At 42.4% G+C, this 72,089-nt stretch overlaps 2 long non-coding RNA genes and 1 other non-coding gene across 5 annotated transcripts in view; all 3 read right to left on the bottom strand.

The window, feature by feature from the left end:
- Nucleotides 1-8,777, bottom strand: part of LOC143673699 (uncharacterized) — a 9,091-nt gene extending 314 nt beyond the window's left edge. The window contains exons 1-8 of one of the 3 annotated variants that reach the window (XR_013170532.1): nt 8,530-8,777; nt 6,394-7,121; nt 5,709-5,768; nt 4,799-4,992; nt 2,946-4,451; nt 2,502-2,605; nt 1,991-2,054; nt 164-398 (exon numbers count right to left, since the gene is read on the bottom strand). This is a non-coding gene — a long non-coding RNA (uncharacterized LOC143673699). Of the gene's footprint in view, nt 1-163; nt 399-1,990; nt 2,055-2,501; nt 2,606-2,945; nt 4,452-4,798; nt 4,993-5,708; nt 5,769-6,393 lie in introns of all 3 variants that reach the window. The other 2 variants (XR_013170533.1, XR_013170531.1) reach the window with 2 other exon arrangements.
- Nucleotides 8,778-47,676: 38,899 nt separating this feature from the next.
- Nucleotides 47,677-53,304, bottom strand: LOC143661553 (uncharacterized). The gene is made up of 3 exons (XR_013164689.1): nt 53,253-53,304; nt 52,507-52,572; nt 47,677-48,007 (listed from the first exon to the last, which is right to left on the bottom strand). It is a non-coding gene; the product is annotated as an uncharacterized LOC143661553 (long non-coding RNA).
- Nucleotides 53,305-66,371: 13,067 nt separating this feature from the next.
- Nucleotides 66,372-66,477, bottom strand: LOC143675311 (U6 spliceosomal RNA). Its single transcript, XR_013171544.1, has one exon. It is a non-coding gene; the product is annotated as a U6 spliceosomal RNA (small nuclear RNA).
- Nucleotides 66,478-72,089: the final 5,612 nt, after the last annotated feature.

Below are 72,089 nucleotides of genomic sequence, written 5' to 3' on the forward strand. Positions count from 1 at the left end.
CAGATGGGGAGACTGTGGGTCAGGAAGGAAGGGACTCAGCAGTGGTCTCACCATGGAGGGGCCGACTCCACACTCCCCCCAGCCCATACATGAGGGACAGTCTGTGACCAGCTCAGTCAGGAGGGGATTTGGGAGAGGGACAAGACCTATGACTTCTGCATACCCCTTGCTTCTGCGGCTGGAAGGAGGACATGATGCTTCAGCTCCCAGGGCTCTTGTGGACGTGCTGGGCCCTGCGCTGAGAGCACAGGACTCAGAGAGGGGCTCTCTCCCCTATGCTGATGGGACTCCACACTCTCCTCCTGGCCCCAAGCCTTATTCACTTCTTGAGAGTTCGTGGGAGTGAAATGAAGGGAGGCCAGCTCTGACAGGAGCGTCCACCAGTGGGGAATGGTGGGCTGGGGGAATACAGTGACGTCAGGTGTGGGATGGAGTGCCCAAGCCCGCTGGAAACCACCCAAGTCTCCCACCCTGAAGTCTCTTCCTCTCAGTCCCCTTCCCCCACCCTGCCAGCATCTGGGGCTCTCAGCCACCTCCTACCAAGGACCCACCAACCCCTTGGACCACAAGAGCACAGCTAGTCTCCTCCCAGGAATGACTCTTGGCAAATCACAAAACAATATGAGGTTGCTTAGCCATCTCTCTCAGATCCACCTTCAATTGTTCTCTGCCAAGGCCTTCCTTTGACTGCGAACCATCAGGGCTTCCTATATACTACCTGGTCAAGCCTCCATCTCAGTGTCCAGATGATGGCACACCTGATGGAGGCTCCCCAGGCTCAGTGGCACAGAAAGCAGTGGTGCCAGAAGAAGTGAGCCCTGTACAGTTATGGATGCCAACCCCACCCTGACCCTCGGTGTCCTCAGGCACCCTCACTCTTTCCCACAGTGGCCTCTCATTCTCTCCTTGATATCACCTCCCCGCTGGACTCTGTAGAGATCCCCTCCTACCAGGGTGAACACGGTCAGGGAAGCCATCGTCCCCTCACCCTATCAGCCCACCTGCCTGACTGGGGTTTGAGCAGCCTGGAGGTGTCAGTTGACAGAAATGCTGCTGTCACCAATCATTAGCCCTGACTGGGAGGCAACCGAGGAGCAGCACTCCCTGTGGTGTGACATTGACCAAGTGGGCTGGCCACCCAGGGACTCCCGTGTCATGTGCAAAGTGCAGGCATGACATGTGCCCCAGTTAACTGAGTGTTCCATAATGTTATCAGGGGGCTCTCTGCATCATCTTCTACCATCAGAACCAGAGGAACGCTCAACCACATTCCTGTGCTCTCTTCAACCCCTGTGGGCTCCCTTGTGAGGAACGCAGCCCAGCGTGGTCTCACAGCATTTCCACATGAGGAACAGAGGCCCCACAGGGCTGTCGCTTGCCCCTGGTCCTGCTGGGAGTCAGAGGAGTGAATGGCTCTGCCCAGTTTGGTCCAAGCTGCAGTCAACTCAGCACTCAACACCACTGCCCAGGGATTGGTTTTCCCACCCTCATGCTTTGTGACCAACAACCCAGTGGGTGAGTCATGCAGGGAGAAGGTGCAGGTGGCTCTGGAGCTGTGGGTGTCCATCCTGAGCCCACTGGAGCCTGTGACCACCATCACTCCCCAAGGCCATACCAGACACCTGTTCTCACCAAAGAACCCCTTAGGAAATTCCCTCTGCCCAGAACTGCTTATATCCACACAGCAATAGACATAAATTCATAAATCCTCCAAACAATTCTCATCCCAAGATGGGACATATGTCACTGCCCATGTGGGAACAGAGGAGAATTCTACAACTGAGAAATACACGGGCTAAACTTTTCCATTTATTATCTGTTCCTGAAATGGCCCAGCTACATACCCAAAGACCAGTACTGCCTGCCATCGAACTGCCCCTGAGCAGTGGCTAGCTGAACAAATCCCTCTCCCTCTTAGTCTAGACAAGACTGGCCTGGAATTTTTCAAGGAATATTCCCACCATGGCACCACCACCTGTCTCCACTTTACCTGGCCTGGCAATTCTCTCTTCTGGTAGATTTTACTCGTCATTTGCAAATGTTAAATGCTGTCCCTTTGGGGAGGAGAAAGAAAAGAATGTTTGGGGGATGGTAAGAATGAGCGTGACTGCAAATCCTTTTGGTTTTAGACTTCAGGGTTCTCAATGAATGGGTTGGAAACTGAGGGAATATAAACCCTCCATATTTTATGGGACCCATTTTCCACGTCAAATGAGATGCCTTCTTATCTCATTTTGATTTTGGTTGGGCAAAGCAATGCAGTGCCTTGGAGAAAACCCTGAAAAGGGACCCCCAGGCATGGCTTTTACCTGACAGGTCAGCCACTCTCCGTGCAGACAGGGCTGGTGAGGTCACATGGAAAATCAGACCCCCCCACCCATGCCATTGTCAGCCACAAGAGGTTCTGCCATCCAGCAGGGCTAAGGCTACTGGAGGGACAATGCCCTGCCCTTGGCAAGATTCCTGATTCCCCTAGGGGCTGTGTGGAGAGGGCTGCCCACCTGGAAGCTTCCTTCCATGTCTGCTTCAGGTGCTGGATGGAGTTGCTCCGTAGAGTAGACAGGATTGCATGCAGGGACGCGAAGTTCTAGAGCACTTGGAATTCCTGGGGAAGGAGAAAAGAATGAGCTGAGAAGGGGAAATGAGCTGGCATCTCTACTTCTGGATGACTCTGACATGCAGAAACACCCCAAGGGCACACCCTGTGCCCAGCCCATGACACAACTCAGGGAGGAGAGCTTTAGGTCTCTCTGAGGAAGGAGAGGAGGTAGGAAGTGAGTGCCCCACTCCTGGAACAGGAAAGGTAAGGACTGTGCCAGGAAACATGCAGGGCTGGGGCCCAGGGAGCGACTTGGACCACAGATTCCAATCCTGAGAGCTGATCAAAGCCAAGAGTGATACCCAGGACCCAAGAGGCTGGGAGGTCCTGCTCGCCCACAGCGTACCCTGGCCACTCTATCCAGTGCTCCAGGATCCTGGCCCTGTCCGAGGCTGTCATGCTCTGGTCGCTGAGGCAGGTGGTTATTACACAGTTGGAGACACGGTGCATCTGGGTGATGGTAGCGCGGATGGTGGGCGCCAGGAGCTCCTCACCCTTCCCTGAGTGCAGGATCGACATGGCATGCACACAATTGAAAGCTACCACCTTCCTGAACAGCTCCTGTGTGTCACTCTGCCTTGTGCCACCTAACGCAGAGCTCACCATCCACAGATCACTGCCCAGTGTTCTAAGCAGCAGCTTTGCAGGTGGACATTGTGGTTTGTGCCATGAAGGGATCTCTGGCTTTTGTTCTCTGCTCCTTGAGAGTGCCCAGCATTTGCAAAGCCCAGGACCCTTATGCTTGTAGGGAGGAGAGAGTTGCATTTACCTCAAGTCCTTCCTCACCACCGCCAAGCACAGGATGAGGACTCCAACCCCACATGCCAAAGACGCAGCCCAGGGAGCACGTTCTGCACCTCCTGAAAGCAGCATGACTCCCTCTAATCTCATTCACATGCATGTCCTGTGCTGGTGCAACATCCCGGACTTTAGTGTGGAGCCTGTCCTCATGTCCAGGACACATCATGTCTGATGCATGTGGAGGCCATGGAGGCCAGTGGGACAGATGGCTGAGCTAGCCCTGGACTCTGCTGCGCATCTGATATTCCCCTCTTGCCCACAACACGCCAGTCTCTGACCAGTTCTCCTTGGTCTTAAGATGTTTATTGTCTGCACTCCAGTGCTGTGACATGCATTGTCAGGGAAGTGTCCTGTGATGTCCTCTCTAGTTGGACATAAGAGGCCTTAGGAATTAGGAACTTGCCCACATCATCAGGGTGGAAAATGGTGGAGCTGGGATTTGGACCCAGATCATTGGACCCCAGGTCTGGGAATGGCAATTCAGGGACAGCAGATGGCAGAAAAGGTCCACCACATTTCCCCCTAAAGAGCCCAGATGCTCACCACGTCCATCTGAGTGAGCTGCTCTGCCAGCAGCCTGGGAGGGAATGCCAAGGCGGGGGACTTCTGCTCCCTCAGCCCCTGCTCTCGGCGCCCACGTGAGGAGCAAGAATGATCTTCTGGTGGAGAAACAGCTGGCGTTGACTGCATTTCAACAGATGGCACTGCAGGTGGCACCTGGTCTGCCTGCTGCTGCTCAGTGGGTGCCTCAAGTGGTGAGGCAGCGGGTGCCCGATACAGAGAAGCCACAGGTTTTTGGCCTGAGGGTGGCAACTGAGGTGGCATCAGAGCCACCACCAACCCTGATGGAAAAGCAGGTGATGTCTCCAGCTTCGGTTCCCGATCTGGGGGTGATGCAGGCTCTGCAGTGGCCAGGCAGGTGGTATCGGAGGTGCCTCCCTTTATGGAGCTGGAGTGATGATTGTCGGAGAAGGTGGAAGGAGTTCTGGAGGCCACCGTGGCTCCACGTCGGTAGGTGGCATTGGAGGGTCTGAAACAGTTGCCTTTAGCTCTGCAGGTGACAGGATTTCTGCTGCCAACGATGGAACTGGCCCTAGAGGGGGTACTACAGTGGTTTGAAACTCTGGGTCTCGCATAAGAGCCCTGAGAGGTGAAAGATGCAACAACAGAACTGGCTTTCTACGGAACTTTCTAGACCCAGAAAAGCCTGTACCGCCTCTACCTGCTCCACTTCCCCCAAGGACATCACCCTCAGAAAGTCTTTCAGATTGCAAGTGCTCAGGGGAGTGGGCCAATGCCCCTCTTGACTTCCTGCCTCAAGGCAAAAGAGGGATTCTGCCCCTGTGACCCCCACCTCCTCCTCTGCACCACACCCATCCCTATCTCCATGCTCCTCACCCTGTGTCTTGGTCTCGCTGGGCCCTGATGGCTCCAGCTCAGACAGAAGGACCTGAGCCTGCCTCTCCAGGGCAGACCCAGGCAGCACCATCTGTGCAAAGGCCACCAGCTGTTTGAGACTGGGAAAGTCCAGGGGCTCGCAGAAATCATCAGGAAACTCATGGAGCCAGGTGAGCAGGAGGCAGGAGAAGATGCTGGGGGTGGACGAGGCCGCAGAGTGAGGAACGGCCGTTCCTGCCACTCTGCCCTCTGATGACCACCCTCCGAGGTGTGGGCTCCTGGGCAAGACCAGGCAGACATTCTATTTCTGTCTGTCTCTGCTGGGCACCCTCCCACTGGAACAGAACTAACATGAAGAGAGGGAGGGATTGTGTCTGCTCAGTCAATGGCACTGCACTTGCACACAGAAGGAGCTTCATCAACTGCGTGATGAGGGAATAGAGCATGTCCCCTGCCTCAGGTCCTCCTGGGCCATCATGACACCTCAGTCTGAAGTCATGCCCTGAAGTCATGCCTCCTCCTCTGCCAGCCATGTGAGGGTCTCCTCTTCCCACTGACATGGTCCATGAACAGGACTGGGTAATGAGGTGGATGTGTGAGCTGCATTCTCCCCACACCTCCTGATCTTTGTCTGTGTGCTACTGACTTGGTGGAGGGGCAGCAGAGTTGGAGGTGTCGAGAGTGGGCTCTGAGCCCCGGGGAGCACTATGTACCCAGTGCCCCAGGAACTCTCCCACGGGTCTCTGTGAATCCTGTCACCCTGCAGGAGATGGAGCCCAGATCTCTGTACTCCCATGGGAATCATGAGATGGACTCAGGGACCTGCCCAGTCACTCCTAGCACCAGTCCCCAATCTCCATCCTGGGCTGTCAGGAAGGAACCCCTCTGTCCTCACCCAGACCTCACTCACGTTTTTAGGCATTCCTGGCCTCCTCCATTTCTGTCATGCAAAGTGCAGGTATCGCCATACCTAGAGGGGATATGGGTGTGTCACATGTACCTTCTTGTCTTCATCCCTACAGAGGATGTCTACTACTGCTGTGGACCCCTGACTCAGGCAAACACAAGGCCACAGGCACTTTGCAGTTTTCTTCAATGAAGTAGGCTAAGTGCCTTTCAAATTGCTCGTGCTTAGATTATTCTCCACAGATCTTTGATGAAGATATATGAATGATCCCTGAGCTGCATCTTCCCAGATAACTGGTCAGGCCTGGGGCTCCTCTGCCAGTCCCCAGTAATCCGGACTCAGGCTACACTGAGGACTGAATGCACTTACATGCAATCTCAAACATCCTTTGAATGGGAATACAGGACTCCAAAGATCACTTTGGAGTAGAGCTTCTTTATGTGAAAGGAAATTTCTAGAAGTTGAGAAGCCCTCTCCACTGAGCTTCCTTTCCAGAGAGCCTGGCATGGGGAAGCACTTTCCAAGGTCTGCATCATGCAATGCTGACTCTGACCTCAGCAGGTTGGTCCTGCTATGACCCCACTAGCAAAAGAAGGAAACTGAGGAAAGACGCTGCAATGACCTCCCTCAGATATTCAGCTCATACATGCCAGAGCTCTCGTGAGATTGAGAATGAACATGTACTCACCTTTTGGACACCCGGTCCAGGACCTGTTGGGTGGAAAGGAAGGGCCGGTAATGGAACACGAGGAGGGATACGCTGGCCTGGTTGCCCTACTCGACAGCTGCCACCATGCGCTCCAGGAAATTCTCCCATGCTCCCACCAGTCACTCTGGAATGGTGACACATTTGCATCCTGAGACTGGAAGAGCAGTAGCAGGTGGTTAACCAAGGAGCTGGGAAACCAGGAGAGGTGCAGGGCTCGGAGGTGAATGCAGACCTGCCTTTCCGTGGCCCCCTTGCCTTGGGACAAGAAGTGGAGCAAGAATTCATCTAGCAGAAAAAGGTCCCACACTCCAAATAAAAATTCTGGTGAAGGAATTATGGAGTCATGAAGACGTTGCCGTCATTCAGGGAGCTGAGTAACAGTGGAAGCTGTGCAGCAATGAGTGGAAAGCGCTTTATTCCCGTGAATCCTCACCAACCACCCCCATTCATGAGATAAGGAAACTTCAAGGAGGGACTCAACTTTTTGCAGGACGAAAGCCAGACCACTCACACTGGACCTTTACGATCTTCCCTCAATCCTCTGGCGAAGGCTCTGCTCCAGACATGGAGAGGAAGAGTCTGCTCCCTTCTCATTCTTTCCCACTTTAGAGGCAGTGCATGGAGAAGACCAAGATGATGAAACACCTTTGTTTTCACACCAACAGCCAGATTTGAATGTCTTTTGCCTTAAATGGAGTTCTGAGAACCTGCAACCATGGTGATCCTTGCTCAGGCAAAAGCCAAGTACCAGGAGGACCCAGGTGGGAGAAAGACCCCCATAGACTGATAACTTGAATAGAAGTCTCAGCAAACAGCAAACCCAAATGGTGGCCAGATGTGGGTTTGGATCCAATTTGCACTGGACATCTGGAAATCAAATCACTGAAGGGATTCCATTGGCCTCCCTGACACCAGACTGGCCAAAGAACACCAGTTTCACAGCAGGAACCAGGAAAAAACAGGGGAGCAGCCATGGTAAGAGACTATTGGTGGCCACTGAACTGCTGCACACTTATGGAGGTTCCATTGCTCCAGCGATTCAGTTTTCCCTGTATGTGTGTGACACACCCATTCGACTACAGGGGTTCTCACCAGAGGGGTGGGATGGGGGCCCAGTCCATTAGGACACACAGAAGAGGTTCCCGGCTGCACGACTTAAATGGACCTAGAAAGGAATCCCTTCAAGAACTGCCAGCAGGGAGAGGCCCTATCTTCTAGGCAGCTTCACTTCTGGACTAGAATGCAGAGACACAGGCCACAGTCCCTGCCCTGGAAGGTCAAGGGGTGTATTATGGGAGTGTACAATTTCCACCAGAACTGTTGTCTTAGCGTCAACCTGTTTTGAGTCCAAATCACCCTTCAGAGCATGAATTGGCTAAGGCTTAGAGAAGGTGTGCAAGTCTCATCCAACTGACTGTACGAGGGCAAGCAGGTTTCCACCAGTAACAAGAGAAAAAGCAACCAAATGTGAATGAGCTCACGGTCTTATCAGAAGTAAAAATATCTTCATCTATTCTCAGATGTTATAACAAAAGAATGGAAAATGACTTTCCATGAAGCCAAGGGCAGGCCTGCACAGGTTGCTTGCATGCGTGAGGGGTGGAGACCCACATGGCTTTGGCAGGGAGACTTTGTGCCAATCAGATGGCAAATCCATGGGTTGGCACCCAAGGGAAGACACCACAGTTGGGTCAGGGCCCTGTGGCCTGTCCCAGCTGCCTCAGGACTCAGGGTTGGAGAAACCACCACGCTGTTCTCACTTGATCATATTGCTGGCCCAGGTTAAGGGGCCTCCCTTAACTGCAGGGAGGTGCCCTTTGCCATCTCTGCCACCCTGATCAGGTGGACAGGTGTCTGCACACTTTCCCTGTCCACATTGATAGGAGATGGCAACTCTTGGGCCCAGGATTAAATGTTACATGGGGATTACCTCACCATCACCCCTTGCCTTCCCAACAGCCATCCATGACTTCATGAGGTTTCCCAACCTGGCCGTGGATGACCCTGTACCTCATGCCTCCTCACACTGAAAGGAGGACTGATTTGGGGCTGCAGAGGCAGGATGACAATGCTGGAATTTCCTGAATTGTCTGACCTTGGGTCACTTTGACTTACCTTCAGGAACTCCCTGACCAACCGACAGCGGCGGCGAGGTGGAGGGTTCAGCCAACGCCTGCATCTATTGAAAAATGTCTCCTTCCTAGCTTTTCTCATGCCAGATCCTTGTGCTCTACAAATGCAACATGAGGACATGTTGATCTGTCGACCGTCTCTGGCTAAATGAGCCTGGTGGTGGCCTGTTGTGGAATCTAGGTGCCTGGTTACCAGAGTTCTATGTTCTGCTGGACTGCAGCTCAAAGGAAGTGAGGTCATCTCCTTAAGCTGCTTAACTGAAACTTCTCAACCACTAGGTCCTCCATGAAAGCCCCTCTTGACTCCTGACTGCTCATCCTCCTTAAACATGCTGTCATGTTCACTGAACCAAGTTTCCTCAACACGTCACTCCCCACAGCTACCTGGGAAGGCCTGGGTGCAGACTGGGCCCCGACCATGAGGAGGGAGAACTCAATTCTAACACAGATGAACTTTCTTAGAAATCTTGTGACCATGGTGTAGTCATTGTTACTCTCATCTCAGGGTCTCCCCAGTCTCCACACCTACACGATGGGGTCATTCTCCTATCTACTTCCTGGGTCAACATGTGGATGTGAGATAATCAGTGTAAAAGCCATGGCTGGTTTTTGAGTAGCTGACATGCAAACAGTCATGACAGCATTACAAGAATTAACACTCTTGTGGGTTGGCTGTGGCTTTGTGATCTGTGGAAAGTCAGATTCCTGCTTTGTCTCATTTCTGGGTCAGCACCATGAAAAAGTTGAAATAAAATGGAATTTAGATAGGATGGCTCTGTGGCATGACACCTTCTCATGGTTTCACATTATAATTAGAATCATACATAAGTGAGAAAATTGGCTTAGCCTGTCGATGGTGGTACTGGTTTGAAAGGATGCATGTCCCCTAGAAAAGTCATGTTTTAATCAAAATCCCATTTCATAAAGCTAGAATAATCCCTATTTAATCCTGTATGTTTGAAACTGTAATCATATCATCTCTCTGGAAATGTGATTTAATCAAGAGTGGTTGTTGAGCTGGATTAGGTGATGGCATGTCTCCACCCATTTGGGTGGATCTTGATTAGTTTCTGGAATCCTATACAAGAGGACACATTTTGGAGAATGGGAGATTCAGAGAGATCAGGACAGAACAACATAGCCACGAGAAGCTGAGTCCACCAGCCAGCGACCTTTGGAGATGAAGAAAGAAAATGCCTCCCAGGGAGCTTCATGAAACAGGAAGCCAGGAGAAGAAGCCAACAAACTAGAACTATAGCCTAGGTCAAGGTGAAGCTAAAGTACGAGCTTTGTAGAAGAGTCGAAGGACATGTTCTCTAGGCACAGTCTGAAAGACAAGTCAAACAAGGATAGATGGTTAAGGGGAGGATGTGTCTTTCAGATGGACAAACTCTTGTCCTTCTCCCAAAGTGAAAAGGGTTCCAGTGAGGTTGTTCATGGAGGAAGCATGGTAGGGAGCATGTTATGAGAAGAACTCAAAGAATGTGGTGTGCAGGTGTCAGGATATATCATGCAGGAAGAGAAAAGGGTGAACAACAGGACATGGTCCAGGTGGTCTCATGACAGCCTCAGCAAATCAGAGCTGAAGGAACTCTTGAGGGCACATGTCCACCTCACTGAAGCCAAGATCCTTGACATTCACCCATGGGAGAGGAGGCATACCTCAATGCCTTCATTTTGCACAATTCATGTATTTTGGTGGCCTTTGCCTTCTTCCTGTATCGGAAGGCTAACTGGAATGCCCAGAGTTGACTACTTGTCAAAACTGCTGCTCAGGAAACATCAGGAGACAGACCTCACAGGTCTAAATCACTTAATCCCGACACCTGGGCTATGATGGGTGAATTGAGCTGCCTGACATCCAACAGTTCAGAGCAGATTCTGGGAATGATATCTGTTCAGGTTTGAAATGATGTATGTCCTCCAGAAAAGTCATGTTTTCATCAAAATCCCATTTCATAGAGGCAGAATAATTCCTATTCAATACTGTGTGTTTTAAATTGTAATCAGATCATCTCCCTGGAGATGTGATTTAATCATGAGTGGTTGTTAAGCTGGATTAACACATTTAATCCACACATTTGGGTGGGCCTTGATAAGTTTCTGGAGTCCTATAAAACTGGAAACTTTTTGGAGAACGAAAGAGATTCAGAGAGAGTAGAGCAGAATGACATAGCCACAAGAACCAGAGTCTACTAGCCAGTCACCTTTGGAGATGAAGAAGGAAAATATCTCCCGGGAGCTTCATGAAACAGCAAGCCAGGAGAAGAAGCTAGCAGATGACACTGTGTTCACCATGTGCCCTTCCAGATGAGTGAGGAACCCTGACCGTGTTCACCATGTAGCTTTCCAGATGAGAGAGAAACTCTGACTGTGTTTACCATGTGCCCTTCCACCTGAGAGAGAAACGCTGAATTTTATAGGCCTTCTTGAACCAAGGTGTCTTTCTCTGCATATCTTTGATTGGAGATGTGGAACAAATATCTTTGATTGGAGATGTGGAACAAATGCCCCATCTATATCTTCTTGCCTTTACTGCTTCAACTTTCAACAATGCCTGGACTTGCACTGTTTCACATGAGCTGTTTCTTTGTCTTCCAAACTGCTTTTGCTACAAATATATCAGATTTGAAGTGCTGAAAAATGAATGCCCCCAAAATATCATTCAACTAGTGACTCTTAAGAGGGGGTGACTAAATATCCCAGCTCCTTTGTCACCTTGAGAGGGATAACTGGAGTGTTTGTTGCTAGCTTTCAGAGTTTTCCTATGGGATTAAATCCAATGTGTTTAAACTCGGACATTCAAATGTGTTTAGAACACAAAGTTCACCTTCCCAATTCCACTTTTAAAGAAAATTTTAAATCACTCAATTCCCAAACTTCCAAAATGTGATCTTTTATAGATGATTCTATTTGTAAGGAAATGATTTGACTGCTAAACCACTAAAATAACAGTGGCTTTAAGAAAGATAAAGATTGTTTTACTCTCAGCAATGTAAGCAATTTAGTAGGGATGGTGATGACATGATTTCAGGAACCCAGGATCTTTTCATCTTGTTGCTTGGTGTTTTAGTCAGGAAAGGCTAGATTATGCTGCAATAATAAACAGTCCCCAAATCTCAGTGGCTTGAAAAAACAACAATTTCTTTCTCCCTTTTGCTACCTGTCCTCTAAGGATCACTGAAGGGGTGCTGTCCTCATCTGAAACTCAGGCTGATTGACTAGCCACTATCTGGAATATTTCTAGTGGTCATAGTAGAGGACTCATATCAGCAACTAAATGTTCAGGCTGGAAGTGACACACACAACGCAATCAACAGAACTAGTTATCTGGCCCCATCTCACTAAAAGGGAGCCAGGATGTGAAATCCTACAGGTGGGCCAGGAGGGAAATGAGAACTAAATATTGGCCAGCAGCACCAATAGCTACCATACTCTGCCATTCACAGCAGGCTTCTACCTTCTAGCTCTAAAATGGCTGCTGTAGCTCTTACCAGACCATACACATTCCAGCCAGCAGTAGGGGCAAAAGAGAATTGGAGAGCATGCTCTTTCCCTTTAAATTCATGACTCAGACATTGTACTCATCACCTCAAAGAAAATCCACTGGTCCCAGTGTGGTGCCAGGGCCAGTTTAGCTGCCTGAGAAGCTGAGAATTGCAGTCTTTATGATAATGGCTATATAACCAGACAAAATTTGCAGAAAATTGATAACTGGATTTGGGAACATCTTACAGTCTCTACCATACAGATTGCTAGGAGGACACTTGGGCAGAAATGATCATTTCTATTGCTTTTGGTTGACGCTGGGGTGTCCAGGAAAGATGTGGTAAGTGAAGACAGTCTGCCTTCTAAGACTGCTTATTCTGTTTTCAGCTATAGAATATAAACTCCTCAAAGTAGAGACGTCCTTTATGGTCTATTTTGTAAAATACTCAGAACATATGGGGACTCAGTAAATACCTTTCAAAGATAATTTGGGAGTTAACCCAGGATCTAGTTTTGAGTTGAGGGCCATGAGAGGTTATTAGTGCTCTTATTTATTACAGGTGGGTAATCTACTTTTAGGAACAGCTATATCTTTTTATTATATTTGAAATAGGGGGGACCTGGTGAAGTTTTGTGAAGTTCAATGAATACTTCCTAAAACACAAGTTGGAATTTCAACCCACAGGAGGGTTTTTCTTTCTAATTAGAATAATGCCCATGTTAATCAGCAAACAAAGCAACTACATTTCCTTTACCAGAAATGGTGATGATTGCTGGGCTGTGGGTGGGGATGGGTTAGATTTAGTTATCAGTTCAGAATCTACCATTAAAAGCCTGAGTGGGCCATTAAAGGCCCTCCCTGGGCCTCAGTTTCCTTATTTATAAAACAATGTGTGGTGGACTGCAGATGGTTACAGAATCTTTGCTACTCTTCCCAATCAGAGGTGGGAGCTCATTTCTACCCCTCTTAACTCTGGACCAGCTCTAGCAACTTGCATGACTGATCCCCCCCCAATGTGGGAGTGATGTTCTGGGACCTCTGAGGCTGAGTCATAAGGATGCCTTGCAGCTTTGGTGTGGGGCTCTAGGAAAGCTCACTCTGGGGACACTCCCTCTTTTTTTTTTTTTTTTTTTAATATTTTTATTGAGAAATCTTCACACACATACAGTCCATGCACAGTACATAATCAGTGGCTCACAATATCATCACATAGCAGTGTATTCATTGACACGATCATTTTCAGAACATTTGTATCATTCCAGAGAAAGACATAAAAAGAAAAACTCATACATCCCATACCCCTTTCCCCACCCTCTCACTGACCACTAGTATTTCAATAAAAATAAAATTACCAATTTATTTTATTCCTTATCCATTATTATTTATTTGCTTATTTTCTTTATTTTTTTAACTCATCTGTCCATATCCTGGATAAAAGGGGCATCAGACACAAGGTTTTCATAATCATGTGGGGACACTCCCTCTTGCAGCTCAGTTTCCATGCTGTGAAAAGCCCAACCACATGGAAAAGGGCGCATAGTCGCTGAAGTCTCCAGTCCCAGCTGCGCTTTCAGCAGACAGCCAGCCCCAAACATCCACCGTGCGAGGGAGCCACTATGGATGTTCAGCCCAGTTCAGACCTCAGAAGATGCAGCCCCAGCCCACATCTGACTGCAGTCACATGAAACCTTTATCTGCATCCAGCAAACCCACCAAACTATGAGAAATAATGTTATTGTTTTAAGCGACCGAGTTATGGGATGGTTTGTTAAGCAGATGCAGCAATACATGACAGGAACACGAAAGATGTGTAGAGATATCCTTTAATGTGCTTTCAAGCTTTAATAAGTGCTGACTATAAGTGCAGAGGTAAGTCCTTCCATGAAAAGAGGTTGAGAGCCTGGGGTACACCTAAGAGTTTTGGCGGGACGTGATGGGTAGAGTGGTCCATCATACAGTCATCCTTCCAGTGCAAAGAGAAGGAATGATGAAGACATGGCTATTTTCGCAAATACAGAAAAATGCTTTCTTTTTTTTGAAGAAATATGAGATATTCTAAGCTTAGATGTTTCCAATATCAGTAATTAGCTGCCATTGAAGGATGTATGATCCAAAGATGAGAGAAGAGACATATATAGAAGAGGGGGGATTACCTTCTCCTGCACTTATAATAATAAAGATCAAGGATAAATCAGATTTAACTTGCAAGAAAGCAGGAAACTCCAGAGCCCTCTACCTACCAATGTAGGATGGTGGGTGAGTTCTCCCTAGTCCTTTCCAGAGAGGAAAGTTGAAGTTGAGACACAAAGTACCTGCAGCAGGTACCCCATTTCACTACTCAATAGCCTTCTTTCCCTTCTTTCTTACTGATAGAACCCTGGTTTCTTGGGGGGTGGAGGTAGATGCTAATGGGCCCAAAAAAGACATTTTCCAGACTTCCTTGCAATGAATAGTGGCCATATGGACACAGTTTGGCCAAAGAGAATGAGCAGAACATTTTGGATGAAATTTCTGGGAAGTCTGCAAATGGGTGTAGACTCACTCGGCATGCACTCTTTGTCCATTTCCCTTCAATAGGTCTGGGGTTGGGGTAGGGAGCTAAACATTTGGCATCTCTCACAAGTTCCCCAATGATGCTGATGCTGCTGACTCAGAAACTACAATTTGAGAATCACTGCTATAGGACTTTGGATTTACTAGATTGTTTTTGTTTGCTAAAGCTGCCAGAATGCAATATACCAGATATGAAACAGCTTTTATAAAGGGAATTTATTGCATTACAAGTTTAATGTAGTTCTAAAGCCATGAAAATTTGCAAATTAAGGCACCAACAAGAGGCTAACTTCACTTAAGAAAGGCTGATGCTGTAAGGAACACCTCTGTCAGCTGGGAAGGTACCTGGCTGGCTTCTGCTGATCTCTTGCTCCTGGGCTCCATTGCTTTCAGCCTCTATTTCCTGTGGGGGTTCCTTGCTTGGCTTCTCCAGGGCTAGGTTTCATCTCTCAGCTTCCCTGGCTCTCTCCAGGTTCTGGCTTGTTTAGCATCTCATGGGAAGGCAAATAGCGACATCTGCTGGGCCCTGCATCTCCAAATGTTTTGGTCTCATATTGGCTCTGTTGGCTCTGTTGCTTCTGCTTTCCAAGTGTCTGCATCTGCAGTTTCTCCAAAATGTTTCGCCTTTTAAAAGATTCTAGTAAACTAATCAAGACTCACCTTGAATGGGTGGAGCCACATCTGCATCTAATCAAAAGACCACACCCACAATTGGATACACCACACCTCCACGGAAATAATCTAATCAAAGCTTCCCACCCTAAGCAGCAGGGTGTATTATCCTACATAATTGGATCAGAATTAAAACTTGGCTTTTTTGAGGTATATAATAGTTTGAAACTGGCACAGAGACCCATCAAAAAAGCAGTTTTTCTGACGGAATGAGTTAGAAAATCTTATGTAAGTGGCTTGAGATTCATTCCAGTCCTGCCTCCACTAAGGCCTGGGAACCCTGAGGATGTCTGGAAAAGAGCAAACCTGGATGGTCTGAGTTGTGACTGGAAGCCTGGTCAGTGTAGGAGACCATCACTGGCTGCCACCATTAGATAGCCATCTGCCTTTTGTCTTTTGGGACTGGTGGGAACGTGATCAGGTGTGGTAGCTGCATGTATCCCAGAAAAAAAAGAACCATTTCTTAAATCTAATCCATTCCTGTGGATGTGAACCCATTGTAAGTAGGACATTTTGATGAGGTTATTTCGGTTAAGGGATGTGTGGCCCACCTCAATAGGAATGCATCTTAATCTTCATATTAAATCCTTTAAAAGTGGAGTGAAATTCAGACAGAGAGAAAGTTACAGGAAGTAAAAAGCTAAAATCTCTAAAACCTGGAAGAGAATGGAACGGCTACCATGTGCATTGCATGTGACAAGCTAAAGACCAAGGATCGCTGGCAGCCAGCCCCAGAATGCCACAGTGTTTGGGGAGAAAGTATCACTTTGATGATGATTTGATTTGGACTTTCTTCAAGCCCCACAACCACAAGCAAATAAATTCCCATTGTTTAACTTGACCCATTGCATGCTGTTTGCTTAAGCAGCCTAGGAAAACTGAAACACCAGGTAAGCACGTCCTGGCCGACAGGTGTTTCCACACAGAACTCCCACTCATTTCCAGGCTGGTGGCCTGTTCTCCATCACTGTCCAGTCATTTCTCACCTGCTTTGAATCTGTGGCCTGGGCTGTGCAAGTGCCTCTGGATCTCTGGCATGTTTCATCCATCATGACTTGGCTTTTAAAATACAATGTTTATTTTTCTTCATAAAAAGATACAAGCTGTATGCCTCCAAATGCTGGAAGCTCAAATATTCCATTTGCTTGTGGAGAGACAGACTGGATGGCACGATATCAATCAAACTATGAAATGTAACCTGGCATTACATTTAAAGGGAAAAGAGGGAAAATAATAACACTGTGTCCTCTTGATTCTGAGAAGTGGATAACTGAGCATACATGATTAACCCCTTAGTCCCTGGAAGGGGGCCTGGTGAACGGATTGCATCAGTGATGGATGATGAGGGAAGGCAGCCCTGCCTACAGCTGTCCGCTTTTTGGGGACAGGCAGGGAGGGCCCTGTGGTACGTACTGGGCCCTCATTCATTTACTCTAGGTGAAAAGGGGTGTGTCCTTTTTGTTTCCAAATAGAAGTGACCTTATTATTTTCTAATTATGAAAGTAATGGTGATCGTTTAAATTTTTTCAAGAAAGCAAAGACTAAAGACAAAAAAAAAAAAAAAAAAAAAAAAGAGCTACGATTTCTGCCTGTCTTGATCTAACTTGCCTTTTTGCAACTATGGCCATCCTTCCAAGTTAACGTATATGGATCAATATCCTAATTTTTGATGGCTGAATATTATTCCCTCCTGTGGCTAACTCAGGCCCCTGTTGAGGGAAAGTTGCTTAGTTGCCAGTTTTTAGGCTTTTAGAATGTTCTTTCATATATGTCTTAGCGCCTTTGTCTTCTATTTGCTTAGAATCAACTCCTAGCAGGGGACCGCTCTATAGTTATTTTTGATTAGCACACCTGAAGTGCTCTCCACCAGTCTGTGCAAATGACACCCACCCCCACAGAGTTAGAGGATGCCCAGCGCCTCATTCCACCATCCCCTCAGAGCCTCATTTTCTGCCGCATTTTCCCTTAGGTTTCTGAATGATTAACCTATCTTTTTTAAAAATTTTAAATTAACTTTTTTTTAAAAAAAAATATAACAAAGAAACACAAACATTACCATATGATCATTCCGTTCTACATATATAATCAGTAATTTACAATATCATCACAAAGTTGCATATTCATCATCATGATCATTTCTTAGAACATTTGCATCAATTCAGAAAAAGAAATAAAAAGACAACAGAAAAAAATTCATACATACCATCCCCCTTACCCCTCCTTTTCTTCTTAATTAATTTTTATTTATGATACATAATCACATACAAACACAAACATTCTTATCATATGATCATTCCATTCTTGTTATATAATCCATAACTCACACTCTTATTGCATAGTTGTATATTCATCATCATGATCATTTCTTAGAACATTCAGAAAAAGCAATAAAAAGAAGACAGAAAAAACTTCATACAGACCATGCTCCCTACCCCTCCCCTTCACCGATCACCCACATTTCTGATGAACATATCTTGATAGGGAAAAGCTTTATGTGACAAAAGTGTTTTCTCCCTTATCAATATAAATTATAGTTAAAATATTTTATTTGACTTTCTTCAGTTTTTTTGGTTATGAAAATGTATACACTTTGAAAATAGTACAATGAACACCCATAACCTCTCCACCTAGATCTACAATTATTTCCTTTTGCTACACATAATTTGTATATTTCTACTTCTGTGTATTTAAAATTTCATATACAGCTACAGTTCTAAGATCACACCTAAGAAAATGGTCTATAATTTCAGGTCATCTAATGTCTAGTCCATATTCAAAGGTACCCAATGTATGCTAAGTATTAATGATAATAAGTATTATTTCAGTATAGCAACTGCTATATACTACGTGGAGAAAATATTCAGTGGTCTTAATCCTGGCTATGCATCAGAATCACCTGGGGCTATATCTTTAACAGGTGCTGGAGCTTGAATTCAAAATTCTTCAAGGAAATTAAGAAACAAAACTTTTTTCAGGAGGGTCAGAGTTCCCAGGCCTTAGAGGAGTGGGGTTGGAAGGGGAAATGGCAAAACTGGGCCAGAGTCCCCATGTCACCCCTAGGCCAGGCCATGTGTGAAACAAGAGACTCTCGTCAGAAACTTTTGCATTTTGGGACCTGGGGATAAGTCATGCATCCCAGAGAGGGTGAATGAGGATCAATATCCTACCTCTACCTCCACCTCCCCCCTACCCCACCCTGATCCCCCCAGGGGAGCAGCCCAGCAGGGTGTGTGTGTGCACCTATATATGTCTGTGTATTTGTGTACATGCGTGTATGTTTCTCTCCTGAAATGTACTCTCCTCCCCCCCCACTGCATATGTGTGTGTACCTGTGTACATTTGTTTGTGTGTTTGTGTGTGTACATATATGTCTGTGTGCTCGTGTGTGTGTAAGTGTGTTTGTGTGTCTGTGTCTGTGCATGCCTGTGTGTGTGTTCCCCTCCTGAACCGCCTTCTCACACCCCTGCTGTTTCAGTATCTCCTCATCTTTGCTTAGCAAACCTGCTTCCTCTCTTGAAAGGGAAAAAATGGAGGCCTTTGGTTTTGCATATGGGTACCTAGAGAAAGCAGAGGGGTGGAACAAGGGGTTTGTTGGATGCTTTTAAATGGAAAGTTTTCTTGCAAGCTAGCAAATGTATCTGGTGATGAGAGCCTGAGGCGCCAGCACAGGAGCAGTGGCAAGGCAGAAAGAAGAGAGAAGGGGAGGAAACTTCCACAGTGCACAGAAAACCATCAGTGAACTAACTGATTCACTTCTGAGTTTCAGAAGACACAATTTGGAGCTGGGGGCTGGTGATAGGAGGTGGATGCTGGTAAGTTCTCCTAAGTCCCTGTTGATGCTTTCTTTTTTTTGTATAGAATTGTGCCTTTCTCTGCAACAAGGGGCTGCAGCTGTTGATGGCCCCGTCTCCACTCACTGTCATCTGTCGCCAGCTCATCCCAATGGCAGAGCACCGTGGTCCCATTTCTGATGCCCTGGGGGGTGGGGTGGGGGGACAAAGGAGGTTTACTCTGAAATTACCCGAGTCTCTCCTAGCCAGGAGAGTCCACTTCATTTAGAACTTGGAAGCACTGCAGCTTTCAACAGGACTCTTAACGAACTGGGGCCTGTGAAATAGGCACTAAACTTTTTGGCCAGCTTAATAGAGTACTGTCTCTCTTGTACTGACAGCAATAATGTGTTTTATTTCCCCACGTTTTAATAAAAAAGGTTATAGCTCCCAGCTAAAGGCTAAGCTACATGAGCCCCGATGGCCTTCTTTCCAGGAACACTGGAGATCTCAGCTTCACATTCACATTCTGAGCACTTCAGATGTCCCCTGATGCTTCTCGGTGGTAGAGAAAAACCATCGAAAATGAAATTTTGGTGATGGCAGCAGTTTACCATCTTCATCTTATAAATGTGCTCATTTTTCCTTTCCTATTTGTTTGGACTTATACTAGTTTGGGTTACGGAGGATAGCAAGGTCTTTTTAATGAGACTGGTGATGTCAACATGAAGAATTATCAGAAAAGTGGGAATCCATGGAAGGGATTCTTCTGTAATGAGTCTGAGAGCAGGACTTCTGCTCTGTTTTTGGAGTGTGGCTTCATTTTGAAACATATTTGGCTTAGGCTTGAAATCATTAGTGATTTGCTAATCAGTGGTTAAAATTTGATATTTGCAGCAGAGGGGAGACAGAGGAAGAGAGAAAGAAAGAGAGAGAGAGAGAGAGAGAGAGAGAAAGAGAGAGAGAGATCGAGAGAAAGAGAGAGAGAGAGATGTGGCTCGGGCATCAGGCATCAGAGGCTTCAGTCTCACTTTGGCCACTTTTAACCCACTTGGAGGCTCAGCTTACTCAAACAGTCTATTATTTGTACCTGAACTCTAACCCCCCACTCCAGCTCCGAGCCTTTATAAGTGCAGATGGGCACTTTGAAACTAGAATATTGCAATTTTTATTTTATTTATTGGGATGGTGAACATAGATTCCACTCCCCCCCTTATAACTAGTGTGTGAATTTTATGTCTAAATATAATTAGAAGAAAAAAACTGTGAATAAATGGAATCTATAAAATATACCTATAAATATAGATCTATAAAATATGCAGAAACTGTTAGTTCTCAAGTTTATAAGAAATGTTATTTCTCAAGTTCTTGTAAGAATTGTTATATGGACAAATTCTCCCACATTTGAAATATGAACAAAACAAAGATGGGCCATACAATTGAGCCACTGCACCTGTAGGTCTTTACCCAGATGAGTTGAAAACTTGCACCTAAATGCTTAGAGCAGCCTTATTCATAACTGCCCCAAAATGGAAACAACCAAGATGTCCTTCAATAGGTGAATGGATAAACAAACTGTGATATAGCTATACAGTGGGATATTATTCAGCAATAAAAAGATATGAACTACCAAATCATGGAAAGACATGAAAAAACCTTAGATGCATATTGCTAAGTGAAAGAAGTCAGTCTGGAAAGGTTACATACTGTACAAGTCCAACTATATGATATTCTGGAAAAGAAAAAACTATAGAGTCAGTGATTGCTAAGGGTTTCTGGGTCTGGGAGAGGGAGGAAGGGATGCATGGTTGAGCACAGGAGATTTGTAGGGTAATGAATCTATACTGTATGATGCTATAATGGTGGATACATGACAATATGTATTTATCAAAACCCATTCAAATGCACAACACAAAAGGTGAATCCTAATGTAAATTATTTACCTTAGTTAATAATAATGTGTCAATATTGGTTCATCAACTAAAACAATTATACTACACTAATGCAAGATGTTAATATTAGTAGAAACTGAGTATATATTTAAGGGTGAGCGGAGAGGATGGGGGTGTTATATGGAACTCTGTATTTTCCATGTAATTTTTCTATAAATCTAAAGCTTATCTACAAATAAAACCTATTAATAAAAAAGAAGAATATGGGCAAGGTCTGTGAAGAAAAATAAAAACAAAACAGAAGTAAAAAGTCCCCATGGGACAAAAAGTCTAAATCTTCAGTAAGCTCTCTACATAAAGCTGTTAGCATGTGAAGCATCCATCCATCAAACCATCCAACCATCCAACCACCTAACCATCCATCCATCCATCCATCCATCCATCCATCCATCCATCCATCCATCCATCAGTATGATCATCTTTCTACTCCTTTTGTGTCCCTACTGTGTGACAGGCATCATGCTAGGCCCTGCCATAGTGAAGATGAAAAAAAGAGAGTCCCTGCCTCTCCATACATTTCGGATGGAGAAACACATATTTACAACACAGGTCGGGTGAGAAGTGCTAGGTTCATGATTATATGGTGAGGGTAAAGTGAAGGAATCACAGACCTTTGTTTGAGGAAGCTGAAGAGGATGGTTTTGGAGCTGGATCTTGACAGCTAAGACGGGGAAACAGAATGTGCAGAGGCACATAGCTGGAGGGGGCTTGGTGTGTCTCAGAAGTGGCAAGTTAGTATGGCTGGAATACAGGACATGACTCTGAGAAGGTTCAAGATAGAGGCAGACTGAGGAAGGCCTTGAATGCCAAGCCAAGCATTTTGGACATTAATTTCTGTGCAATAGGGAGACAAGGAGGCTTCTAAGCAGGTGTCAGATCCCATTTTCAGTTTAGAAAGATCATTCTTTGGTAATGTAGAGCCCTGAAGATGAGATGTGAGTTTGTGAGACCAGAACTCGGCTCTGTGACATCAGATGTAAGAGATGCTGAAGAATGAATAAAATGGTGGCAATGGAGAAAGATTCAAGGACCAGTTTGGAGGTGGAATAGATAGACCTTGGTGACTGATTGAATGCGGGGGCTACGAGTTTCTGTGTATGGGTGACAGGTAGGCAGTCATATGCTGCTAAATGATATAGGTTATCTGAGGGTGAAGGGAAGGGTACAGTTTTGCATGCTTGTAGATCCTTCATGGGAAGACAAAGATTTGAGTTGCCTATAAGTAGAATGTAGTTCATAGCTGAACCTTAGAGGGGAAACAAAATTGCCTGGAGAGAAAGCTGAGGACAGAAACCTGGCAAAAGCCAATAGGTAATGGTATTTGTGACAATATTACCTCCTGGTTCTTACCCAGTGTGGTAGACTGAATTATGCACCTTGATATAGATGTGCCCTTAATCTTAATCTCGATGAATATGAACTCATTTTAAACAGGACCTCTTAAAGATGTTATCTTTATTTAAGGTGTGACCCAAACTGAATGAGAGTGTGTCTTAATCCAGATTACTGGAGGTCTTATAAAGAGAACCCAGAAATCACAGAAGTGAGGAAGGAGAAGCCATTGCCATGTGATAGGAGGTGGAGATAAACCAAAGGACCCAAAGAATTGCTGAAAGTCAGCACCAAAATGCTACAGACCTTGGGCCTTGATGATGTCTTGATTTTGGACTTCTTCTACCATCAAATTTGGGAGCCAATAAATCCCTCTTATTTAAGCCAATCCATTGTGTGATATTTGTCATAGCATCTCTGGCAAACTAAGGCACCCAAGCTGTCTGTTTTCTCTGCTCAACCTCCTTCTCTGGCCCCTTTCCCTGTTAATGAGCACTGCATGTTGTGTGTGCATATGTGTGTGAATGCATGCACTTGTGGGTATTTGTGAGGATGGTGTTGGCTTGAGGATGCTTGGAGATTAATGTAAATCATAAATCAGGGAGAAGCTGAAGTATCAGGAGAGATGCTGGATATTTGCTCAAACAAGGAAGTGGAGGGGATGAGTTCAAGGGATGAGCTTTGAACAAATAGAAACAGAGGAGGAGAACTGGTATAGACAGAAAAGTTTAAGGGTGGAGGGAACATTATGCCTGAATGTTTCTCTTTTCCCTATGAATCGGGGAGGGAGCTGAGAGTATAATGTAAGGGAGCTTGGGGCCAATTGAGGGACTTATGAAGACTGAAGGCTAGACAATCAATGGTGTTCACTGGAGCAAATGTTATTGAGCACTCATTGTTTACATGACTGTGTTGGGTGGTGTGCAAGGCTACAGAGATGAATAACACAGCACTTTGCCTTCATGGAGCTGACAGTCTTGTGATGGAGTCAAGAAAGCTCACTCCTAGTCCTAAGAATGAAGCAAAATAAGAAAATTCTCCAACAGCTGTGAGCACCATAGTGGGAGGCTGAGCCTTGAAGGATGAGGAGAAGCTTCCCAGAGGATGTGACATTTGTGACTGGTCTTGAAGGACGTGTAAGATGTCGAGAGGTTCAGAAAGGAGACCAATACTTTGGTTGCAAATATAGCAAGCAGAAGCATCAAACCCTTTGCTAGAAAAATAAAAGCAAATCCAAGGGGTGGGGTGAGGGGTAAGGAGTGAAGACTGTTTAAAACCAGTGTCTGCTGCTTTTTCTCCGTCTTTGAGAGTGGAGATCCTCGGCAGCATCTGAACAGCAATGAGCATGTTTCAAATTATCACATCAAGTCCTTGATTTCTTTTAATTATTTGTTTCCCCTTGCAGACACAGATTTGACTCACTGATGTTGTGTTTGGCCAGCTGCCCCTCTTGAAGGTGCTCGGCAGTGGGCCACAAATGTCTTCCAAGTGAAATATGAATGTTCTGGCCTTGTATTCAGCTTCACAAATATTTCTTGTACTCCTACTATGCTCTAGTTAATGGGGAGTGCACAAACAAAAAAGTTGCCTCAAATGCTTCCAAGACACACACACACATGCATACACTGTCTTTCTGTGGGGGCAGATTGTGGAAGAAGCGAGAAGAGAATGTGACAAAAGTCCCCATCTGTTAGAATCCAATATGCAGAAATATGAACACCTTGCTGATGGGTCAATGATGGAGCCTTGTTACAAAAAAAAAAAAAAAAAAAAAAAAAGCTTTCCATTTAGGTTTTGCGGGATTTCAGCTCTGTAGTTGAAGCCTCTGCATCTATAGTGTAAAATATTCACCAATAATCAGATGAGGATAGAATGTGGTTCACACTACTGCCAACTGAGGCTGGGAGGCAGAGATATCAAAAAGATTTAAAATTATGGACATGTGGATTTTTGGAATTAAAAAAACTTTTTGTGGCATACTTTACATATCAGATAATTTGTCCATTTCAAGTATAGAATTCAATGATTTTTAAAGTGACTACACCAAGTTGTGCAAGCATCACCATAAATCAGCCCAATGCGATCTTTTATGTGCATTTACTGTTAATCCCTATTCCTCCCTCCCCTTACCCCCGGCAATCACAAATCTACTTTCTGTTTCTATAGATTTGCCTGTTCTGTTGTACTCATACAATATCTGTATGATATTGTGCTGACTCCTTTCACTTTGCATAAGGTTTCTGATAGACCTTCAGGTTTGTTGTAACTGCCAAAGTTTCGTGTGCTACCTTGGCATCCATCTCACTTTGGTCAAATTATTTGCCTCAACATTGACCTTCAACTTAGTTAATAAACAGCTTTTCACCCCTGGGACACAAACTTCCCCAGAGTTCCAACCTGCACCTTCAGCCAGCATCCACCAAGCACTAATATGCCTCACCAGAAATGCACAGCTAGCTCCCTAACCATCCCCACCAACCTTGCCCCCCAGAGCCCTTACCCTTCATGTGTGTGTTTGCATTAAAACCAACTGATCCTAGACCCTTGAGGGAACTCTACGAGCCCCCTCCCCTGAACCACAATAAAGGCACCAGCCTGTGGTTTCTCTTGCACTGAATGTGTCCTCCCCACCTGCTGGGGTGAGCCACCTGAGCATCACATTTGACTCCGTGTGGCATCCCCATCTCCCTGGGACCTATGAATAACAAATTCTTTTCTCATGTGATATTGTCTCAGTCTCCTGTGGTGTCACACCTGAATTCCACCTAGACTCAAATTTAAAACCCAGCTTAACTAATTCAAAGCAGGGTTCTTTCCAATTTTTAGCTTTTGTGAGTAATGTTGCTATGAACATCAATGTGCAAATCTCTGTGTGGGATGAAGATTTGAAATTTGGAATAAAAAGGTCTGCCCTCACTCTCAGTTATCCAGAATGCCACATCAGCTCAAAGAAAACTTGATGAGGTTTTCATGTGTAAAGCACAGTTCTAGACCTCATTGGATGAGGACAAAAGAGGGCAGAGCCTCTGTCTCTAAAGAGATTCAAATGAATCCTGGAGACAGAGCATGACTGTGAAGACTACAGTTGAGTTGGCAGGCACTTCTGAATGTCAGAGACTTAATTCATGAGTATTTGAATCAGTCTGGACCTTTAGTTGGCAAGTTACAGAAAACCCAAGTAGAACATGCCTTGTCAAAAGAAAAACAACAAAGAAGGAAATTTATTGGCTCACATAATGAAATGTCCAGGGCGTAGTACTAGCTTCAGGCATAGCTTGGTCCAGAGGCTCAGGGATATTGTCAGTTCTTGGTTCTTTCCCATCTCGTGTGTTAATTTACTGGCTCCTCAGATGATAACATAGCTGCCAGTCCCTCTTCTCCTTGAATAAAAGGTCAGGTTCAAGTTCCTGTAGTAAGTGTCTACTTCTCTTCTAATAGCTTTAGAAAGTCTCATTATTTTTCACTGGTTGTGATTGTGTTGTATTTCCACTCTTGAGTTAATACTGTGACTACGGGAGCATGACCTTCTGGTTGGCCAGGTGTCCAGCCAATGTGCTCCAGTCCTGGAGTTGGAGTGATGCATATACAAGCCAAGGAATGCCAAAGATTGCTAGCAACCACCAGAACCTAGAAGAATTAAGGGAGGAGGATCCCCCCCGCCATGGGTTTTGGAGGGGAATGGCCCTGCCAACACTGTTATTTCAGACTTCTAGTCTCCAGAACTTTGAGACAAATTTCTACTGTTTTAAGTAACTTAGTCTGCGGTATTTTGTTACAGCAGTACTAAGAAATAACAATAGCATCCACCTTGTTCTGAACAAGATGCCATCCATGGGAGGTGGACAGCACTGTTGCTAAGTTTTCATGTGGGCTTTCTCATTTGACGGTTTTCAATGCGAGTGGGAAGGTGGCTTCCTGTGTAAAGGGAAGAAATGGAAAGTATGGAAGGTATATGTACAGCATCTCCTCCAGAAAGCTGATAAGAAAAGTATGCATTAAAATAAGGATAATTTGAGGTATAATTTTCAAAAATTCACTTTGAGGAGCCCTAAGGGAAAAGATGAGTCACCTCAGGGATCCTGTGGCATGAGGGGGAGACCAAGAACCCTGGTTTCTAGGATTCCCTTCAACCATATGCATCCCCTTTTATTTGCCTTATTTTTGACTTTCATATAATATTCTAATTGAGTAAGATTCCAAGGCTACAAACAGTTAGAAAACCAATGAGATGATATATGGTCAAGAAACTTGTAAACTTGAAAAGAGCTAGACAAATGCTAGCTATATAAATAATTTTAAGCTCTCAAAACAGAAGGTTTCAGGTAGGGAGATCCCAAATGGTATTATAACTTCCAAACTACAGCTATATGGGATTGACATAACAGAATCTTTTCCAAATCCCTTATTGTTGAGATGGGGAACCTGAGACCCTTAAAGGTTAAATGACTCTCTGAAGGTTACACAAAGTATTTGTGGCAAAGACTGAACTCTGGGCCTTGGACCCACAGTCCCATTATCTTTAGAAATGTTATTTAACTTCTCCCTTATGGAAATCAGGTGTATACATATGTATATTAAGCATATTATAAATTTGGCTCCATATATGGGGATAAAATTTTGATCTGAGGTAAGAAAGAAAGGAAGCAGGAATGCAGAACTATCCTGTTAATTTTACAATTCAAAACAATATAATTAACTAAATACAAATTCAATTTACTATTATGTTTCCTATTCTTTATTGCCTTGAGAATGGAATAAAAAAGGGAAGTTTATATGGGGATAAATAAGGGAAAATTGAGATGAATGAGATAAAAGGGAGAAAATAGATATATTACCAAGGGGTACTGTGAGGGAATAAATATTCCCTTGCCAGATAGGAGTCATAGTCCCCATTTGTTCAAAGCTCTCATTCACTCTATTAGCCACAAAGTCTAGTAAGAGCCTCATGGATATCACTTAATTCTATGAGGTTATCATCATTTTATTTTCAGAATAGAAAACTGAGCCACAAAAGATCTAGTAACTTACTTGAGGTTATAAAGCTGGCAAATGAGAGTTTTATTCTTGGAACTCATCTTTATGAAAGCCTTAAAGATTCAAACTCTGCAAGCTTCCTCCCATAAGGTGGTCACCTGAGACAGAAAGCGTTGTAGCAATTCATGGGCTCAGGTTAGGTTCTACATCTCCCTCCCGCAAAGAGTGAGGCAAAAGGTGTCCCTTTGTAGAAACCCTGGTGGTTGGTTCACTGTTGGGGAACTTGGGCAGGTCTACTGGTCTCCATCAAAGAGTTCCTGGGACCATCGTGCCTGCTGTGATCTGAGGTAAGAAAGGGCCTGGAGAATGAAGACCTTGTGTGGTGGACCTGAAGAGCATGGTGGGGATTCAGCTTTTGCAGCCTGTCAAGCATCTGTGCCCTAGCTAGGCTGAGGGGAAGCTGTGGGCCTGGGGGTCTTGGGCAGTTCTGGCTGAGCTGACTGGGGCTAGACTTCCCTGTCAGCCCTGAGGCAGCCCTCAGTGTGCAAACAGCCCATATCTGAGTTATTTGGTACTTTTCTACTCATTCCCCTTTTTCTCCCCTCTGCCTTTTTCTTCAGCACAATTCCAATCCCAGCTTTCAGCTGAATCAGGGGAAAGAAACTTGCCCAATTCTATAGGGAGGAGATTGAGAAGTAGAGACTGGGAGGTGGGCCTAGGAAGAGTCTCCTCCTTGATATATTTTTGATTGTTCTATAATATTTGGATTGTCTCATTGGACTTTCTGGAGTCTTTTCCTTTCTCATTAGAACTTCCGGATGTGTCTCAGATCCAAGGGAGTGGGAAGTATCACATACAAATGAGGACCTTTCCCTCCTTGCTGCCCATCTTTAAATGGTTGAAAGGTGAGGTCATCTACAAGCATCTAAGGGATGGGTTGGCAACTTTTTTTGTCAAAGGCCGGAAAGTAAGTATTTTAGACTTTGCAGGACACACTGCCTCTGTCACAACTATTCAACTCTGCCACTACAGCATGAAAGCAGACAGACAATGTAAAACAAATGGGCATGGCTATGTTCCAGTAAATCTGTAATATTCACCTAAACAGGCAATGGACAAGATTTGGTCCCCTGGCTGTCGTTTGTCAATCCCAGCCAAGAAGGTGGAGTTGCCAGAGTCAGCACATGAACACCATTACCCAGATGGAAAAGATGTGTCAGACTGATCCAAGACTCCACAACCCCAGTGTAGAATTTGCACAGCCAAGAGCTTTGTGTATCAGCTGCCCTGTGTAGCCAGAAGCAACGTCATCTGGCCTGGAAGGCGAGCTTTATATTTAAGGATCCTTGGGTGGAAATGTGGGCCTGGACTGCATAAGTGACGATATCCAGCTTGTCCAGCTTGCTCCCTGGAGCTTGCCAGCTGGCATTGGGCCAGGGTTGAGGCTGTGTTCAAAGGCCTGTAAAGTTTCTAGAAATGCATTTCATCAGCAGAACTCATCCCATGCATGTGCTGTTCCCAGTTGGCTGGCTCCTCACAGTGTTCTTGTTGAAAATTATGAGATTTAAACCTACTGTGGGTCAAGCCAATTCCCAGGCACAATGGGGCAAAAGAAAGTGTGGGACACAAACCCGATGCCCAGAAGGAGCCAGGGAAGGCCCAAACATAAAGGACACAAACTAGAGGAGGACAGTAGTGGCAAGAAGCCAAGAGGGGCTTGTGGTGCTGGTTTCATGGAGATGGCAGCATTTATGTTGGGCCTGGAAAGATGGGTCAGATTAAGTCAGGTGGAATGGGAGGATGCAGGAATGATTAGCGGGTAGTCAGCAACTTAGTTTGGCCTTCATGTCTGATTTCAAAAACTGTATTTTCCAAAGATGATCACAACAATATTTCCCATGCCACATGCTCTTCTCCCCCAACAAAGGGTAGAGCTGAATTCCCCTCATTTTGAATCTTTTGGTTTTTGACCTGCAATGCAAACCTGAGGATGCAGCAAAGTGAGGTTACATGACTTCCAAGGCTGGGCCATAGAAGGAGTTGCAGATTCTGCCTTGGGAGTGGCCTGAGCCACCTTGGAGGAAGTCTAAGTCTTCTGAACCATCCATGCTGCGAGAAAGCTGGGCCCATGGAGGGGCCACATATAGGACCACTAGTGGGTTGCCCTGGTCACCCTCTCAGCCCAGCACAAGCGTCTGGATGATTCCAACTCCCAGCTGCTGAGTACCCTCAGCCTTCAAATATTTCCAGCTGAGGCCCCACCCATTATGAGCTTAGATGAGCCATCCCTGTTTTGCCCTTTCCTAATTCCTGGCTTACAGGAATCATGGGCATGATAAGAGGATTGTTGTCTTATATTGTAGAGAGCCGCTTTCCGGGTTTGGCCTAGTGGACACGCTGCAGCCTGCTCTAGAGTTCCCCCCGCCCATCGAGTGAGCTAAGATGGCGCTCACATCCTGCTTTTGCAAATGACGCACACGCCCACCAACCCTATCTTCCAATCACCTCTGTATACGTGGCACTAACCTATTGGGTTTGGGCACAGTATATAAGAGGTTACCCGGACGGGGTGGGCGGAGACGACCCGCAGGGAGCCGTACCTGACGGCCGCATAGAGGTTGTTCCCCCGCGGGAAATTTCGCCCGCGCGGAACCTGTAACAGAGAATGCAAGCTTAACTCCAGTAAAGGTCTGTGCTTACAACTGCTACGTGTCTTGGACCTGTGTTTCTCACCAGCGCGGATTTGTCTGCGTCTGTCTCTCTCTCCCTCCTGTTCCCTCCGCCGGCCGGGGACCAGAAGCTGAGCGAGAAGTCGCGGACAAGTGGTGGCCCGTACGGGGAACCCTTCTGCTGCCTTTTCTCGAGCTGGTGAGGACGCGCATCCTGAGCTCGCAGCGGACTTCCCGCGTTTGATCACCGCGAGAAGGTGAGTACTTCTTATTACGTGAGAGTTAAGGGCTGTGGGCGTTCAGGTAGCCCCAGTGAATCGGGAGAGCTCCCCGATTGATTAAAGTACAGTGCCGACTGCAAACATGGGGCAGTCAGGAAGTTCACCTTTGTTAGCTCCCTTAAAGACCCTTTTAGCGGACGGCTCCTGTGAAAGTGAGCCGCCCACTTGCAAGCCGCCAGAGTCAGACGTTAGTTCGGACGACTCTGACTCGGAGTCAGATAGTAATGAGACCGAGGGTGCAGACGCGCCTCCGCCGATCGATTGGGGGAGGCCCCCTGTCTCACCCACGCAGCCTTCCGCTCCGCCAGCGCCCCCGGGGATGCAACAGTTTCCGGTGAATGGTTTTGGTGATCTCGCCAAAAACCCTCACCACGGGCTCCCTCTGGTGGCCGAATCAGGTAATTACAGTGGCCCTCCTTTGCGAGACCCGGAACCCCTTACAGGCTGGTCGGGGGAGAGGCAGTTACAGCCGTACCCCCCGCCTGCGTACGCGAGCCCTCGAGACCTTACGTCACCAAGTGATGGAGGGAGACATTTCTGGAAATGGAACCCCTTTTCAGCCTTTAGACCTTTCGGTATGATGGGTGGTTGCCAGCCGCTTAAGCCAGAACCAGTCTCAGAGATGTACCCGGTTATTATCAATCCCCAAGGTAATAACCAGTATGAGCCATATGATTACAAAATTTTAAAGGAATTGAGGCAGGCTGTCCATCAGTATGGCCCCAATGCCCCTTATACCCTGAACATGATTGAAAACCTCTCCGCCCTGAATCATACACCCGCAGATATTTTTCAGCTGGCCCGTGCTTGTTTACCACAGGGCCGGTATATAGATTGGAAAGCATGGTTTGAGGAGCTAGCTGAGGAACAAGCCGCAAAAAACGCAGCGGGGAGACATGGCGGGTGGAATGCAGATATGCTATTGGGGAAAGGTGCCCACTCCCAGAATCAAACAGGGTTCCCTCAAGAAGTCTACGCCCAGATTTTCCGCTGTTTCGTAGGAGCCTGGAAAAAGCTGACAGGTGAGGGAGAGGCTCAAGCCTCACTCAGCAACATACATCAGGGCCCCACAGAACCCTTCGTGGATTTTGTAGCCAAAATGCAAACTGCGGCTGAGAGAATTTTCTCAGATCCAGGAGTGGCAGAGACTGTAGTTAAACAAATGATATTTGAGCAGTGCAACAAGGAATGTAAAGTTATCCTAGCACAAAACAGAGGGAAAAGCTTGACAGAATGGGTTCGGCTCTGCAGGGATGCTGGTAGCCCGTTAACTAATGCAGGTCTAGCTGCCATGCTAGCCAGCTCCTTACAAGTAGCTGCAAAGAAATCCAAAGACCTAGGAACAAAGCCAAGAGGATGTTATCATTGTGGCCAGTTGGGACACATTAAGAGAAACTGTCCCAATAAAGGCCAACCACCTGCCACTCAACAGTTTGGTAGACCATATGCGGCAACCAGGCTATGTGGCCGTTGCCACAAGGGACCCCATCGCGCAGAAGACTGTAGGTCAGCCTTCAATGCGCAGGGTGTGCACCTTTCTGGCCGTCCTGAACAGGACCCAAAAAACGGGCAGAGGGGGTCCACCCTTTCGGTGGACCCCCCTGCATGCCATCCGGCGACACAACACCCGTCCAAATTCGCGCATCCCCTGGATCAGCAGGACTGGACCTCTGTGCCACCTCCAGGCTTGTACTGACCCCCTCCATGGGTGTCCAGTTGATAGGGACCTCCTTTAAAGGGCCCTTACCAACGAAGACTGTTGGGCTTATAATAGGGAGGGCATCCACAGCCCTGAAAGGACTAACAGTCATACCAGGCGTTGTAGATTCAGATTTCACAGGTTACGCCCAAGTTATGGTACAATCTCAGCAAGGTACTCTGGTCATTGCAAAAGGTGATAAGCTGGCACAGCTCTTGCTCTTACCCAGCTTACATACATTCTTTCCGAGTAGACCCAGACAGAGAAGAGATAAGGGATTTGGGTCTTCTGGAGAAGTTTTTGAGGGCCTCCATATGTCTCTGGAGTCTCGACCCATGCTGACTATTAAGGTACAAGGCAGATCCTTCCTGGGCCTGCTAGATACCGGGGCCGATCGATCAATTATAAGACAACAAGACTGGCCCTCCACCTGGCCGACGTGCAAGGCGGAGGACACCATTAGAGGAATAGGCCAGGTCTCAGCACCCATGCTGAGTGCTACTGCCCTCCACTGGGCAGATGAAGAAGGACATCAAGGCAGTTTTCAACCTTATGTACTACCCTTGCCTGTGTCCTTATGGGGAAGAGACATTCTAGCCCAGATGGATGTTACATTGACCAGTAACTGCTCTCCGGCCTCTAAGCATCTCTTAAAAGGAATGGGATATGTCCCTGGCAAAGGCTTAGGAGCCTCATTGCAGGGACACACCATGCCCGTACAGACTGCTTCCAATTTTAATAGACTAGGCCTGGGTTTTTCCTAGGGGCCACTGAGGGGAGACTCCCACCCACACCTATAAAACTAAAGTGGAAGACCAGTACCCCAGTGTGGGTGCCTCAGTGGCCCTTACCAAAAGAAAAACTCTCAGCATTGCATACTCTAGTGTCTATACAGCTAAAAGAGAGCCACATCATTCCCTCCACATCGCCTTGGAACACACCCGTATTTGTCATAAAGAAAAAATCAGGCAGATGGAGATTGTTACATGATTTAAGAGCCATTAATAATTGCATGGAGTCCTTAGGACCTGTTCAGATGGGGTTGCCCCTTCTCTCAGCTCTGCCAGAGCATTGGTCTATTTTCATCTTAGACATCAAAGACTTACTAAAGAAACAGAAAGGGGGAATAGGTCACGGCCTGTCCCCAAAAGCTCAACTGTCTATAGCCTTGTTTACGTACAATTTTTTAAATGAAAATGCACAAGGAATGACACCTGCCCTACAGCACACCACTCCGAGTCCTCCACATAGAGGTCTAGTCCGTTGGAAGGATGTCCTGTCAGGACAATGGCAAGGCCCTGACCCAGTGCTCAGCTGGGCCAGAGGCTCTGTTTGTGTTTTTCCCCAGGAGCCAGGACGTCAACCAGTGTGGGTTCCGGAAAGACTGGTGAGAACCGTGACATCGCCCGAGGAGGCCACGGAGCTGTTGCCTAAAAAACCAACAAGCCTTCAACCTGAACCATCAGATCAGGCCTCCAACTCTGCTGATGACGGCGGCAACTGACGAGATAGCAACGAAAGCGCCGGTCACCCTTCGATTGTTTAGAAGGGGGACCAGTTTTAATAACCCCCGTTGCCTTCGACCTTTCCAAACTGGGCGAGACTGTACAAAGTCTGTGGAACCGAGTCACCTCTTGGTTCTCTTGGCCCAATTTGACTACTTGGATTCTCGTGGCAGTGGGACTATTAGTGGGCTTAGTCACTGTTAAATGTTTGTTAGAACGCTTGTTCCAGACACAGCAGCAACTACGTGTTTCTACCATGTTAGCTATGTCTTCCCAGTCAAATGTGGGTGTGCGTCCCTCCTCGATAGATAGCCCGTCTGAGTCACCTGGGGCAAAGCTCTTGTCAGCAAGGTTTGTTGCAGGCTCCCTGGCCACTACCCGTGTTTAGCTAGGCACCAGAGGCTGTTAATTTTGCGCGCCTAGCCGCCTCGACGGTGGAGCTGCGGCCGCAGTCCTGGCCAGACTGGGCTTGGCTCTAGCCATTGCACCGAGGCCTCCGCAGCGTTTCCTATGCCCTGGCTGTCGCTCTCATAATCCCCGCTTGACCCAGTTGCGAGGCGAAGCACTGCAGGGAGGAGTCACGTGGTATCCAGTTCACGGACTCTCCGGTCTCTATATGAGGTGAGCATTCTGGTCGGTGCCAGAGGTTCAGCCGCAAGATGGCTGGAGCCTAGTCCAGACTCCCCAAAGCACCAAACTATGTTGTGAGCCACTCAGGCCCACGGGAGCACCATCATCAATAGAGACACTGGGTACAAGAATACGGTCTACGGACCATGCCTCTTATAAAAACAAAAAGGGGGAGATGTAGAGAGCCGCTTTCCGGGTTTGGCCTAGTGGACACGCTGCAGCCTGCTCTAGAGTTCCCCCCGCCCATCGAGTGAGCTAAGATGGCGCTCACATCCTGCTTTTGCAAATGACGCACACGCCCACCAACCCTATCTTCCAATCACCTCTGTATACGTGGCACTAACCTATTGGGTTTGGGCACAGTATATAAGAGGTTACCCGGACGGGGTGGGCGGAGACGACCCGCAGGGAGCCGTACCTGACGGCCGCATAGAGGTTGTTCCCCCGCGGGGCATCTTGTCCCGCGCGGAACCTGTAACAGAGAATGCAAGCTTAACTCCAGTAAAGGTCTGTGCTTACAACTGCTACGTGTCTTGGACCTGTGTTTCTCACCAGCGCGGATTTGTCTGCGTCTGTCTCTCTCTCCCTCCTGTTCCCTCCGCCGGCCGGGGACCAGAAGCTGAGCGAGAAGTCGCGGACATTATATCACTAAGGTAGAGTGGTTAGTTACATGGACTCTGTGGGAAACAGGAAGAAGAGTATGGAAGACTGCTTGGCTCAGATCTTACCTGATCTTGAAGCAGGTTAAATGAACAGGCTATAGAAACCCATTGAAGGGCTTTGTGGAAGGGAATGGCTTACTCAAACAGTGCTTTAAGAAAAAAAACCTCCAGAACAGTCCAGGACATATTGGTGGATGGCGGCTAGAGGATAAAGGTGAGGAAACTCCTTATGAGCCTCTTGGACTAATTTAGATGAGAAGTTATCTCAGGTAAGCTCTGGCTGTAGGAACTGAAAAGAAGGCTCAATGCAAGATACTCTGGTAAGTTAGAATGGACAGAATTGCTTCCTCACCCCTCCATGGTTTCCAGCCCAAATTTGAGATGACTGAGAACAAATGTGGTATGTTTGGAACCTGGCTGGGCACATGCCTCACAAAAGAAGGACTTTCTGCTCTAATTCAGCCTGAAGTTTCTCGTCAACCAGTAGAATAATGAAACACACAGCTACTTTGGGGTGAGACTGTGTTCTATGTGGGTAGATGGGTGGTGGTGCTCAAAAAAGAGCTGAATTAGTGGGGAACAAAAGGACGAATACCTGGAACAGATCTGGGAGGATGGGCAGGCAACATTTTCCCTAAGAACACTAGAGTAAGGTTGGCCTACTTTACAGCCTACCCTGGCCCAACTGGCCAATGCCTTCTATTGGCATATTTCCCTTCCCTCTATCACTTCCCCACACTCTACAGCACCTCCTAAGATCAGTTCCCAAGTAAACTATGTGTACTCCCATCCATGTGCTATGCTCTTGAGGACATCATGCCTCAGGTGAAAAAAAAAAGGCAAATGATGCACAGTCCACTCCTCTCCTTGCCCCATAACAAAACCTTTGTCTGAAATAAGGGAGCACATAGTCTTGGCCATCTTCTTGTTTCTCAAGAAATGTTTTAGCTTCCTGGCTGTAAAACAAATATGATACAATGGGTTGGCTTAACAACAGGAAATGTACTGGTTCACGATTTCAGAGGGTTCTCTCAGCTTCTAATAGAAGCTACTCAGTTCTTTGCATCCTCTGACAAAACTGCTTTTAAGTTCTGCTCCCTCTAATGACTAGATGACATTAAGACAAGATCTAAGCATCTGCTGTGTGTGAACACACCTCAATGGGTGCCCCCTTCCCAATTAACATGCAGTTAACCATGTTAGAACACGGAGCAATCCACAGGCTCTATGGGAAGTGAGTACTGCTCCCTGCTTTGTAGAATCAGCTTTTGATGGAGACAAAGCAGCTTATCTTCTATGCATTTCTTTACACCTCCCTAGCACTTTGAAGTCAGAAGTAGAGGCTGAGAGGACAGTAAAAATAGGACCCTAAGGTCCTAAGGACATGCAGATCTGAACTGTTTCCCTCTGGCTAATTTGGTAGCCCATTTGAAAACTGGAATCCAGCTATTTAGTAGGTATTCATTATGATTTCCTTTTGGTGCCTCCCTTTCAGGGCATCAGATCATGTCAAGAGTGCAGGATTTTGTAAAGCAAGGGTCATTCTTTGTTGGGGGCCAGCAGGCACTCAAGAGGGGCAATAATAGGTGTGTAGACTTGTGCCTATTGCAGAGCTCATTCTAGGTGCATGCCTGTCAATGAATAAAAAAGGTTTCTTCAACATTTTATTCATGTTTCTCCTTCTTTGACTGTTTCATAGTAAGCAAACTCCTCCCCCAAATCCCACGTGAAATCAAGAATAGTCAGGGATCGAATCATGCCCCCCACCAAGACATATTCAAGTCCTAACTTCTGGCCCCATGAATGTGAATTTGTTTGTAAACGGGATCTTTAAAGGTCCTATTAAGATGAGGCCAAGTAAACTCAGCATGGGACTTAATCTGACTGCAGTCCTTATAAGCAGAGAAAATTTAGACAGAAACAAAGATGACTGAATATCAGCCAGAGGAAACTAAGGAGTGAGAAGAAGACAGATCAGCACATGATGGAGGCAGAGATTCAACCACCACCTGAATGCTACAGACTTCGGAGAATGCATGGCCTGCCAATACCCTGATGTTGGATGTCTAGCTTCTAAAACTGTGAATCAATGAATTCCTATTGTTTATGTCCTCCAGTCTGGTATTTGTTACAGCAGCCCTACATACTAAGAAGGAATACCTTTCTCCTTGAATCCTCTTCCTTTTCTTTCACTCTTTCTTCCCATCTTTTCTTCCTCCTTTCCCTTTCCAGTTTTCCTCTTCTCTACTTCTGCTTCAGAAAATATCTTGCTTAATCAAATCACATGGGTTCCAAGCTTGGTTTTACCATTTATAAACTAGATGACCTGCAAAGTCACTTGACCCCGCTGAATGTTATGGTTTGTCCATAAAATGAGATGAGACTACTTCATGGTTGGCTGTGAGGCTTGAAGGGGATGATCAATGTAGAACGTCTGATCTGGGTCACACTAAATACAGTTCCCTTTTTCCTCCTTCCACGTTCTTCTTGCCTGAAATTGTAAATGAGTAGGAATAACAGACCACCTCTAGAAAACTTGCCTCTAAATGCCTTTCTAAGGTCTTGGGCTGCAATGGTTAAGGAAGAATCAGAAACCTGGGGTTCCTGATAGATGATAAGACAAATCTCAGCCCCATTCCCAGAGGGCCAAAGCATATGACCTGGGGACTAAGTTTCCAGGTGATTTGGATGTGTTGGCAGGCTTGGGAATCACCTCCCTAGAGGTTTAGATTTTAGGTTTAATTCCCTTTACTGGATAAATTCATTGGTTTAAAATTTTTCATCAGTATTGGCTTCCAGTTTCTAATAGACTAGTTGTTAAATTAAAGATGTTTTTCTCTGCTGCACATACTGTATGTTTTTGCAAGAGTGAGTTGCGGAAGATGAAGATGGCGGCTTAGTAAGGTACGTGCGTCTTAGTTCCTCCTCCAAAGCAACTACTAGGTGAACTGAAACAGTGCAGAACAGCTCCCGGGGCTACGGCAGGGAATGGACACACAGCGTACCCCAGTCTGGACTGGCTAGTCTGACTGCGAGACTCGGCTGCGGTGAGATCCCCGAGCGGCACGCAATTTCCCGAGCAGCGGCAGCTGCGGCGCCGGAGCTACTCCCTCCCTCCTTCCTGGGCCGGCTTCGAGTCTCGGAGAGGCAAGTTTCCCAAGCCGAGGTGGCCGGTGCCCCTCTTTTGCGGGCGGCTTCGAGTCTCAGCTTCGAGTCCGCGGCTACGAGTCTCGGATCAGAGGGCTATCCAAGCCGCGGAGGCCCTCCCCCGCGGGCGGATTCCTGGTCTGGTGGGGAATTCCCTGGGCCCGCTGTGGCCAGCGACCAGCCACAGGGTCCGCTCAAGCCACGGCGGCTGACGTCCCCAACTCGCGCGGCCCCCTGAACCAACGGAGAAAATTGGATCGAAAATCCCCAGGCCGCGGAGATCGGTGACCAGGGGGATCCATTCCAAACACGTGAGACAAACGTGTGCCACCAGCGCCACCTACTGGGCAGGATAAGAAAAACAGAACCCTGAGATTTCACAGAAAAATCTTACAACCTTGTTGGGTCCGACACCCAGGGAAATCTAACTAAATGCCCAGACGCCAGCAGCAGAAGATAACGGTCCACGCTCAGAAGATTGAGAATATGGCCCAGTCAAAGGAACAAACCAATAGTTCAAATGAGATACAAGAGCTGAGACAACTAATGCTGAATATATGAACAGAAATGGAAAACCTCTTCAAAAATGAAATCGATAAATTGAGGGAGGACATGAAGAGGACATGGGCTGAACATAAAGAAGAAATAGAAAAACTGAAAAAACAAATCACAGAACTTATGGAAGTGAAGGATAAAGTAGAAAAGATGGAAAAAAAATGGATACCTACAATGATAGATTTAAAGAGACAGAAGATAGAATTAGTGATTTGGAGGATGGAACATCTGAATTCCAAAAAGAAACAGAAACTATCGGGAAAAGAATGGAAAAATTTGAACAGGGTATCAGGGAACTCAAGGACAATATGAACCACACAAATATACGTGTTGTGGGTGTCCCAGAAGGAGAAGAGAAGGGAAAAGGAGAAGAAAAACTAATGGAAGAAATTATCACTGAAAATTTCCCAAGTCTTATGAAAGACCTAAAATTAGAGATCCAAGAAGTGCAGCGCGCCCCAAAGAGATGAGACCCAAATAGGCGTTCTCCAAGACACTTACTAGTTAGAATGTCAGAGGTCAAAGAGAAAGAAAGGATCTTGAAAGCAGCAAGAGAAAAACAATCCATCACATACAAGGGAAACCCAATAAGACTATGTGTAGATTTCTCAGCAGAAACCATGGAAGCTAGAAGACAGTGGGATGATATATTTAAATTACTAAAAGAGAAAAACTGCCAACCAAGACTCCTATATACAGCAAAATTATCCTTCAAAAATGAGGAAGAAATTAAAACATTTATAGACAAAAAGTCACTGAGAGAATTTGTGACCAAGAGACCAGCTCTGCAAGAAATACTAAAGGGAGCACTAGAGTCAGATACAAAAAGACAGAAGAGAGAGGTATGGAGAAGAGTGTAGAAAGAAGGAAAATCAGATATGATATATATAATACAAAAGGCAAAATGTTAGAGGAAAATATTATCCAAACAGTAATAACACTAAATGTCAATGGACTGAATTCCCCAATCAAAATACATAGATTGGCAGAATGGATTAAAAAACAGGATCCTTCTATATGCTGTCTAGAGGAAACACATCTTAGATCCAAAGATAAACATAGGTTGAAAGTGAAAGGTTGGGAAAAGATATTTCATGCAAATAACAACCAGAAAATAGCAGGAGTGGCTATACTAATATCCAACAAATTAGACTTCAAATGTAAAACAGTTAAAAGAGACAAAGAAGGACACTATATACTAATAAAAGGAACAACTAAACAAGAAGACATAGCAATCATAAATATTTACGCACCGAACCAGAATGCCCCAAAATACGTGAGGAATACACTGCAAACACTGAAAAGGGAAATAGACTCATATACCATAATAGTTGGTGACTTCAATTCACCACTCTCATCAATGGACAGAACATCTAGACAGAGGATCAATAAAGAAATAGAGAACCTGAATATTACTATAAATGAACTTGACTTAACAGACATTTATAGGACATTACATCCCACAACAGCAGGATACACCTTTTTTTCAAGTGCTCATGGATCATTCTCAAAGATAGACCATATGCTGGGTCACAAAGCAAGTCTTAACAAATTTAAAAAGATTGAAATCATACACAACACTTTCTCGGATCATAAAGGAATGAAGTTGGAAATCAATAATAGGCAGAATGCCAGAAAATTCACAAATACCTGGAGGCTCAACAACACACTCTTAAACAACGAGTGGGTCAAAGAAGAAATTGCAAGAGAAATTAGTAAATACCTAGAGGCAAATGAAAATGAAGACACAACATATCAAAACTTATGGGACGCAGCAAAGGCAGTGCTAAGAGGGAAATTTATTGCCCTAAATGCCTATATCAGAAAAGAAGAAAAGGCAAAAATGCAGGAATTAACTGTCCACTTGGAAGAACTGCAGAAAGAACAGCAAACTAATCCCAAAGCAAGCAAAAGGAAAGAAATAACAAAGATTAGAGCAGAAATAAATGAAATTGAAAACATGAAAACAATAGAGAAAATCAATAAGACCAGAAGTTGGTTCTATGAGAAAATCAACAAGATTGATGGGCCCTTAGCAAGATTGACAAAAAGAAGAAGAGAGAGGATGCAAATAAATAAGATCAGAAATGGAAGAGGAGACATAACTACTGACCTCACAGAAATAAAGGAGGTAATAACAGGGTACTATGAACAACATTACGCTAATAAATACAACAATTTAGAAGAAATGGACAGGTTCCTGGAAAGACATGAACAACCAACTTTGACTCAAGAAGAAATAGACGACCTCAACAAACCAATCACAAGTAAAGAGATTGAATTAGTTATTCAAAAGCTCCCTAAAAAGAAAAGTCCAGGACCAGACGGCTTCACATGTGAATTCTATCAAACATTCCAGAAGGAATTAGTACCTACTCTCCTCAAACTCTTCAACATAATCGAAGTGGAGGGAAAACTACCTAATTCATTCTATAAAGCCAACATTACCCTCATACCAAAACCAGGCAAAGATATTTCAAAAAAAGAAAACTACAGACCAATCTCTAATGAATACAGATGCAAAAATCCTCAATAAAATTCTAGCAAATCGTATCCAACAATACATTAAAAGAATTATACATCATGACCAAGTAGGATTCATCCCACGTATGCAAGGATGGTTCAACATAAGAAAATCAATTAATGTAATACACCATATCAACAAATCAAAGCAGAAAAATCACATGATCATCTCAATTGATGCAGAGAAGGCATTTGACAAGATTCAACATCCTTTCCTGCTGAAAACACTTCAAAAGATAGGAATACAAGGGAACATCCTTAAAATGATAGAGGGAATATATGAAAAACCCACAGCTAATATCATCCTCAATGGGGAAAAATTGAAAACTTTCCCCCTAAGATCAGGAACAAGACAAGGATGTCCACTATCACCTCTATTATTCAACATTGTGTTGGAAGTTCTAGCCAGAGCAATTAGGCAAGAAAAAGAAATACAAGGCATCAAAATTGGAAAGGAAGAAGTAAAACTATCACTGTTTGCAGACGATATGATACTATATGTAGAAAACCCAGAAAAATCCACAACAAGATTACTAGAGCTAATAAATGAGTACAGCAAAGTAGCAGGCTACAAGATCAACATTCAAAAATCTGTAGCTTTTCTATACACTAGTAATGAACAAGCTGAGGCGGAAATCAAAAAACGAATCCCATTTACAATCGCAACTAAAAGAATAAAATACCTAGGAATAAATTTAACCAAAGAGACAAAAAACCTATATAAAGAAAACTACAAAAAACTGTTAAAAGAAATCACAGAAGACCTAAATAGATGGAAGGGCATACCGTGTTCATGGATTAGAAGACTAAATATAGTTAAGATGTCAATCCTACCTAAATTGATTTACAGATTCAATGCAATACCAATCAAAATCCCAACAACTTATTTTTCAGAAATAGAAAAACCAATAAGCAAATTTATCTGGAAGGGCAGGGTACCCCGAATTGCTAAAAACATCTTGAGGAAAAAAAACGAAGCTGGAGGTCTTGCGCTGCCTGACTTTAAGGCATATTATGAAGCCACAGTGGTCAAAACAGCATGGTATTGGCATAAAGATAGATATATCGACCAATGGAATCGAATAGAGTGCTCAGATATAGACCCTCTCATCTATGGACATTTGATCTTTGATAAGGCAATCAAGCCAACTCACCTGGGACAGAACAGTCTCTTCAATAAATGGTGCCTAGAGAACTGGATATCCATATGCAAAAGAATGAAAGAAGACCCATCTCTCACACCCTATACAAAAGTTAACTCAAAATGGATCAAAGATCTAAAGATTAGGTCTAAGACCATAAAACAGTTAGAGGAAAATGTTGGGAGATATCTTATGGATCTTACAACTGTAGGTGGTTTTATGGACCTTAAACCTAAAGCAAGAACACTGAAGAAGGAAATAAATAAATGGGAGCTCCTCAAAATTAAACACTTTTGTGCATCAGAGAACTTCATCAAGAAAGTAGAAAGACAGCCTACACAATGGGAGACAATATTTGGAAACGACATATCAGATAAAGGTCTATATCCAGAATTTATAAAGAGATTATTCAACTCAACAACAAAAAGACAGCCAACCCAATTACAAAATGGGAAAAAGACTTAAACAGACACCTACCAGAAGAAGAAATACGGATGGCCAAGAGGCACATGAAGAGATGCTCAATGTCCCTGGCCATTAGAGAAATGCAAATGAAAACCACAATGAGATATCATCTCACACCCACCAGAATGGCCATTATCAACAAAACAGAAAATGACAAGTGCTGGAGAGGATGTGGAGAAAGAGGCACACTTATCCACTGTTGGTGGGAATGTCAAAGGGTGCAACCACTGTGGAAGGCAGTTTGGTGGTTCCTCAAAAAGCTGAATATAGAATTGCCATACGACCCAGCAATACCATTGCTAGGTATCTACTCAAAGGAATTAAGGGCAAAGACACAAACGGACATTTGCACACCAATGTTTATAGCAGCGTTATTTACAATTGCAAAGAGATGGAAACAGCCAAAATCTCCATCAACAGAAGAGTGTCTAAACAAACTGTGGTATATACATACGATGGAATATTATGCAGCTTTAAGACAAGATAAACTTATGAACCATGTAATAACATGGATGGACCTAGAGAATATTATGCTGAGTGAATCCAGCCAAAAACTAAAGGACAAATACTGTATGGTCCCACTGATGTGAACGGACATTCGAGAATAAACTTGAAATATGTCATTGGTAACAGAGTTCAGCAGGAGTTAGAAACAGGGTAAGACAATGGGTAATTGTAGCTGAAGGGATACAGACTGTGCAACAGGACTAGATACAAAAACTCAAAAATGGACAGCACAATAATACCTAATTGTAAAGTAATCATGTTAAAATACTGAATGAAGTTGCATCTGAGCTATAGGGTTTTTTTTGTTTTTGTTTGCTTGTTGGTTTGTTTGTTGTTGTTGTTTTTTACTATTACCACTACTTTTATTTCTTTTCTTTATATTAACATTTTATATCTTTTTCTGTTGTGTTGCTAGTTCCTCTAAACCGATGCAAATGTACTAAGAAACAATGATCATGCATCTATGTGATGATGTTAAGAATTACTGAGTGCATATGTAGAATGGTATGATTTCTAAGGGTTGTGTTAATTTCTTTTTTTTTTCTTTCCGTTAATAAAAAAATAAAAATTAAAAAAAAAAAAAAGAAATAGAGAATCTGAATATTACTATAAATGAGCTAGACTTAACAGACATTTATAGGACATTACATCCCACAACAGCAGGATACACCTTTTTCTCAAGTGCTCATGGATCATTCTCAAAGATAGACCATATGCTGGGTCACAAAGCAAGTCTTAACAAATTTAAAAAGATTGAAATCATACACAACACTTTCTCGGATCATAAAGGAATGAAGTTGGAAATCAATAATAGGCGGAGTGCCAGAAAATTCACAAATACGTGAAGGCTCAACACCACACTCCTAAACAACGAGTGGGTCAAAGAAGAAATTGCTAGAGAAATTAGCAAATACCTTGAGGCGAATGAAAATGAAAACACAACATATCAAAACTTATGGGACGCAGCAAAGGCAGTGCTAAGAGGGAAATTTATTGCCCTAAATGCCTATATCAGAAAAGAAGAAAAGGCAAAAATGCAGGAATTAACTGTCCACTTGGAAGAACTGCAGAAAGAACAGCAAACTAATCCCAAAGCAAGCAAAAGGAAAGAAATAACAAAGATTAGAGCAGAAATAAATGAAATTGAAAACATGAAAACAATAGAGAAAATCAATAAGGCCAGAAGTTGGTTCTATGAGAAAATCAATAAGATTGATGGGCCCTTAGCAAGATTGACAAAAAAAAGAAGAGAGAGGATGCAAATAAATAAGATCAGAAATGGAAGAGGAGACATAACTACTGACCTCACAGAAATAAAGGAGGTAATAACAAGATACTATGAACAACTTTATGCTAATAAATACAACAATTTAGAGGAAATGGACGAGTTTCTGGAAAGACATGAACAACCAACTTTGACTCAAAAAGACATTGATGACCTCAACAAACCAATCACAAGTAAAGAAATTGAATCAGTCATTCAAAAGCTTCCTAAAAAGAAAAGTCCAGGACCAGACGGCTTCACATCTGAATTCTATCAAACATTCCAGAAAGAATTAGTACCAACTCTCCTCAAACTCTTCAAAAAAATCGAAGCGGAGGGAAAACTACCTAATTCATTCTATGAAGCCAACATCACCCTCATACCAAAACCAGGCAAAGATATTTCAAAAAAAGAAAACTACAGGCCAATCTCTCTAATGAATATAGATGCAAAAATCCTCAATAAAATTCTAGCAAATCGTATCCAACAACACATTAAAAGAATTATACATCATGACCAAGTAGGATTCATCCCACGTATGCAAGGATGGTTCAACATAAGAAAATCAATTAATGTAATACACCATATCAACAAATCAAAGCAGAAAAATCACATGATCATCTCAATTGATGCAGAGAAGGCATTTGACAAGATTCAACATCCTTTCCTGTTGAAAACACTTCAAAGGATAGGAATACAAGGGAACTTCCTTAAAATGATAGAGGGAATATATGAAAAACCCACAGCTAATATCATCCTCAATGGGGAAAAATTGAAAACCTTCCCTCTAAGATCAGGAACAAGACAAGGATGTCCATTATCACCACTATTATTCAACATCGTGTTGGAGGTTCTAGCCAGAGCAATTAGACAAGAAAAAGAAATACAAGGCATCAGAATTGGAAAGGAAGAAGTAAAACTATCACTGCTTGCAGACGATATGATACTATACGTCAAAAACCCGGAAAAATCCACAACAAAACTACTAGAGCTAATAAATGAGTACAGCAAAGTAGCAGGTTACAAGATCAACATTCAAAAATCTGTAGCATTTCTATACACTAGCAATGAACAAGTGGAGGGGGAAATCAAGAAACGAATTCCATTTACAATTGCAACTAAAAGAATAAAATACCTAGGAATAAATTTAACTAAAGAGACAAAAAACCTATATAAAGAAAACTACAAAAAACTGCTAAAAGAAATCACAGAAGACCTAAATAGATGGAAGGGCATACCGTGTTCACGGATTGGAAGACTTAATATAGTTAAGATGTCAATCCTACCTAAATTGATTTACAGATTCAATGCAATACCAAGCAAAATCCCAACAACTTATTTTTCAGAAATAGAAAAACCAATAAGCAAATTTATCTGGAAGGGCAGGGTGCCCCGAATTGCTAAAAACATTTTGAGGAAAAAAAACGAAGCTGGAGGTCTTGCACTGCCTGACTTTAAGGCATATTATGAAGCCACAGTGGTCAAAACAGCATGGTATTGGCATAAAGATAGATATATCGACCAATGGAATCGAATAGAGTGCTCAGATATAGACCCTCTCATCTATGGACATTTGATCTTTGATAAGGCAATCAAGCCAACTCACCTGGGACAGAACAGTCTCTTCAATAAATGGTGCCTAGAGAACTGGATATCCATATGCAAAAGAATGAAAGAAGACCCATCTCTCACACCCTACACAAAAGTTAACTCAAAATGGATCAAAGATCTAAAGATTAGGTCTAAGACCATAAAACAGTTAGAGGAAAATGTTGGGAGATATCTTATGGATCTTACAACTGTAGGTGGTTTTATGGACCTTAAACCTAAAGCAAGAACACTGAAGAAGGAAATAAATAAATGGGAACTCCTCAAAATTAAACACTTTTGTGCATCAAAGAACTTCATCAAGAAAGTAGAAAGACAGCCTACACAATGGGAATCAATATTTGGAAACGACATATCAGATAAAGGTCTAGTATCCAGAATATATAAAGAGATTGTTCAACTCAACAACAAAAAGGCAGCCAATCCAATTACAAAATGGGAAAAAGACTTGAACAGATACCTCTCAGAAGAGGAAATACAAATGGCCAAAAGTCACATGAAGAGATGCTCAATGTCCCTGGCCATTACAGAAATGCAAATCAAAACCACAATGAGATATCATCTCACACCCACCAGAATGGCCATTATCAACAAAACAGAAAATGACAAGTGCTGGAGAGGATGCGGTAAAAGAGGCACACTTATCCACTGTTGGTGGGAATGTCAAATGGTGCAACCACTGTGGAAGGCAGTTTGGCGGTTCCTCAAAAAGCTGAATATAGAATTGCCATACGACCCAGCAATACCACTGCTGGGAATCTACTCAAAGGAATTAAGGGCAAAAACTCAAACGGACATTTGCACACCAATGTTTATAGTAGTGTTATTTACAATTGCAAAGAGATGGAAACAGCCAAAATGTCCATCAACAGACAAGTGGCTAAACAAACTGTGGTATATACATACGATGGAATATTATGCAGCTTTAAGACTGGATAAACTTATGAAGCATGTAATAACATGGATGGACCTAGAGAATATTATGCTGAGTGAGTCCAGCCAAAAACTAAAGGACAAGTACTGTATGGTCCCACTGATGTGAACGGACATTCGAGAATAAACTTGAAATATGTCATTGGTAACAGAGTCCAGCAGTAGTTAGAAACAGGGTAAGATAATGGGTAATTGAAGCTGAAGGGATACAGACTGTGCAACAGGACTAGTAACAAAAACTCAAAAATGGACAGCACAATAATACCTAATTGTAAAGTAATCATGTTAAAACACTGAATGAAGCTGCATCCGAGCTATAGGTTTTTGTTTTGTTTTCTTCTTACTATTATTACTTTTATTTTATTTTTTCTCTATATTAACATTCTATATCTTTTTCGGTTGTATTGCTAGTTCTTCTAAACCGATGCAAATGTACTAAGAAACGATGATCATGCATCTATGTGATGATGTTAAGAATTACTGATTGCATATGTAGAACGGTATGATTTCTAAAAAAAAAAAAAAAAATGGACAGCACAATACTACCTAATTGTAATGTAATTATGTTAAAACACTGAATGAAGCTGCATCTGAGCTATAGTTTATTTTTATTTTTTTTCGTATATATTTTGTATTTTTTATTTTTATTTCTTCTCTATATTATCATTTTATTTCTTTTTCTGTTGTCTTGCTATTTCTTTTTCTAAATTGATGCATATGTACTAAGAAATGATGATCATACATCTATGTGATGATATTAAGAATTACTGATTGCATATGTAGAATGGAATGATTTCTAAATGTTGTGTTAGTTAATTTTTTTAATTAATAAAAAAATGTAAAAAAAAAAAAGAGTGAGTTGCATCAATTTCCCAGGGAACTGAAAGTAGACCACGTCTGGGGATCTTGATTGAATTAAATTCAGTTTTAACCACCTTGGAGCTCATGACTTGCATTTCTAAAACACACTGGTGTCTTCCCTGTAGATCACATAGCCTTTCTTTGGTCACCAGGTAGCCTTGGCTTCTTACACTTGTCATCTTGCTCTCTGGTCTACTACAAAAGCTGTGCTGATGCTCCAAGTCAGTGATTCTCAGTGGCAGACTCAATTGATGCTGCTTAATATTTCTGGATCAAGAAATAGAAGTTTAAGTATATTTAAAAATATAAAGGCAAACCTAGAAGAACCAAAAGATTACATAACAAAAATTTAGGGGTATATATACAGAAAATATGGCAGGTAGTTTAAGGGAAGAAGGTTCTTCTCATTATTCATGGTGGAGATGTCAATAGATACTGTCTAAAGTTAATAAATTAAGAAATGAAGGTCTGATAGTCCCTGAATGTTATCTAAAATATGCAGGCCCCTACAGTTATAAGGGACCTGATAACTCACATATTGTCAAAATATGTACATATTTCCTAATTACATGAACATTGATAACATTAATTTCCACTAAAACTTCCGTTTCTCCTTGATATTTGTGGTTATCTCTACCTATCACACTAATTCATTCAATTGGATGATTGATCTTTAATGAAATGGGTTTTATGTAAGCTCTAAAGTGATGCATAGGAGCTATGTGAATCACACGTGAGAATGTGGTGCAGTGAAGCCAGTTAACCCCTGAGAAGGGTAAACCTGACAAGGATAAGAAAATATAGTCACTTCAGAGAGAATGGATTTGAATATGAACAAATAAAGAGGAGATCTTGGGAAAATTTATGAGCTCTTCAAGCACTCTTGTGAAAATGACTATTCTATGACAGAGCTGTGAAAGCCAAATATGAAATAAAAGATGTCGGAACTGGCAATTGTAAAATTTTGTCTGAAAAATGACTCCCCAAGCCCTTCAAATGCTTGATTTGTTCTTTACTCTCTCTAAGAATTAGTGTGTATTTGCCATGATAATGTAAGCTTTATTAAATAAAAATTGCATTTATTTTTATAATTTTTGGTTTCAATTTTCACGATAATCTCCTGGTCAACATTTACTATGAAATGCTGATCTCTGTGTTAAGTGGATTCACAGTAAGTGGCTTGTTTCCAGTGCCAATTATTCTTGGACAATAAGGACCTCCCATCTCAGTAAATTATTTAGACAGATGGTTATAGCCAATAGTTTAAAACAGAAGCCACTGAGAAAGTGAATCCCTCTGCAGAATGTGATAGAGCAACAAAGGGATGGAAAGGAGGGAGGGTGACTTTTGATTGCGTACATTGCCGTATTGTTTGAACTTGTTTTATTTCACTGTATTTTATTTTTCTGAGGACAAATATTATGCTTAAAATTTGATAGTTTCCTTATTTGAAAATACAATTGGTGCGTAACTGGTAAAAAAAAAAGGGCCCTGATGTAAGCTCTAATGCCCCCCCAACCCCGAGGAGATTCTGGCAGATGCCTTTGGTGCCCCATCCATATCCTCTCAACACCCATTGCCCTGCATGTGCTGGCAGCTTGCTACTGAGCTTATATGACTTTCTCTGGCTGAGGCTTTCTCTGGCTGCTAGGTCCATACATGGGGCAAGCCACATGCAGGGGAGTTGATGCTCCAGGAAGTGGCCCTCCGCCATGATGGACTGGAAATGCAAGGCTAATATTCCAGCTTCCATCCCTTGGATGGGACATCTTTGAGGAATGGTCTACAGCATTCCCCACTCTATACCCCAACCCTGACATCCCCAGCAAGACTGAGCCCCACTAGCCTATAGTGGCAACCTGCTCACAAACACATTCTCTCTTGGCTTCCTTGCCTTCTCTGCCTCATTTCCTCACTCCACTACTCCTTAGGATCACCTCCAAAATAACCATCTTGCTCTTGAATCCTTGTCTACTTCTGGAGGAAATCAGCCTATGATATAAGTTTTAGGATGCACATCTGACAGATTAACTGCCTTCCTACTTTGAGCAAGCAAAGTGGTTTGAGGAAGTTCTGATTAAGCGTGCACTTTTAACAGTCAGGGGTTATGGGACGGGGATGGAGAGTGGAGAGGGAAGTCTTTCCAGGTGTCAGGTCCCACACACCCAGATGCACATGGAACAGGAGGAATTCTTCTTCCCATATACTTTCTAGAGGGACTAGCACAATGGCCTTCATCGTCCGTCCCTCACTTGTTTGTTGGAGAGAACTAGAAGAATGACAATGCCAGGAAAGAAGTGCCAGAAGGTTGGTCTGCTTTCATTCTTTCCACCCTGACAGAATCTGGAGCCCACTGCTGCTGGAGCGTTCCAAAGCACAAAAGCCCATGTTTTAAGGGGTCTCTCAGAGTCCCTCGGTCTGGATGCAATGCACAGACTCTTTGGTTTAGTTCTCCAGAATGTGAATCGACAGTAGGCTACAAATCTCAACAACCGCAGCAGCTTCTGTTCTTGGTGGGAAATTATTACATGGGTTTGAAAGGCTGTTCAGGTTCTTGCAGAATGCTTCGCAAACATGTTGTGCCAGGATAACATGTGTATCAGCTGCTCAGTTCTTGTGTTCTTGAGGATGCAACAGGATTTTAGACATGAAAAGATGATGTTGCTTGTGACTTCTTTGACCAGTAGAGTACGGTGGATGTAACTCTATGCTGATCTCTGGGCCCTGTCCTTCAAACATTGCAAGATTCTCTTGGAATACTCTCTCTGGTTACCATGTAAGAAGTCCAACAGCCATGAGACTATGGTGTTGGTGAGGGTATGAACAGGTTCTCTGGTCAACAGTCCCAGATGACCCCTGCCTTCCAGGCATCCTGCCAAGGTGGCACATGCATGTGAAGTCATCTTGGACCCTTCAGACCAATCCATCTACCAGCTGAATGGTACACTGTGGTCTCAGGCAAAGCTACATGAAGCAGAAGAATCACTTGGCTGAGTCCAGCCTAAATTCCTGGCCTATAAAATTGTGAAATCTAATAACACAGTGGTTGTTTTAAGTCACTAAATTTTGGGCTACCTAGATTTGCAGCAATAGATAATTAAAATCAATATGTTAGATAAACACCTCAACATTTAAAATGTACTCTCATTAACATTCTGTAAACTAATGTTCTCTGCAGCTGGAAATATACTCAGAACCATAATTTCCTTAAACATGATTTTTCAGTTGAAAATATACAGACTTCTAATCTTCTAATGACTCTATAACAAAATTTTCAACTCCTCATGTGGTCTGTTGATTACATTAAATGCCATAAATGTTCCTGTCTCCCAGTATGTTCTCCTCCCACATTGCCTCTGGACCTGGTTTTTGTTGACTTGATTTCTTCAATGGGACTGTAGCAAAGTTTATACAAGCAGAAGTTTGAAAATGTGCTTGTTAATTTCTGCTGCTTCTTTTTGACCCCTGCTACCACCAAGACCACATGTCCACGCTAACCTACTGGAAGGATGTGAAAGAGACAGAGGAGAGACAAGACCTCCCAGCTAAGTCCAACCTAGACTAACCAGCCCACAGCCAACCTACTAGCTGGCTGCAGGTACATGAGCTAGTCCGGTTATATCAGCCAAGTCAGGCTCAGATCAGCAGTCACCCTGTTGATCCACTGATTTGTGAGAAATAATGAAGGATTGATGTTTGAAACTGCTAAATTTGGGGTGGTTTGTTATACAGCATTATTGTGACAATAGATAACTGATATTTTCCATTCAAGGTCTTCTATAGTCTGCTTAGTATCACCTCCTTTGATACTACCTTTTCACTCCTCCTCTACTATCCATTACCCTTTATCATCAGAATGAAATAAAAAATTAAAGCAAAACGTTTATAGCATGTATGCTTTTACATATTCATCCACTGTTTGGATGGTCCCCTCTGTCTGGGCTGACCCAACCATTCATCCCTAGGTTGGGTTCCTGAAACACAATTTAGTTTTCAAAAATAAAATCTGAGCTCTTTTGAGAGAATCCCTTCCTGACCTTCAATACTAGTTTTCTATTGCTGCTTTAATAAATTACCACAAACCTAGCAGCTTAACATAAAACAAATTTATGCTTTTACAGAAATGTTTCAGGAAAATGACACAGATGGACTGGATCTGGAATTTGGAACTGGAAAAGTGTCAGGAACTAAAAGGCCCTAGGAGTCAGCTACTCTCTCTTCCTCCTTAGCCACAGACCCCTTCTTTCATAGATCTCTGCAGATTTCTATGCGTCCTGGCTTACTTAGGTTATTCATGGCCTGGTTTCTTCTGCTTACACAGAGTTTATGCTTCTCCAATTGCTTGAGCTTTCACATGACTATCAATCTCTCTGATTTTCCCTTTTCAAATTCTAGAGGGAGAAAGTCAGCTCAGTCCATTCCCTCTTATTAGACAAGACCATACCATAGTTGCTGGCAAGTTTATGCATTTGGATGCCTTTGGATTAGGTGTTTATTCCTAGTCCAATCCATAAAGGCTGTGCAGCAAAGGGGCCAAGTGCTCTCAAATTAGGCAGGAGGAGCTGTGGACAGAGTGATTTTCCTTAGAGGGGACTCTGGGTGAGCAGGCATCAAGTGACATAGCATACTGAGTTAATGTAGAGAGTATGGACCAAGCAGGAAAGTAGGGGAAAAAAAAAAAAAACCTTGGAAAATTATCTACAGACTTACAAAGATAAAAGCTAAATCAAGTTTGAAGGAATCAAATAAAAACGTGAAAATCATACCTTTCAGTGTTAACACTAGTTTTCAGGAAGATCTCTTGGAAGAATAATGGAATTTTGATTTCAGGTCTGGAGCAAACATTTCAAGAAATCAAACAGTTTAGTCGGTAGAATGCAGGGCTGAGAAAGAAAATGTGTATAAACAATGCCTAGCTTTGCTTTAGTGCTTAACTAGAGGCCAGCTTCCCACTTACCAATGGCAGGGGGGTCATTAATGCCTTTAGATAGAATTAGACCAGGAAACCAAACCCAGAAGACCCAGAGCCATTTCAGGGAACTCATCTTTAAGAACCAGTTCCACTGGAGCCACTGCTGGTGCCAATTTTTTTTATCACTCAGGGTTCAATTAGAGAAGATCATTGGGAGACTTTATATGCATGATTTCTTACAGGATTTGCCCTTACACAATTGTGAGAGCTGGTTAAGCAGTCTCTGTGCTGCCACTGCCTCTTATGCTGGAGTTTGAAGCACAGAGGAGAAGAGGTCAGGAAAGGTAAGATGGAGGTATATATAGTGTCAGGCACCAAAGGCATGTGGGAGCCCCAAATAGAAGCTGGAACCCAAAAAGAGAGACTGAAGCCTTGTTCCGTTCTTGTTGCCTTTGATTTTGGGGGCATGGACTCTTCAACCTGACACACACATGGCCTAGGAGGTAGTAACCCTGAAGGAGGGTCTGGAGGAAGGTGGGGCACTTGCAGAACTGGCTGCTGCCCTATGCGTCGAGAAACGCTGAAAGTTAAGCAACGTACATGAGTGCCAAGATGGCTGCTGTTCCACTTCCGCCCTCCGCATCTCCCATGAGTCTCTCTTGACACGACCTTTACCGGAAATACGTGGGGAAGGGAGTTCTGGGAAACGTGATTTAGCCTCGCCAAGTCAGCACTGCGCAAGCCATCTCAGTTTGTGTGAATTTGTTTCTCAGTTTCTTGAGTAAACAGGTCTGTGGTTTTAAAGTCTCAAGGGAGACTCTTATTTCGTGATTACTGATTTCTCTATACGGAACTGCAGAGACAAGAGAGTTTGCTTTCCGTCAGGCAGATTTCTCTCTTGCCCACTCTTGCCGAGTAGTTACCAGCTTTGGTTATCCTGGCAAGCCACAAGGGTGTCACGGTCCCCTGCTTCGTTTTAGGTGGACTCAAGGCCTTGTCTCTCATTTCTTTGTACGCGGTTGCTTATCCTTGAAGTTCTGGGTCCCTAGACTGAGCATTTGCCCCACTCTAGCATAGCCACAGCAACTGAATTTGCTTGCCACTCTGTTTTAAGCTTACTTTTTTGGGAGTAGAAAGGGGGGGCTGGGGATTCTGTTTTCGGGGAGAGGGGTGCATGGTCCAGTAATTGAACCCAGGTCTCCGGCATGAAAGGCAGGCATTCTAACCACTAAACTACCTGTGCACCCTAAGAATCTCTTTTACTTTCTTGTGAACACAGAACTGTGTTAACAATTATGTTTGATTGATTCGTGCGATATTTGGGTATTGTATGGTGGGCAAGTTTTCAGAATATCTGGTTAACTCTTACTGTTGATTTCAAAGGTCCTAAAGTGAGATGGTATTAAAGCACCCGGTGTAGTAAATGCCACATGGTGGAAACTCAAGACTTTTATTTATTCATTATGTAGATATTGGATGGTTCTGGGAAGTGGGGAATATCATGATAAATGAATCAAGTATGTTCTCTGCCCTCCTGGAGAGTATGTTCCAGTGTAGGATGGAGGGAAGAAAGCAACTGGCAGATAGATGCAATAATTACTAATGGGATATGAAAGAGTTGAATAAGGACTGAGTTAGCAATCAGATGCATGCAAATATAGAAAGATATATAGAGAGAGTGAGCCTTTCTTTATTCCTTCTGATGTGGAGATGGAAAAGAAAATAACACATGAGAGAGAGAGAATGGATAAAAGCGGCTTGGAAAAATAGATTAGATCTCTTTTGCCTTAATAGCTGGATTATAAAGACTGTGTTCCAATCCATTAAGTTGGCAGAAACTTCAGGCTTTTCCTGACGCTGCTTCTTGTCTGATTTTCTCAGAGTCTGCCATCGTGTCCCCTGTCCCCAAATTTTCTAAGAATCACATGCATCAACTTCATGATTTGCTGGTGAAGCTGGAACCCGGGGACCCCTATGCAGGTTGTTTAGGATGCTTGGCTGGTGTGTCCAGGGAACAGCATGCCCAGAGGTAGTGGAGTTAAAAAATTGTGGCTGTGTACTTTCCAAACAGCAAGTAAACAAAAAAACAACCAAACAAAAATTCAACGAAATGGTGCTGCAATAAGGGGGTACTCATGTGGAAAAAGAATGAAATGTGACTCCCTCCATACTGCAATATACATGCAAAAAAATTGTGGCTGTGCCCAGGTTTGCTCTGACAGGATAAGGAGACTATAGCTCCTTCTGTGATCCATTCAATCTTTAAAAAGTATGTGTGTGTGTGTGTGTGTGTGTGTGTGTGTGTGTGTGTGTGTGTGAAGGGGACACCACAGTGTACTCATGGTACTGAGAGGCAGAGAGATAGGTCAAGCCCTCACCAGCTGAGATACAGCCTGACAGGAGGCCTTGGCAGCCCTGAGTGCTGGGCTCGCACAGACTGGCTCTGTCTTGGTGATGGTGTTTACTTGTTTTTGTGGCTGTTCAGAGTGAGAGGCAGGGCTCAGTGCTCAGCTGGATGCCCCTGTGGTCGTGCTGGCTCCCAGGCCCCTGGCCTGCAGTCCCACCTCTGTCAGTGAACTTGTAGGTGTTTGATGTCCTGTCTAGCCTTGGCTACTCTTCAAAATAATGGGAAGAACACTCCTTCCCTCTGCCTTCTGCTCATGGGAAAGTGGTCCAGGTCCCAAGGAGTTCAGCTCTTTGATTGAATAATTGTTTCCTACAAAGATCCATACCCCTTATAAAAAATTCAAGTGATAAATAAAAGTACAAATATACTAAATCCAACCATCCAGAATTTTAAAAAAGGTTATTTTCTGAACATTGTAATTGACACATAATAGACATATTTCTGTATGCAAGCACAGAAATAATTTCAGAATGGATGATGCTATACATGGTGTTTTAAAAAGGAAAATTTATTAAATTTAATGTCATTTGAAATCATTAGAAAAGGAAACTGAAGTGAAATGGAAGGAAATGCCGAACTTCATATAAATGTTTCTTCATCACAAGAGATTGTTGTAGCTCTTTAAAAAGTATTATGGAGCATTTTAAACATACAAGAAGTATAAACAATATAATGAAAACTGCAGCCCCCACCACTTGGCTAGAAAGTTGAAAGTTACAGTTGTTTAAATTCACCCTCAACCCCTGCTGCTTAGACTTCCTGGGTTGGACAAGTTCTGGCATCAGCTGGTGTGCGGAGCGGAATCCCATGCCCCACTCTGAAGCACACCCAGTATGGGTGTTTCCCACTCTCATGGTGAACTCCTTCTTGTGGCCAGAGATGAGACAGGGTAGGTGGGCTGGTACCTTCTTTTCTGGGACAGACACTCCCAGTCCCTTATAAAAGCCAACTTCATTGGCCCCCAACAATCACCCCTGGTAGCTGCCGTATTGAAAATGCTATTTTAGAAAGCTAAAGTCAATTATGAGCTTCTCTCACCTTGAAGGCCTCTTCTCCAGACCTTTGCTGTTGTTGACTTGGAATATTCAGAGATTCTAATGGGCAAAGGTTATTAGTTTTTGGGTGGTCCCCTCTGGTGACTCTGGCTACCCGGGTTCCTCAGGTCTATTGAATTATACCAGTAATTGTTTCCTTTTGGTTTTGTTTCTAAATGTATCACTACCTGGTCTTCTGGCTTATGGGATAATAATGTGTGTTTCTCCTATTACTTCAGTGCAATTTGGTAGAGAGAAAAGGTAAATATTTGCATTCGGTGGGTTATCTTTTTTTTTTTTTTCCCCCGTGGGCAGGCACTGGGAATCGAACCCGGGTCCTCTGGCATGGCAGGCAAGCATTCCTGCCTGCTGAGCCACCGTGGCCCACCTCATTGGTGGATTATCTTGAATGGCAAGTCTCATTCTATCATTGTAATGAGAATAAAAGCAAGTTTTATTTTCAAAATAGTGGAAGGAAGTTCAGAGGGCTTGACCTGTAGGTGATGCAGGGGCAAAAAATTCCTATCCTGAAAGGGAAATAAATCTCTATTCCTGCCTGTAGTGGTTGTGATGGAAATGACCACAGCCCAGAGAGGCTGTCTTTACATCTGTCCTTCTCTCAGCATATGCGTATAGAACCATGGATAAACAGATCCCCATGTGAACAACTGCTGGGGAGCAAGGAGGGGCAGATATGGAGAGGGAGGCATTTCCCATCCTAAAGAGAAGAGTATGGCTTTAGGTCAGAATCCTGGCAAGAAAGAAAAAAAAATGGTAGAAGGTTTTGAATATTTACTGGTGATTTATTTAATCATTGTGTGTGATACTACATCTTAAACATTCATTGACATTTGATGACAGAAGGCTAGAAAACTGTGCACAGCAGCAGGGTGGGCTGGGAGATGTGGTCTGGTTTAGTCTGAGGATTTAGTACATCTGTTCTCTAAATGCTCGAGGTTGACTGAGTTAATTTTAGAGTTGTTTGGGGGGACATGGGGGAGTGTGGCTAGATGTGTTTTAGACCTTGGGTTCTGGGCTGGATGTTTCCTTTGCCTTTCCATGTCCTGTCTTTCCCCCTTCACCTTGCTCTCTTCCCCATACTGATCAGATGAACTGAACCAATGGGCACCTTGGCTCTCTAGCTTTTGCTTGGCTCTAGTCAATGGGAAGAGAGGGCAGAGCATAAAGTTGGGGCATTCATTCTCCTGGGTGCCACTCTGTGCGCTTGTCTTGGCTGCTGTGTCCTTTAACAGGTTACAGCGGCTTTCAAGATGTCATCTCCTGTAGGACTCTCTCCTTCCGATCATAACTACTTCTTTCCAGCCTCCCTTGAGTATAGAGTGTCTAATTCCAATGGCATTAGCCCAAAGGACTGCATTATTCTTCCTAGTTTCCTTATGCAATTTTAAATAGTTCTTTTGTATAATATTTCTTGAATTGTCTTAATTTGAATGTGTCATCTCATTCCCACAGGAACCCTGACTGATACGGGTTATTTGAAAATCTATCATTAATTAAGCATGATATTAACAACATAATTCTCATTCTAAGAGGACTAAGGAGACACATTTTCTTGTTTCTATGTGTGAAGGCTTGATTTTATACTTGTTCTGATTTTTTTGCAAACCTTGTGATGTAGGACAAAGAAGCAAAGTGACTATGGCTGCAGAAGAGACGAATCAGCATCACAGTTTTTGACTTGGGGTCAGAATTCCTTCCTTTTATGATTCCTAAATTAGTATATTATAATTAAGGGTACTTGCAGGAGACTTTTAAAAAAGTCGCTCTTCCCTCCTGTTCTGTTTCTTGAGCATGTTTCATGGGGTCTTAGTCTCATCCTGGTGGTTTTCCCTACTTCTCTTTCCAATCATGTGCTTTATTCTTTCTGAGAGAAGTTAGGATAGATGTGATCTTCATCATTGTGTTACATTCTTGGAGATGTTTTAATGCTCCTTACAGCTAAGCACCCTGGACATTCACCTCTAGGGCTGGTACATTCTCACTCTGTAGGCAGAGTTTGGGGGAATGAGTCCAGATATCACTGGTTTACTCAACATCACATGTATGATGGGTTGCTGTTATGTGTAAGATGCTGTGCTAATCTCTGGAATTAAGAAGAATAAGATACGGTTTAAATTTGTCAACAGTTTGTAATGTAATCGGTGTTACCTTCTTAGCATCTGCAATGAAAGAATGTAAATGGTTTAATTATGCTGTTGGATAATTTTTTAAAGACATGAGATCTATGATGCAACTATAAAATGAATACTTGTCAAAGATTTCATTACTCTTTAATTAGTGAGGGAAGCAGTTAGATGTTCCAGCCAAAGGAGAAGCCAAAGAGCAGACACATATGGAGGTAATCAGAAATGCTGAAATGAATGTGTAATGACATAAAAAATTGACATCTTCTATGGGTAGGGGATTGGGTAGAAAGAAAAATCAATTGCACTTCCATCAGACAAAATTTAGTTACTTGTTAATGTTCAAGAATTGATTGCATTGCTATTGGTTATCTACAAGAAAGGAATTGTTAAATGTCTCAAAGACAGTGAAAAGCCAAGAGTCATCCTGAAATCAAATAACCTGAAAGGGCTGCAGGACCATACCTAGTTCTCTGTTTATTTCAAAGTCTTTCACAATTTTCCCTACAATACTTATGGTTGCTAAGAGACGCTCAATTCTGTGAAATAAGAACTACAGCCATAGGGGCTAGTCCTATTTTAGTCATATACAGTACACAGTAATGTATAATGTTCACATTGCATTGCCAGAAGTCTTGCAGAGGTCTTCACTGGAGGTGTGGCTGGGTGTGTGGCAATGTTCCCAAAGATGCCCTGGCCAAGGAAAGCCAAGAAGCCTTTCTGGGGGAAGGACATAAATTCCCGATGTCCAGTGAATCAGGCTAAATTAAATCTGCACTTGACTGGCAGGCAACTCTGAGACAACCTCAGATCAGCAGGAATTTAGCTTAAGGGAGTGGCTTCCCCTTACTTGATGAGAAGCTGAGTTTTTTTCTTTTTAAATATTATTCAAGAAATCTTCACACATATGCAGTCCAACCATGATAGACAATCACTGGCTCACAATAGCATCACATATTTGTGTATTCATCACCATGATCATTTTTAGAATGATTGCATCACTCCAGAAAAAGAAGTAAAAAGAAAAAAGAAAAACGCATACATCCCATACTCCTTACCCCTCCCTCTCATTAACCAAAGTATTTCAACTTACCCAATTTTTATATCCTTTATCCTCCACCCCATTATTTATTTTTTTTATCCTTATTATTATTATTTTAACTCATCTGTCCATGCCCTCGATAAAAGGAGCATCAGACCCAAGGGGAAATTGAGCTTTTGGAGAAGTGTACAAATCAGTTTCTATTGTCAGATTGTGAGTTCCTTAAGGGCAAGGATTTTAATGGATTCATTCTGTATTCCTGATAGCTCACTGGGTGTCTGGCAAATGGGGGGCCCAACCAGTGCTTGTTGAATGTGAAGGCTACAGGGAGCCTTGGGAAGTCTCTCTTCATTCCCCTGTCTCTAGAAGGCTTACAACAAAACCAAAAGCTCTCTAATGCAAGTGAGGAGGGACTTCCTTGATAGCCAGTTCTAAAACTTCTTCACCCACACATTTAAAATCTGTCTGTAATTGAATGCTCCATAGTTGCAGGTTAAGCTAATTCTATTGGACATAAATAATAATGAATGGCAAGACACATCTAGTAACTCTTTTTATATTTGAAGGCATTCTGACCTTCCCTGGCTTCTTTCTATCTATTTCTTTTCTTTCCAGACTGCATTATTCCAACTTCTGAAAATTTTCCCAGAACTTAGCCCCATAGAGTATGATGAATTTGACTAAAGGCATTTGAGTTTATACTGCACTCGGTTTAAAGTCAATGTTTCCTGGAGTTATTTTGTCTTCTAGTTTAGCATATTTAAAAAATGAAAATAATTCAGAAGTTAGTCATTGGCATTGGGTTGCCTCCTGATGGCACCTCATTTCCCTATAGTAGTGTTAAGGGAGATTGATGGCAAAAAAAAGGGATTCATTGAAGATAAATCTTTTCATCCAGCTGGCATTATGGGTTTTAGAAAGTAATCCAGAGAATTGGTGGCATCAAACCATGCAAATAAGCAGAGGGGAATGGATCACCATTCAAATCGCAGGACTGTTCATTCATTTTCCAATGAACGGGAAAAGAGGAAATAGTTAGGCCTGGGAAAAATGAAGGGTGTTCTTTTTCTAGAGACTTGTATGAGCCAGTTGCTTGGGTAAACAGAAGCAGGAAAAGGCAAGAAGAAAAATAGGCAAAGCTTCCCTTATAATCAACTGAGCTTAATCAGGGACTCTGAGCAACCATCTTCAAAACAAACCCGGATTCTTGAGAGAAGCAATAAAGAAGTACACCCATTGATTTTTCTGGTCCCTGGTTGAGTCAATTGCTAGAAAATGATCTGAGTAGGGGAGCAGATTCTCAGTTCCAAGCAGCCAGAGCTCATTTAGCACCTGCATAGAGAAGGACATCTTCAGGGCACAAGATGCTGTCGCCAGCAGGTCCCCAGAGCCCCACTTACCCTCAATGCTATGCTGTCCTCAAACTAAAAGACATGGCCAATTGGGGTCTGCATCTCTAATGAGGTGGAAAGTATTTTATTAACAACAGGTTCTGGACTTATGTCTTAGTTTCAGATAATGCTCTGGATAGAAGGGGAAGCCTCACAGATTTGGGGTCCATTGGAACTAGGGCTGTTGCTCTTCAAAAGAAAAGGATAAGGGGGTGCAAGTGTAGTTCAATGGCAGAATCCTTGCCTTCTGCATGGGAGACATGAGTTCAATTTCTAGTCCACATACTTCCAAAAAAAAATTTTTTTTTCAACAAATGGTGCTGCCATGCTAGGATACGCACAAGGAAAAAGAATGAAATGTTACCCCCACCATGCAGCGTAAAAAAAGGGGGGGGGGTGAGATAATTATTTTAAGGGGAGAGGCACTCTTAAACCAGAGAGCCAGAGAGAAAGGAAAGGAGTTATAAGAAAGAGGGGAAGAAAAGAACTAGAAAGGTGGAATCAATTGCATTCCAAGGTCTACAAGGCTGGGGCAGTCGATGGATATTTTAGGAATGACGATGTCCAAAGCAGGAGTGATGCAGGCTGTTCACGGCACAGATTGCACATCTGAGGAGAGCAATTGAAGTTGCAAGTATGAATGTTTGAACTTGAATATTTGTTATGACAGTTATCCACCAGATGTCAGTAAAGCACCTTGTTCTAACATGATAAGGATATTATAGACAATTTCCCAACAGATATAAGATACCGCTTTCCAAATAGTACCATCAGTTATTCCGAGGAAGGGGTGCTTTTAAAAAAAGCAGAGCTCCAAGGATAGGTCTTCTTCCACTTACTATTTAAAATACCTTCCTTTCACACCCCTCCAAAAAAGAGAGAAACAAAATGATTAAAAAAAAAAATCCCAAATTTTCTACCCTTTGTGAGTAGTTGTGATACTTATTTAACCATTCGTGAACCTAGGTGTTGCTGTAAAGGTATTTTGTATATGTGGTTAATTAACATCTTTAAGTAAAAGAGGTTACCCTCATAATGTGGGCAGGCTGCATCCAGTCAGGGGAAGGCCTTAAGTGCAAAACAATCTTTTTCTGGAGAAGAATGAATTTTACCTCAAGACTGCAGCATAAATTCTTGTCTGAGTTTTTAGCCTGCTGGCCCACCCACCCGCTGCCTTTGACAGGCTATAGAATCTCCTTAACCCCGAGACTCTGAAATTATTTCAAGATTATTTTCCTTTGTATGGATCTTATTAAAATGATTTTTTCCAAGCATTTGGTGAATCCCTTCAATTTGTAAGTTCATGCTTTTCAATTTGCCACATTTTTAAATTATTATTTCCATGAAAATTTCCTCCACTTGATTTTTTCTGTTCTCTTTCTAGTACCCCTGTTAGTTAAATGTTGGATCACCTGGATTTAAATCTTAAATTTTAATTTGAAAATTAAATTTAAATCTCTTAGTTTTTATCTCACTTTCCTTCTTTGTACTTTTTTGAGAGATTTGCTCATTCTGATCTTCCACCCTTTACAATGAATTTTTTTCTCTAATTTTGTGGATCATATTTTTAATAAATAATAAATACTTTTATTAATAAAATTTTAGTAAGCATACCCCATTTCTTTTTTGAGCATCCATTTCTTTTCTTTTCTTTTTTTTTTTTTTTTGCATGGGCAGGTACCAGGAAACGATCCTTTTCTTATTTTATAGCTGCTATATCTTTAAAAAATATTTCTCAGAGCATATTAAGGAAGTGTGTGAAGTTTTTCCCTTCCCTAACCTTGCATTCACTTAATATCTTCCTTTTCTCTTTATATTTGAGCATCAGTATTTCATGAAGTAAGTTTTCATCAAATATTTGCTGGTCCTTGGCTTTCCATTCATGTTTGGGATGAGGTCCTAAAATTGATTAGGTGCCCACGTGACTTCAGGTTGGAGGTCCTCAAATATCATTACCTGCAGCCCTCATCTTGGGCTCCTCAGTTTGGAGGAGAAGCACATGAAAGAGCCCATGATTTTTGCTGAAATTGTTCTTATACTTCTTCCCGTTGCATAGTTTCAAGAATTGTTTTTTTGGAGCATAAAGCAACATAGCAGTTTATATTGTATGCTTTATGATTTGACTAAAAGCTCACAATTCAGTGCCTTTATTTTAAGGAAAGAAAAATAAATACTAGAATAAAGTCCTCCCCTTGTTTCTTTTCTTTTTTTTTTTTTTTTCATGGGCAGACACTGGGAATTGAACTCAGGTCTAGGGCACCCTTTGTTTTTTTTTAAGTTTTAATGTACGCATCTGTTTTCTTCTCCAAGTCTCTCACTGTTTTCTTTAATAACTTGGAGTATTGACAAGACCAGTTTCATTTTCAACTGAAAAATTAAAAATCACAAAATCAAGAGAAAATATTTTAATTGAGAATTTGTAGATTTCTTCCTCTATTGGGCTATTTTATTATTAATAATAAAACACACGAGAGGAGCAAGTTGTTAGCAGAAGAGAATGGGACATGGGTCAGAAGACATCTCCCGTTCCAACTTTGCCTTTCGCATGCTGTGAAACCTTAATATGTCACCCAACTTTCCTGGTGGTCAATTTCCTTACTTAACATTGGGAACAAAATTTCCCTAAATGCAATTCCAGGAACACTAGTACCATGCGATATTAAAAGACGGCAAAGTAAACAGCATTTTATGGTCAAATATGTTAGAGAAATTCTAGGTTAGACAAAGTAAAACAGGCATCTTTGCTGCGGCGTTTCTCAGAGACTTTGATTTGTTAAAGTTGTTGTGTGTCTCCAAGAAGACGGAGGTAGAGTATTCCCTAAACTTTCCTCAACTCAGAACTGCTTTACCTAAGAGTATATCTCATGCTTTTAGAACCACTGGGATGATATACGTAAAAAGTATATTACCTCTGCAGCCATTCATGTAAAATTTAAAGGACTAAACAAAATATCTCTTAACTAGAAGACCTTCCCACATAATTTTCCCCAAATTGCTACTGCTGTGAAGACAACTATTTTAAGTTCTTGGTACAATCGATTCTTATTGATTGTTCATCTTTGTTGATACCCACTTCCCAGATCAAATGTTCTTACTATTGAAAGTAGGATTCATATATAGTATGACTCATTTTGTAACTTTTTTTAAATTGCAAAATTGTTTTCCATTATCTCAAATTCTAGATGCCTACTCTGAAAAATATATTGTGACTATAGGAAAACATGGGCAAAGACCCCCAAAAGTGAGACAGATTATGTATTATGAAGATAATCCATTTGGATTTTCTTCTTAAGACAAAGAGGTCTAGCAAATAAAGGAATTAGTCATCATGTATCAAAATGATATCTGGTGGCTCAGTGGCAGAGTTCTTGGCTGCCATGCCAGAGACTCAGGTTCGGTTCCTGGTGCCTGCCCATGCAAAAAAAAATATATATATATACATATATATATATATATATATATATATGTATGTATATATATATCTGAATTCATCATCAAATAGTGTTAGACTAGGAATATGGTTGTCCTTGTGCATATCTCTCTTATGAGATTGTCTGTCAGGAAAATCATAAGGTAAAAGTACTGATGCTCAGTTGGCATGGGTCATTTTTCATCATTGCCCCTCTCCCCCATCCCTTTTTTATTTTATTACCTCTATTTTACTTTTTTCTTATTTGTGAAAAACAACATATATGCAAAAAAGAAATAAATTTCAAAGCACACTGCAACAATTAATTGTAGAACAGATTTCAGAGTTTGATATGGGTTACAATTCCACAACTTTAGATTTTTACTTCTAGCTGCTCTAAGATGCTGGAGACTAAAAGAAATATCAATATAATGATTCAGCAATTATACTCTTTGTTAAACCCTATCTCCCCCATCCCTTTTTTAAGTAGAGAAGTTCTGAGTTGAAATGTGAATAAAAAATAGAAATCATTGACAACAATTTGCTGAATTCTGAAGCAAACCAAGCACACAAGATGAACCATTTTGTGTGCAAAATGAAAATGTGAAACTTCTATCCTCATAGAAATGATCTGCTTGTGTATGTTATAAACTGCGCATATACTAGTATGTTAGTTCAATATTAAGCCAAAAGCATAAATATTTGTTGTGCAATCAAAAGAGTTCATAAACTCTTTGGTGTAGCTTTTGTAGCTTCTTTCATTTCTATGAAATTTTATAACTTGAGAGTTTTTGATTGAGGAGTGTTGTAGATCAAATATTTAACGACTCAAACCACATTTTGGATATGGATGCATTTAATTCAGTGTTGTCTGTAGGTCTGCAGATCCTATGCTCTGCCATTTAAACAACCTCAGATTGATATAACTCCTGATTTTAATTTTTTTTCTCTGAATTCTCCCCCACTTACACATTAACTGCTGTGTCTCTTGACAACTGCCTCCCTCAGTAATTAGTATTTGTCTCTGGCAAGGAAACTGGATGAGCAGGTGCTAAGGACTGCATTTAAATGTGCTCAGTAGACTCTAAGTACAGCCCGTCCTTCAATCAAGGTGGGTTGTGTATCTACTCAGGCTCTCTGATCTTCTGTGCTTCTTTTCAGAATTAGCCTTTTGTGTCATTGTGGATGTTTGCCCTCTGGGTAAGCATATTCAGCTGTTGTAATTAAAAAAAAAAAAGCTTGTTAAAAGTTATAAAAATCTTATTTTAGAGAATTTAGCAGACAGAAAGGTACAAAAAAGAAAATAAAAGAAAAATTAACCACAATTTTACAATTAGAGGTATCCACTATAAACATTCACGTGTTTCTTCCTTTTTGTTTCTTTACATATATTTGCTATATTAATTTCTGCATATTTTACAAACATTTGTTTATACTGCATTTAGAGTTTTATATTATACTTTTTTATTGGACAGTATTAATAAATATCATTAAATTTTCTTCAAAATCCTCACCCAGTTTAGCTAAATATACCCTATGGTAAATATACCATAATTTATCTAATTTTCTCCATGCTGTTGGAAGTGTTTGCTATTTTAAAAAAAAACACTATGATGAGAAATCTCATAAACAGATATTTTGTCCACATGTCATTTTTTAAGATAAATTCTCAGAAATAAAAGTACTGGGTACACGATATGAAATGCGATGAGCATTCTTATGGCTAAATTGTTGTGTACTTCCTTATTTATGAAAACTAATTCTGTGAAGTGGAATTGCTGCTCAAAGAATCAGTGTGTTTTGTTTTATATACATGTGTTTTAAAAATGGGAGTGGATCTTTCTGCTTTTTTATTCTGACTGTAAAAGAAATGACTTGCTCATTAAAACAATTTAGAAATGGAGAAATATAAAGGCCAGTCACCTGTCTTCTTAAAATTACCAATGACCAATGAAATTTTGTATTCTGTGTCCACACACCCAAATATGTGCACAAATGTGAGAGAGTATCACACAATTAAAAACTAGAATCCATCCTCTACAAACCTATGTTTTATCCTGATTTTTTTTTTTTTTTTTTTTTTTTTTTTTTGCATGGGGAAGCACTGGGATTTGAACATGAGTCTCTGGCATGGCAGGCAAGAATTCTGCCACTGAGCCACCATTGCGCCACCTATCCTGATTTTTAAGTAAATGTTTATTAAAGCATCATATCCTTAGAGAAATGTGAACAACACATAAAGTGTACAGCTGGATGAATTTCCACAAAATAAGCACTCAGATTAAGACATAGAAAAATATGGAACACTTTGTGAGTTCGCATGTTAGTTTTGCTTAGGGGCCATGCTAACTTCTCTGTATCATTTCAATTTTGGTATATGTGCTGATCAAAGGAATACTTAGAACATTTCAAGGACATTGTGGTGGATTGAGCCATGACCCCCAGCAAAGACCTGTTCAAGCTCTAACCCCTGGTCCTGTGGATTTAAACCCACTTGCGAACAGAACTTTGAAGATCCTATTTGAATGGGGCCAAACTGAGTCAGGGTGGGCCTTAACCCAATATGCCTTAAGTCCTTGAAATCAAAGGAAATTTGAGTGCAGTCAGTTAGGAAGAGCCAGAAAAGGAGAGAGAGAGATTGTCTTATGACTGGGACAGATATGCATCTGCAAACCAAGGAATGCCTTGGATTACAACAAGCTACCTCCAGAATCCTACAGAAGAAAGCATGGCCTGGCCAAACCTTGATGTTGGACTAGTAGCCTCCAAGACTGTGAGATAGTGAATTCCTGTTGTTTAAGCCAAAAAGCTTTTGGTATTTGTCATAGCAGATCTAGCAAACTAAAGCAGGTATTTTGCCATGTTAACAAATAAATGGCTTTCTTTGAATCTAAGATATCATTGATTGCTAGTGGCCCATTATGTATTCTAAGTACTGCCAAGAAAGATAAAAAAAAACAGCTGCCGGGTGGGCCATGGTGGCTCAGCAGGCAGGAATGCTTGCCTGCGATGCCAGAGGACCCGGGTTTGATTCCTGGTGCCTGCCCATGTAAAAAAAAAAAAAAACAGCTGCCAATTATACTTTGTATAATACTTTGTATTATACCATAGCACAGTGTCTTGTTGATAGTCCTGTATGATGCATGGATCATCACAACAGATTTCTTGAGCTTTGAAATTTCCTTCATCTCTTTTGAGTGAGTGAACAGTTTCTCCTTCCTTTAGTTGCATTGTGTCATGTGTAAAAGCAATCTTCTTGCATGATTCTCATCTTTAACCACTTCTGGTGATCTCCTTTCTTAGGTTCTATTAAGTACTTGGTAATTTCTTCTCAAGAAAATATGAAATTGTGGTCATTCTCCCAAAGGAGACTATTTGCCTTGGTAATATTAAATTTGTGCCCTTCTGTTCTGTTGCATTATATTTCTGCATACATTATATGAGTTTACTTCAATGCTGGTCAAAGTGAATTCTTTTGAAAGACATTTAAAATAACAATTAAATTTAATGTGAGTTGTATGAGCAGAGTGCATAACTCAATTTGAAATAACAACTGTAATGACAGCTCTGTAAAAGCTTTGATTGAGTTTATGCATGCCCAATAAGTCAGGGAGACATTAGAATCCATGTGAAAAATGTCATGTCTTAGAATCAATGAAATACAGTATGTATGCATTACCTTTTTTATATAATTGAGATTTTATTGATTTTTGTCTGATCTGTTCACAGACATTATAAACAATCTATACACTATTCTTATGCAAATGCTAAAACTCTATAAATAGGTAGTTGCAATTCTTTTCTAAAAAATTACCCAGTGACTTTTCAATTAAATATATGGAAGCAAATTATCCTTAAATCATTTTTAATGATTCTAATACATTTTAATTGAATTCCAAAGCTCTAATACATTAAAATTCTGATAAATTAAAAGGTCTAAAATCCCACTAATTAAGGATTTAATATCATTCTTGTGACAAACAAAAAAATTCCAATTTTTCATAGCATATAGAGATGCGAGATAAACTAGTTTACCAGTATCAAAGATATTACAGATAACACTCAAATCTGACTGTGAGAGCAAAGATCAGGGAGCATTTTAAGAAAAAATTGTACCAAAGAACAACCTGGGCATGAAGAAGAACCAATTAAAAATATTTGAGACATGCTGTTCTAGTTTTAAACTATTATGTACCCCAGAATGTCTTTTTCCCTATTCCAGTCTTGTGGGGGAAGCCATGTTTCTTTTAATGCCAATTCAATATTCTGGGGTGGAAACTTTGATTGGCTTGTTTCCATGGAGATGTGACAAGCCCAATTGTGGGTGGAGCCTTTTAATTAGATGAACATATGACCTCACCCATTCAAGGTGGGTCTTGATTATTTTACTGGAGTCTTTTAAAAGGGGAATATTTTGGAGAAGCTTCAGATGCAGACTCCTGGAGAGCAGTTGCTTCAGAGCTTACAGAGCAACCAGAGACCCCGACATTTGGAGATACAGAAAGTAAATGCCCCCAGGGAAGCTATTTGAAACTAGAAGCCCAAGACCCCAGCAGATGCCAGCCACATGCTTCCCCAGCTGACAGAGGTGTTCTGGACCCATCGTCCTTTTTTGAATCAAGGTATCTTTTCCTGGATACCTTAGTTTAGATGTTCTTATAGCCTTAGAACTGTAAATTTAAACTTAATAAATTTCCCTTATAAAGGTCATTCTGGTAAATTGCATTCTGGCAGCTTTAGCAAACCATAATACATGCTAAATGCATGATTATGACTCTGTGCCAGTTTGAAGCTATTAAGCACTCCAGAAATGCCATGTCCTTTAATCCTCATTCAATATTGCTGTGTGAGACCTTTTTTTTAAATTAATTTTTTACTCGAAAAAATGTAACAACAAACAAACACAAACATCCTTAATTTATGATCATTCTGTTCTGCATTATAATCAGTAATTCACAATATCATCAAATAGTTGCATATTCATCATGATCATTTCTTAGAACATTTGCATTAATTCAGAAAAAGAAATAAAAGACAGCAGAAAAAAATTAATACATACCATACCCCTTACCCCTCCCTTTCATTGATCACTAGCATTTCAATCTAAATTTATTTAACATTTTTCCCCCTATTATTTATTTTTATTCCATGTGTTTTACTCATCTGTTGATAAGGTAGATAAAAGGAGCATCAGACACAAGGTTTTCACAATCATACAATCACATTGTGAAAGCTATATCATTATCAATGATCTTCAAGAGAGACGTGGCTACTGAAAGACAGCTCTAGATTTTCAGGCAGTTCCCTCCAGCCTTTCCATTACATCTTGACTAACAAGGTGATATCTCCTTAATTCATAAGAATAACCTCCAGCATAACGTCTCGATCCTGTTTGGAATCTCTCAGCCATTGACACTTTATTTTGTCTCATTTCACTCTTCCCCATTTTTGTCAAGAAGGTTTTCTCAATCCCTTGAGGCTAAGTCTCAACTCATTCTAGGATTTCTGTCCCAGGAAGGTCCACACCCCTGGGAGTCATGTCCCATGTAGACAGGGGGAGGGTAGTGAGTTTGCTTGTTATGTTGGCTGGAGAGAGGCCATATCTGAGCAACCAATGAGGTTCTCTTGGAGGTGACTCTTAGGCTTAATTTTACGTAGGCTTGACCTATCCTTTGTGGGGTTAAGTTTCATATGAACAAACCCCAAGATTGGGGGCTCAACCTATTGCTTTGGTTGTCCCCATTGCTTGTGAGAATATCAAGAATTCAAGTTGGGGAAGCTGAATTTTCCCCTTTCTGGATGAGACCTTTTTGATTGTTTCCATGGAGCTATGACCTACCCAATTGTGGTCATAACTTCTGATTAGATGGTTTCCATGGAGATGTGTCTCCACCCATTCAAGATGATGTTGCTTACTGGAGTCCTTTATGAGGGAACCATTTTGGAAAAGCTTTAGAGCCACCAGAACTGATAGAATCCACACAGCCAGAGGTCCTTGGAGATGAAGAAATAAAATGGCCCTGGGGGAGTTTCATGAAATGAGAAGCTGAGAGAGAAACCTAGCAGATGTTGCCATGTGCCTTTCCAGCTAACAGAGGTGTTTTGGACCTGTTGGCATTCTTGAGTCAAGATATCTTTCCTTGGATATCTTAATTTGGACATTTTTATAGTCTTGCCTTAATATGGACATTTTCATAGCCTTAGAACTGTAAACATGCAATTTAATATATCCCCTGTTTAAAAGTCACTCTGTTTCTGGTGTATCACATTCCAGCAGCTTAGAAACTGGTACAGACTTGTAATTGCATTTAACTATGTTTCATATTATAGAATGTAAAAACTGTCCCTGTACCTCTCTCCCTCTCCTCCAGGGTATGGAGTATTAAATATACTCACAAGATGTCAAAATAAATCAATATTTTAGAAAAATAAATAGCTGCACATGATTACACCTCTTTCAAATTTACAAAAAGGCTTTTACACTTAAATCTATATATGAAACAAAACAAAATGTGATGACTCTGGATTTTTTCCTTCTTAATTATTTCTAGAGCTTCGAAAAATCCTTGCCTTTAAAAATACGTGAACAATGTGGGAGATACACGGACCACAGGGAAAACTTGTCATATGGTACTCATCGTCAACTTTGGCTTCTTTTTCTCCTGTCTCATCAGAAACTGGACTCTCCTGTCCTCTGCTTATTGCACATAAGTCTGCTTAGTTTCTTGGTTACCAGTTTTGCCTGATTCTTCTTTCCTTTCACTTTTTTGATTGCACTTGAAGATTTACCCTTCCCTTTTGCCTTTTTTCTGTTTAGTTTCATCTTTTGTAGAAATAGATATGGTGGGCCATTTCTTTTCTGCTGCTTGCTCTTATTCAATGCTGAGTAGAAGTGTTAAAAGTTTATATTTTTCAGGTAGTTTGGACCTTTAACAGCAAACCATCTGCTTAATCTTATGCTCCACCAAAAGACATTTTTCCAATATTATAGGATGAATTGGATTTGTCTGCCTTCATTATGGTGAAATTTTCACTCTCACATTCACTTGGGATCTGATATTTTGAGAGGAATATCTGGCACTATGTGATATATATATATATATAGGCCAGGTTAGTCTGCAATAACAAACAATACCCAATTATCAGTGACTTAAGGCAATAGTCTTTATTTCTCACTCCTTCTGAATGCCTATCTTGGGTCAGTGGGATCACTTGGGGATACAAACTCTCACACCAGCTACTCTCTGGAGAGCTTCTGATCTCCTTATAAGAGGCTAAAGGACTGTGGCTCATTGTATGCTGAGTGTTAAAGCTTCCATCTAGAAGTAACACTCATCACTCCCCTCTGGCCAAAATGAGTCACATGACTATATCTAATGTCAAGGGAGTAAGGAAATGCAATCCAATCATGTTTGTAGGAAGAGAGAGAAATATTTGGTGGATAGCACCAATGGCTACTGCCATATTAAACAAACAGTGGTCATTTCAGGAAGTAGCTTCACTACAGTAGGAGTGTGGGTCTCAGCTTTAGGGTCAGCAAAGGCGTAATGTCTCTGATGTAGACATTTGCATTATAGGAAAGGTTCACAAATCCCTTTTTTACTCCTTTGACTAGTCTTTTTTTCCAGGGCTTCATTTATTATTTGGTTGGTGGAAATTCCTCTTGGAGAATGTTAGCTTATTAATTTCCTCTGTTCCCAGTGTTATTGTAACTTGGCATCTTTTTTCTTTTGTAAGTATTTGATGTGCCAGTTGGGAAGTTTGGATCTGGAGTTATTAGCTAGCCACTTAACAGGAAAGTCCTGTTACTCTTTTTTGACCTGAACCTTGTGCCAAAGTTAAAATATTTTTAAGTAAATGAAGAAAACAAATCAAGAAAACCCACCACCTAGTGGCTAGTTTTCAAACTGGTGTCAGAAATGGAGTTGTTTACTTACTTTTTAAAACATTTTGTATTGTGTAATATAACATATATACAAAGAAAAGAAAGAAAAAGCTTTCTTTTTATTA

The sequence above is a fragment of the Tamandua tetradactyla genome, chromosome 2 (assembly GCF_023851605.1).
Source record: "Tamandua tetradactyla isolate mTamTet1 chromosome 2, mTamTet1.pri, whole genome shotgun sequence".
Classification (NCBI taxonomy): domain Eukaryota; kingdom Metazoa; phylum Chordata; class Mammalia; order Pilosa; family Myrmecophagidae; genus Tamandua; species Tamandua tetradactyla.